We start from the raw sequence: 71,725 nt of genomic DNA on the forward strand, positions 1-71,725 counted from the left end.
AGACTTCTGTTCGGGAAAAAAAAAAAAAAAAAAAGGGGGAATAAAGAAATGCTAGCTTGCCTGGCAACAAGCCTGTAATTATTTGGAATTTGGTGTGGGTGTGGTAAATCAGTGAAGCATACTCCCTGTATTTATTTAACAAATAAGTATACCTCTAGCACATTTGGCTGCCAACTTGTGATGATAATGAAGTTTGTTATTGAAATAACTCATCTTGCCTAAGGAAGGACAAAAAGCAGATCAAACACACTTGAACTATGCCGCCCTTGCACGTTATTGCTCCAACCTTTTGAGTTCCAGCTCTCCTTGAGGAAAAAAGCTTCACACCACTCTATACAATATAAGAAAAAAACACTCAAATTTGCCATGTTTAAGTTTGGGTGAGCTACCTTCACACCAAGCAGCTAGAACCCATGAGCAGAGCACTTTGAGCAGTAGTAAGGCAGCACTGGAAGACACACCGTGCAGACTTCACAGCTGCAAAAAAATGCAGAGTGTTTACCTTTTATTTCTTGAGGCCAATGCCAACTCTCTCTGTCTCCTACAAAATTTTCAGCATTTCTCCTCCAGCACACCCAGTTTTAGTCATTTATTTGGCAGCCTGTGTCTTGGAAGGTGATATCTTAAGGTTCCTGGTCAACTCTGCACCATAACTGGAGATGCCTTTGTTAAGCCATACAAAGTATTCGTAAAATACAACTATATTAAAATACAGAACAGAGATGCTTCACCAAGCCAGATATCATTTGCATAATGTGTTCACAAGGTAACTGCAAATGTCTGTGCCATGTAGACAAGGTGTACAAAAGTGAGCAAAGAAGTCTTCCTGTGGTGATCACGATTACCAGCTGGGTCAATTAGATATATGAACGCATAATTTAAGTAGGTGTTCTGTGCCTCAGATCATGTGCTGCTGTTGTCCATTGAATTCTGAACCTGTTAAATTTGATGCGATAAATCTCCTCACAGATCTTGGGCACAGAACATTTCTTAAGGCATATCGGTAATGCCTAAGAAGGTGTGAGGGGAGGAGTGGCAGAAAAGTAATCAGTATCATGATCTTATGACATCCCATGTTGTAGTAATAACTCCTCCTGAGCCCCAGATAGAAATTTTACAGACCTCTTACATTAGCTGTAAAAAGAACTTTTTCTTTGATTTGGGTATCAAATAAAGCCCCCATGCAACCCAGCACTTGTGATACAGGAGAGCTTTATGTCGTTCCTGGAAAAAAAAAAAAAAATAGTTGTTAAGCAGACATGATTTTCCTTTGTAAAGATATTTTAAGAAAGTCTTCTGAATCATTCAAAAGCTGTGTCTCTTGAGTCTTCTCCATTTCTAGTTTGAGTTTAGGGCAAAATATGCATTACCTATAGTGGGACCTACAGCTCTGATCTGCTGTCTCTGTGAGATTAAGGTGCTGTAGTTCAGGATGTAACCAGCTGTAGCTGCTTCTCTGCCCCACTGCCATGACCACATAAATACCAATCCTGTCCATAGCAGCTTGATCTCAGAGCTCCTACTCGGAGAATCCCTGACAGATATGAAGATAAGAACTGTTGGTGCCTAGCTGCCTGTCCCAGTCTCACAGATGTTAAAGTTCCAACAGAAGCAGAGCTGGCAGAGTAAGTAGCCTGTCCTCTGCTGAACTGTCCAAGATCACCACTCAAAAAAATAATAATAAAAAATTAGTTGTTTTTCTTTAAGTTTGCAACTGGAGTAGGAAAGGTCACAATTTCTAATCAGATGCATATGTGACTTCAGCATTGCTGGTGTACATACAAGCTAGTGAATGCATTCTATAACAGAACTCAAATCAGGTAAGACATGTCTATTAAATGTTTCCTTTTTTGGTATGTCTTTAAAAGTATATACATATGTTTTATTCTCACAGGCTGTCAAGTGTTGGCTTCCAATCGTCTATAATTCCATCTGCACCATCTTGTTAACGCCACTGGGGCTCCTCCCTTCTAACCTTCTGCTCTTTATAGTATTGTTGGAAATAGATGGCTACAAAGTCACCCTGGAGATGCATGTTGTTGCCTAGCCAGGTTTAATTTGAATTTTAATGCAGTCAGGGCTTTAGCTTTGTTTTTGAGAGCTGATTTCAAATGAAGACTTTAGCTCCTTAACTAGCTATTCCAGTTTAAGTCTCTCCAAGGGCTCTATCATTGTGAGAAAGCTGCTCAAAGTATTTAAAGATAAGATTTATTGTACCCAAGATGGCTATGCTTTCCCTGTTCTCATCCAGTAACGTGCCTGTTTGGAGTTTTATTACACTTCTTTCTTCCTTACTATCATCGCCTTCCTTTCCTCCACCTCTAATAGCTGAAGTGGATATCAGGGGTGTAGTACAGACAACAAAGACAATGCACAGTGGTTAGTATTTCTATCTCCTCTTGCAGGCTCACCAGCTATTTAAACATGGAACAGCGTTCACTGTGCCAGTAAGAGGCTTGTGTGTTTCAGCACTCTTCCCAACAAACACCACGTGTGCACTGTACATTGAAGAGGCTGGAGCAGAGCCACGGTATGCTCTGTGAAATTCAGCCCTGCAGCATGGCATGTCTGCCCATTTCTCAAAAAACATTTCAAAAGCTTCGAAGTTCCTTGGTGAGAGAGAACAGGGCTGCCAGCTTGGGAGCTGAGCTGTCTGGACCCATACTTGCACGCGTTAAGTGACTCCTGTTCTCTTTTTTCCCAAGATACTGCAGGTGGTATAGATACATTTGAGAGGTGATGTGATAAAAATACAAATAAGATAAAACAGCCAAACAATACCGTCCTGAGTTGAAAACAACTGGCCATTGTCGCAGCCTCCTCCTTTGCTTTCTTATCTTGTGTGAAAAATACCTGTGGCACTCAAAGCATGATTCAAATATGAAGGAAAGTGTGAGGCCAGGTCTACAGAGCAAACTTCTCCTGGCAAGGCTACATCTGCCAAGGGTGTGAAGAACAGTGTTCCCTTACAGACATATCTACACTGGCCAAGAGCTCCTACGTAGGCTTAGTTGTACAACCGAAACTTCACTTCCTCCCTCTAACTTTAATCTCAGAGCTCCTGCCAAAAGTGAACGTGTGTTAGGCATGTAGGTTCCCAACACGTGGTCCTCATGCAGAGAGGTGCCCAGGTGCCCCAGATGTCCTGCTCCTGGTAAGGGTGGCAGGACCAGCCCTGGCTGCCCATGCAGAGCTCCCAGCCCCTGCAGCACCCTAACAGGTTCTTCAAGTTCAAAATACATCCTAATCCCTAAATCATATAACAGGACAGTTAAAACTCAGAGACAAATTTCACTTCCCCTTTGGCTCCTCTTGAGAAGCAAACTGAGACTGGGCTCTCATCCTCCTCCTGATCCCAACTGAGTACTGAAACCAACTCCAAACTGGATTTGCAGCACATCATGCACAAGCCTTGGTCATAACTTGCTCAGAAATTTGTTTCTAGGGAAACAAGTGTGCCAGTTATATTACTGAGCTGTCTGATATATATAGGCACATATATGGAAAGGGTTAAAAATCTTTACAAAAAGACATGCTTCCTATCTTCCTGAGGGCTGGAAAGTCAGGTTGGGTAACATGAGTGCCACATCCACCTTGAAGAGAAGAAACATCTGAGCTCACCTGACAAATGGGCTGAGGAATGAGAGGCCCCTGTGAGCAAAATCTCACGTGTGGTCAGAAGGCTAACAGCAGACTGGGTTGCAGGCTTGGTGCCTGAGGCCAGAGCAAATGAAGGGTCGCCCAAAATGAATATAATACAGGTTTGTGCTTTTTCCTCACGTGCTTTGTTAATGTGCATTGACACTGAGTAAATGATATAAGCCAAATGTAACGACTGTTCTAACTCCAGTCTTGCCATTTTTATACTTCCTGGTATCTGAAAAACTTCTGCAGTATGGATAACAGGAGTGTCAAGCCTTCATACCTCAAAAGCAACAAGCAGCTCAGTTAAGCCCAAATACCCTTCGTTTTAACAAATGCATAAAGTCGGTAAGGCTCCAAGGACTGAGCACAGCGCAGAGCCCGGCGCTGCAGCTCTGCTGATGGCATGTCTCACCCCCAGGCACCGACCTGGTCGGCCCCAAGGCCTGCAAGCACTCTACAGACAACTTCTGTGCCCGGGAGTTTCTGTGAGCCGGGCCAATCCCTTTGGGCAGCTCGCCACCCTGTGCACCCTGCTTTGGAGGCAAGGGGCTGAGCAATGTGTTCGCAGAAGATAGGCCTGGGCACCTCTACCTTGCTCAACCAGCTACAGGCCTTGCATTGTCACTGGACTTCATGTCATTGTAGCTCCTCTGATACCAGAGAGATTTTCCCCAGATCAAAACACAAACTTGTTCCAAAGTTGTGCTGAAGGCATAGCTCTCAGCTGGCTTGGGGCACAGGGTTTCTGCTGGCAGGATGTCAAGGTGAGCAGTGCGGCTCCCTGCCGCACGTAGCCCTGTTGTCACCAGGCAGGTACCGGGACCAAGCACAGCAGGCAGCTTGTGCTGGAGGCTTTCTTCTCAGCCTTTGAAGAACAAACAAAAGACAGGGAAAAAAAGAAAGCCTTGAAACTTCTTAATTAAGCAGGATCCGTGGCTTAATACTTATCTCTGGGTGTGAGACAAGTAGAGGTGGACTAACTTGTAAGTTGAATGCGAAGAGAGGAAGGAAGGGAAGCGTGGTGTATAGACATTCACCGTGTTCCCAGTGGCCACACCACATGTACTTCTTTGATTCATTAGAGCTCAGCTACAACTCAACTGAAGTATGGAATATATAAATAACATACAGCTCATACTCAAAGCTTTGCACAGCTGGGCCTCTCCTCAGCACCACTGATAAAGTGTGACTCACAATGAAGCACCAGCCTACCTGGCTGTCTTTGAGGTCTGAGACTGCATAAATAAACATTTTCTTCCACCTTTGAAAAATCTAAACTTTTAGGCAAAAGTCTTTAAAAAAGAACTGAGTCATGTTGGCTTTTTAAACTTCATAAACTGAAATAATTTAAGTTAATACTGAGCATAAAGCATGAAGGAAATGTTTTATGTAAGACTAAATACTTGGTTTAAAGTGCTACAGTATCCCTAAGCTCCTGATCATAAATTTAGTTACCTAAGGAAGAAGCAGAGAAGAATCCTATTAAGAAAGAAAGAGTATATCTACTAGGTATATAAAAAAGGATAAATTACAAAAATATGTTTTGGGGATGCTATCCTTCCTAAGCTGAGAATGAAGAAAGAACAGTGTAGGCTTTCATGGGTACATTTGCTAAAGGCTCAGCTCACAATATGATTTCCAGACTAATCTAAGCACCAAGCCTCCTGGAGCATTTCTGATTTGTACATCAGAGAGGCCTACAGAGAGCAGAGCTAATTCAAAGCTTATCCCCTGGGCTCTGCCAGGCTCTCTGGTACTCTTCATTCTTTGCTTTCACTGCAGAACACAACAGTGCCTTGGGTCTATGATTTGCAGCTTTGCATGGTGCTAGGCTGGTGTTATACCAACCAAACCACCACAAGGAATAGCAAGGTTGTACCAGATGGGGATTGAGCTAGTCCAGGCTGTCTGACTATATCACAAAGCATGGAAGGGGAGTTTGAGAGGTAAGTGATTATAGCAGGATCTCCAGCATGATTTACAGCCATGGCAACAAAATCTTTCTCTCATTCCATTATTTTTATGACATACATAGACAACTTCTTACATTATTCATTAAAAAAAAAAAAAAAAAAGGAAAAGCATTTCTGTGATATAGGAAAGGCTTTTATGCTGGCATTGCTGACATGGACTATATATCTCAAGCTGACATAGTGGTGGGAGCAGAGTAGAGATTACTAGAAGCTTATTGTAATAACTATCTACCACATCTTTTGAGGTTGCTGCAGCCAATTCATAGTCAACACTGCCACTGATGATGGGGACTTCTCATGCAAGGACAAAGATGTGAAAGAACAAATCACTTTCTACAGCTATTTTGAGGAGCCTGATCAAACACTCCCACTCCAGGAGGTTACTGATCCTGTGCCAACTTTCCCTACAGATTGTGCACTGTAACATCAGGTCTTCGGCAATAGCAACAAAACTCACTATCCCCTCTTCCCCTTTCACACCTGAAGTCATATTTCCTTCTGTGCAACAGAACTCAAAGCATTTCCATTTGATCTTTTTTCATTTGTTTCTGTAGTTCCTCACACGTGCCTGAACCTTTACTTACTTGTCTGCCATAGGAGATATTGCTGGTCTACTGCTCACAGTGATCTCTGCAATATTTGAGGAAACTCAGCATGTTACAACTCCACCAGGGACCTTGTCCTCTTCTACCATTCACGTAGGACATTTGCTATGAGGAGAGGTCATGCCTATTCACTCAGGTGATGAAGGAAAAGTCCTGATCAAGTCTGGTTTTTGGTCCTCCCTGGCCTTCTCCTGAGGATTATGACCACCCTCGAAGATGTTTCCATAAGAGGAGTTGGAGACTGGGGCAGGGATGCCTGGGATTCCCGCAGCAGGATTGGATGGTCTTCCCTTTTTTCTCCCTTAAGGAAGACAAACATAACTGGGACATGGCAGTAGCTGAGGCTCATTTGAAGTAGAATCCTTAGTGCTGAAACTATGGCAGTAAATGCATGGAAAATAATTGTCAGGGAAAGAGGGGTCATTCCTGCTTTTTGCTGTTCCCTGATACCATGTAAGCCTTTTTCTTTATAGCAGTTTTGTGGTCACCTTTTCAAAGTGCTACTTTTCTATTTCACTGAATATTCCTGTATTACACAAGGAGGAGTAAAATTTTATCTTCACATGTACAGACAAATTTCAGCTACACCATTCACTCACTTGCATCCCTTCCTCACACACTGTATTGCTTTTCGATTGTTTGCCCACTCCCTGAAATAAATATCTTCCTTATCTCTCAGTCTTACTTGAAATACGTTTCCCCATTCATGAGGAATGGGGAAACGCAGGGGTTCAGAGGCGGGGGCTGTGGAGACACCCAGCAGACACTCTAAGGGAGAATGATAGAGGGAAAGACAGCAGTGGAGATATGGAGCTGGAGTTGCACTCTTGGAAGGAGGAGATCCATGCCTAAACAGGACACCCAGTGGGTGGCCCACACAAGCCAGTAAGAAGCGCTGAGGAGCAAGGACAACCAACAAGAATGGTATGTGAGCAAAGGAACCCCAGGAAGAAGAATGGAGGAGCAGCAGACCGAAACCATGATGCCCACCACCCCAGCCTCTGGGCTTACTGAATGCAACATCCAGCAAGAGCAAGGGGAGGCAAGACACTGGAATTGGGGAGGAGAGTTTAGCTGAAGCTGAGCCCAGGCAAGGGCGAGGAAAGATGTATACTTACATGGTTGTTTAATTGTTTGTGCTTTCTTTTTCTCAATATCCAAATTGGTGATTAGAAACTTGCATTAATTGGCAATAAATTAGGTAAAAATTCCCTAAGCTGAGCCTGTTTTGCCAGTAACACCGCACCACTCAGCATTTTTTTCTTTGCCTCTTTTTCCTCCTTGCAAATAACCCTCGTGACACTGTGACACTGCCCTGGTGAAACCAGACTGTTTCCGTGCAGCCACCAGCTTTTCTGTGCAATCTAACATCCTATCCCTTCACCCACATTTTATTCATCGTTCTGCCTGAGCTGATCAGCTCAGCCTCGTGAGACCCAGGCTTCCAGCTAAGAGAAGACCAAGTCACAGCAGGGGTCTGGTGAGCAGAGAGCACCTGGATGTGCTCAACAAAAGGGTTTGCCCCATCTTTGCGCCCATGTTGTGAACCCCAAGGTGGGACAGAGAGCAGCGTGGCTGAGGGCAGGCTGTGGTGTCCTGCTTTGTGACCTATGAGCTAATGGGGCCTAGGAGAAATCTCAGCAGGATGCTTCCTGCTGAACTGAGGCACATCATTCATGTCTGTACTAAGGTGCTAAGTACAAATTGGAAGGAATTGGCTTGCAATATTCTGTTTGTCTACGCTATCTCTCCTTGCATTATTCACAACCAAGTATAGCAGATTAGACTCACGCAGACCTTAACAAACTACTGAACAACTTTTTGGCCCATCTGCTCCAAAATTACTTCATAGCTTTATCCTGAACATTCGTGTCTGTTCAAACATTTTATTTCTCATTTGAATTTATCTGCCTGCCCTTTCACCTACCACTGAGTATTGAGATGCTGGAAAAAAACAATTCATATGGAGCAAAACACACCATGGCCTTCTTGCTGTTCAGCCAGAGAAACACGTCACTCAGCTCTGCTGCTATTCACACAAGAGCCAAAACCAGCAAGCATCAATGTGTTCAAATAAAGGGCAAGCAATGGATTTTGCTAGTACTCCGAAGGCCACCTTGAGTCCTATCCTTTAACTACATACTAGCTGAGATCTAGTTTGAGGTCTGCTGGGGATCTAAGCAGTGTACAACCCTTGTGCTGATTTTACACTCAGCCAAGAGCCTCCAGGGCTAAGCCCACCCTTGTAGACCCTGTGGGACCTCCCTGCCTGGGGCGGGCAGGGGTGCCGAGCCCTGCTGGGGCGCACACCAGCAGAGCTGCTGAGTCCAGCAGTGCAATCTGCTGAAAGATGTGAGCAGCCGGAGGGAGAGGAGACTCTGGGAGAGCCAAGTAAGCTCCTAGGGAGTGGTCGAGCTGAACTAACAAAATTCTTTCCCATGCACATGCCTAATACTTAAAATAATAAAAACACCTTTTGGGGACTACTGAGGCATGGGAAAGCCAAACAAAATCTGCTTTTGATTTGCTTTAGTCAGCGGCACAGGAATATCAGAGAGCCTGGTACACGAACTGGAGATTTAAATACTACAAAATTCCTGAGACTGTGATAAAGACAGACTTTTATTTGCCCAGAGGGGATGTGCTTGTGCAACCTTCACAGCAGTGGTGGACTTACGCTCACTGACAGAGTGGAGCGGTGTTTCTCCCAGAACTAGTGGCATTGCTGCCTTTACTCAACCCTTTTGCCATGTGCAGAGCCCCTTAGCAATACCATTCCCATGAAGGAAACATCAGAAGCAGGAGGGGACAGAAGGTCATGGAGGATAGGCTCACCTTGCATCCTACTTGGTCTTTTCCTCTGGGGAGTGCTGTAAAGACAGCAAGATACACTTTGGGTCTGCCTTCACCCGTGGGAACAGATTCACACACAATGTGGAACACGATGCAGAGACATCTGAAACTCAGCTCAAATTCATCGCGGTGCAAACATTGCTGGACTGCTTCCAGACATGTTGTAGGACATCTGCGTAGTGCTGCACACAGCTGAGCTCGGTCTCTCGCAGCTCAGGAATCCTTCCTTCACGGGGCAGGCAGCCTGCACGGACATGGGCAACCACTCTGGATGAACAACGGGACCAAGAGAGGTGTTGGGAGGTGAGGAGCAGCAGCAGCATTCGGTCACGACCAACACGGCTTAAAAACACCAAACTGGAGGTGAAAGGGGCTTACTACAGACGTGTCTCAGGTTATCCAGGGCCTCAAGGAGAATCCAGGCCGTAGTTTGGTGATGTTGTAAATCCAGCTTTAGGGCTGTTGTTAGATCAAAACCACTGCATCCTCATGCCACAGGAGTTAAAAAGAGTAAGTTGAAAGTAGCAGTAAGTACTATACTATCCAGCCCGCTCATTAACTGCAACAGTTTTCACAGGCATATGGCACAGTAATTTCTCTCCTCAGATGCTGTGTGAAAGCAAGATATAATGAATCTCCAGAACAAGACTGCAGGGGGGGAAATAGCTGAACTGACAATGCATAATGTCATGTTTACAAAGTAAACAAGCTGGGGAGACAAAAGCAAACCTTCTCTCAAGTCTTTAGTTAAAAGAATGCTTTTTATAGCATGCAGCTTTTATAGCATGCAGCTAGCTGTACCACCAGCGTGGCACAGATGGGATAGGGAGGTTTGAAAGCGATGCTCCCTTAAAGCGTTTGCTATGTGCTGCTGTAGCAGTAGCTATCTTTTGAAATCCTGTTTTAGCAACAAGCAGCATCCACTAGATTACCAGCAGGCAAAGCCTGTCACCTACTTCATTTCCAGTAGTCACATGCGGGGGCACTGAGTTGCAGCACTGCCAGTGGCAGCCTGAACCTGCAGCCTCAATGGCCAACAACTGCAAACCAGCTACACAAACCCTCCCTATTATCTCCAAAAGATGCTGAGCCTATTAACTTCTCCTAAAGAGGCTGTCTGAGATGAAAAAATACAGGGATCTGTAGTACTTCAGTGCTCTGCTCCTTGCCAAAAGCACCTGCTAAAGGATGCAAGCTACCTTGTGCAACTTCACCTTGTCTTACATGGGTGATGCTTTTCTGGGTGTAGAAGAAGAAACTCAAGCAACTGCTGCATGTGGACACCTTGTGTAATTAGAGGAGCATGACAGTATTAAAATTTAAACCCGCAATTGAAAAAAAAAATAATTAAAATTGAAACCCGCTAATGAAACCGACAAACAGGATCTCCACACCACTGATCCTTCTGCTACATAAATATGCCACGGAGCTACAAAGCTGTGCTTTGCATTACTTCCTTGGAAAAGTTCTTGTTTAGCTTCTTCTTAACCAAAGATGAACCAGTTTTGCCTCTGCTGAGGCCAGCTCTGCCCGTACAAGAGGACAGAGTGGCAATGCCATGCACGCATATACAGATGCACTCGTACTTACTAAACCTTGCACTAAGAAATTGTCCTTAATGACAATTTTTCTGCAAATAAGCAAGGCTGCTTCAGTACAAACAGGGGCTCTGGGGGCAACAGGGTGATGTTGTAGCGCTGTTCTTCAGAGCAGTAACCTGCCAGTGCAGAAGAAGAGAGAAAGAAGGACTGGGACAGACAGACAGACAGTTGTTTCATGACATTAGGCCAGGATGTGCTCCCCTTGTCCCAGGTGTTAGCCTTCCACAGGAGGGCCTGGCCATGGTTGCCCGGATGCACTGTATGAAATTATGTTTAAGATATTCAACACTAAACCCATTCATCTCCTGAGACGTGGAAAATGCAGTCTTGGATCGGAACCTGTTTTTGGTTTGCTTTATTGGCAAAATACCCTGGAGCACGAACCTTTCAGCCCTCACACAAAGGTCCAGAGCGTTTTGCTTGCCGAGGGGTGGGCGAAGGCGGCGGGGGCGAGGTGGGGGGGATTATGCCTCGCCGTTGTTCTGCTGAAAGTGGGTTTGTTTCTGTCTCATAAAGTATGCAAGAATTTTCCCATGCTCTGCTCCTGGCCAGCCCCGAACAGCATGCTTTGCACATTAGCAGCTGATGCTGGAATGTGGCGTTCCCAGGGCAACTATTAACCCCCCATGGAGCCCAGCCAACCCCTCGCTATTGTGCGGGGCTTGACTGAAGGCTGCTTTGTTGGGTGATGTAATGCTGTGTATGCAAACTAAGCCAGGGGCACAAATGGCACTTGGAAACTGTTCCCTGACTTCAAAGGATGGGCTGCGTGACTCCCAGTACGGCCGCCTCGCTCCGGCCCACACCTTCCTGGCCGTATTGCAAGTGCTGTGCCACCTGCCATCACACCGCTGTGATGGCCCTGGTACTACGGTGCTGCCATCAGGATGTCCACACACCTTTCTCTACTGCATGGGTATGCCTTTGGGAGGGTCAGTACACGTATGGGTGGGTATACAACCCTACCTGGGACTAGGGGATGTAGTCAGTGTTCAGGAGGCTTTTTTCTGAATATTTTTCTTTCTTCAATACATGAATATGGGACTGAGGAGACCATTGCACAGCAAGAAGGAGAGTTGTCCTCTCAGTCCCACATCTCATCTATAGACGCAGCAGACTTCTGACCCACCATTTTCAGTCATTCAACTAATTCTACAGCACTGTAGCCTCAAGAGATATGGCTTCGTATTGATTAGAGACTGTCTCCCAAGAGCCGTGACTTGATGTAGACCTAACACTGTGTAAATGTAAAAAATACATTTTTCTGGTCTCTGAAGCTTTGCTGGGTTCTGCAGGCAATGAATACTGAGAGGAGAATTGGAGGTTTGCCACCAGCTTCAAAAAGAGACAGCAATGTTACTGTTACATTTAAAAAACATTTATTAGGTGGCTGTCTAAATTGAGTTACACAAAATGTAGAACTAGAGCATATCAGGGATTGCAAGGACTAACCAATTCCTTAACAACATCTTGGGTTTAGTGACAATCTCAGCATAAGACCACTCATAATAATATCCCATTTTGATTGAGAAACAATGGGAATGTGCCTGGTCTTCAAGGCTAGTTTCTGTTCTGAACAAGAAATTGTTGGAAGCATTTTGAAGCATAAAAATAAATAAATAAATAAATAAATAATAAAGGAAAATATGCAGTGTTTAAAACAATCTTTACAATGCATGTTGGTTGTGCTATAGAAAACCAATATGCAACTCCAATTAGGACTGAGAAAACTCCTGCCTGAGAGCCAAAAGCACCCCAATTCCGTATCTATCTGCAGACTGCAGAGCACTTTAATACTGACATCCTGCCCTAGTACATTTTGGCCCCATTTCTTGAAGATATGTAGGGTGATGGAAGACCCATATAGACATCAGTGAGTTAAGTGTCTAACATTCTGATGCATGTTTCTTTCCATCCACAGTTTGCAGTACCAGGACTTTGTCCAATGGTCTCAGAAATTTCCTGTAGCACTCCTGTGAGGCAAGAAAGTCAAGAATAGCTATGATGTTTCTAACTAGTGCAAAATCAATACATAAAAGGGCAAATATTTTTGTCATACATTAATGTCAGTGACAGAATCGGGACAATAGTCCAATGCATGCAGATGAGAAGAACTTGTTTTGATTTCAGGAGAGCAAGGGCCAAGGCCCCTCCCTCAGCCTCCTAGCTCACCTGCCATGAGGAAGGTGATTTCATGATCACACAATTCTTCTGATGGGAATGAAAACTGAATTACAGTGCTCTCTGTAATAAAGAATCAAGTGAAACAACAAATGCATGCTTGAAAGCCAAAAAACTCAGATACTCCTAAAACAACCTTATGATGTGGAAATAATAAGTGAATATAAAGCATATAACCTTAAGTCTGCACGTGTCCTTATCAGAATGGCAGCAGGAGGACCTCTGCATCACTTATCTGGCTCCCTAAAAATGAAGCTGACCAGAAACTTCCTGACCTGCTCTAGTGAGACCCAATCCTGCTTCCCTTGAGGTTATACAAAGCTCCCATTACTTCCAGTGGGAACAGCTTAGCAGTCCTAGTGGCGTGAATGGATGCATTATAATGTCAGTAATAACAAATGTCATGCACATTCCATGATTAGCTAGAAAAATGATGCTAGGGTTAAATAGGCATGTCTCATTCAGATGCATGTCACCGAGCCGGACCCATCACCTAGGTACTGGATGCCATCTCTCCCTTTTTCTCCTTCTCCTATTGCTAAACATGCTAATCCTACGCAGCAACCAAACATCATTATTGCAGGCTTGTCCAAAAATTATGCAGAGACAATTAGCCTCATTGAAGAAGGTATCAAAGACCTCACAGTATCATTCATCTGTCCCTCGGTGCGCACGCACACACACAGGCATCCAAGGGATTTTAAACATAGCTAAAGACAGTGTTTTCATTAGTTCACTGTGAATGGCAGTGACTTCATGCATTAAAAACTCTGCACCTCCCCCTGTGGTGTAACGTCTGTGCCCCGAGATGAATGGCTTCGCTGCAGCTTTTTGTCCTGAAAGGCTAGGAGGGAGATGCTCACCAGCCCCAAGGGAGACTGCAGCTGAACATGCCCTATTATGATCCTGCTGGCAGCACCAATTGATTGCAAAAAGCAGGTGATCACATCCCCACCAAAATAAACATGGGGATAAGGAGAACTGAGAGGAATGCTGCTGGTTTAGCTTTTCTGAGGGTATAAGTAGTCAGCAACAGTAAGGGTTTGTACTTCCAGACTGTTTTATCAACACGAACAGCCACAGTGCTCCTGAGAAGTACAAATGTCATCCTTTGCCTTCCTCCTTTATGTTATATATGTAAAAGTGAGATGTGTTTGACCACAACATTCCCAAATATAATTCTCAGATGGCATGTGGGAAGACAAAAACTAAAAGGGTCACAAGTGGATGCAGGAAGGATCTAGGTGTTTGCAGGAAACCGTGTAAGTAGTCTCTTGTGGCTATTAGGTTTCTACAGGGGGGTCTGTATGGAATGGTATTATTAAAAGAGAGTTTCTTGTTTAAAAACTGCTTTTCATCTATGTTGTTATCAATTTTCATGACCACAATGAATATATCCTCTTGCCTACATTGGTTATTTTCTTGTTCACAAGCATTCAGTGCATACTTATTATGAATACATGCTGTGATACAGTCATGAGGGAATATCTGAACCACCACAGAGCCTTCCTGTAGTGAACCAGCCTACTGAATGAGACACTAAATCGCTTCACACTTTACCTTACAGAGAACCTGTCAACAGAGATGTGAAAAAAAAAAACACAACAAAACAAGTTTGGAAAATGATGACAATGGTAACTTCAGCTGGGAGACTTGGCAGAGCAGCCACAGGTCAACCAAGCTGTGGAAGCGGAGCACTGGGATCAGCCAATGGCTCTGTGCGATCCTATTGAAGAGCCTCTGGGCCCAAAAGCATGCTCACTTTTTACAGCTCTAGGGGCTATTACTGCTCCCTGAAAGCACTTCTCTGGGACCACCAAGGCTGCAACAATTTCAGCGCTGCTCCCTTCAGACCGTGGTCTTTCAGAGGATGTGTCAACAGCATGACCCAAAAGCAATGGCCATGTAGAGAAGAGCAGCCATTCTAAAACCTCAGCTCTTAGGTTCACTTGAAAATATGAACTGAAACTTCCCCTAATTCCTTCATTAGAAACATTTATGCACTCTGAAGTAATTTACAGAGTACTGCTGTCCCCATAGCAGCCCTATGGAAAATCACTGTTATACTATTTTCACATTGGGTTGCTTTTTAAGAGTGAATTAATCCAGACTGGAGCACCCAGTGGCTGTGCAAAGCCTTTAGGAATCTGCAGCTGTTAATAATTAAACTATGAACCATTTCCTAAAGGTGGTGCTGCAGCCAAAACACAATCCATAGGTAGGCAGCAGAAACCAAGGCAGAGCCACTGCTCTTCTAATAAAGAATGATTACTGCCTCCAAGCATAATGCTTTTGACAGGCTGGTCTAAACTCTTGTTGGGGTCAGAAGGTTAATCTCGTAGCAGCCACAGGCCCCCTCACTGCTGAGCGTGAACAATATGGTTAACATTTTTGGAACGGAGTTAAATTTCTTTGTCATTCCTAGCCCACACCTGACAGAAGCAGCCCTCTTCTCTGCTTTCATAACCTGCCATCTGGAAGATACCAAATCCTTATCTGGCCCGTTGATCTTTTCTTCAATCGCTGAGAATGTTTCCCACCGACGACCAAAAGACCAGAAAACAGAGTTTACCCACCTGAAATAAACTCTGAGCTTTCCTGGGGCTAATTCCTTCAGATCCTAATGTGACTGCAAAACACAGGAATGTGTGACACAGCAGAGAGCTCGCAATGCCAGCAGCATTCCTCAGGCTCATCACCACAGCCATCACAGCTCTGTTCCAGGGCTACTGAGTAAATGCAGATAAATCTTGACAGTGTTTTTTTTGCTCGCTATCTCACTGTATTTGGCTTCATTCATCAGTTTATCCTTGCGTAAGACTAAGGGTAGGTTAATACAGGATGGATGATACCATTTAGTTTTTGTCCCAGCAAAGAAGAGATTGCACTCTGCTTGAGCACCTACAGTGACCATGCAATGTTTACCTCTGGTAAATTAGTATCGACACAGCTACTGACAATTTCACTAAGGGATCTGCCTGTCCTCATGAAGACTTGTGTCCCACTACTCTGCACATACCAATATTCAGACTCCAGGTCGTATCTACAGCCCCAAGTCTTATCCAAACAAACACAAGGCTTACCATTCCTTCCTGGACTCAGGCAAGCTTCTTCCTGTCCCCCATATTCTAGTCGGGAACTTGAAGGTGCCATGCTCAGGGTTTCATGTTCAAACCCCTCTCTCAACTTACCTCTGATTAACCAAGAAACTACAAATTTTCATTGCGAGCAGTGCAGATCAAATACTTAAGGCCCAGATCCACAAACACTGAGATCTTATTTACATGTATTCAAATCACTGATGTCAGATGCCTACGCAGGAATACACGCCTGGGCTATTGAGAGTTATTTGTGCTGCCAAATTGTAGGTGAGACAACCTGTACGGTCAGTCACAGAAGGGAGACAGGCCTTCCAAGGCCAGCTAAAGGTAGCATTTTCAGTTTCCTTCTCTAACTGGTTGATGTGCCCCATCCAGGGGAAAGGGAATGTAAGCTGGGGAAAGGCAGGTGTAGATAAAGACACAAAACTCTTCCAGAATAGAGGAGACAGGGCACAAAAAGTCTGAGGACCCCACCCTCACCCCCCAAGCAGCATCTCTGTTGGCTCCATTAGGAGCATGACAGACTAATCTCCTAATTGCAGTTACCCTGGCTACCCCCTTCCTCCCTTCTGCTTCATATCAGATGCAGCAAACATGCAGCTGCCCAGAGATTTCAGCCTTCTATTTCAGTGGGTTAGGTGCCATTTCATATTTTATCAAGCCTAACTAACAGCGGGTTTCTGCTGAAAGGTTGTTTGCCACTGCAACATCTCCAGCTGCAGGGTCCTTGCCATCCCTCCCCATATCCTGACAGGCAATTACCTTCAAGGAGGCTGCTCTGATTCATCTGGCCAATAGTGAGAGAAACAGCTCGTTTTTTCCACGGGATTAGTCTTCTGGGGTTGGCCAAATGGATCGATTCACCCTGCAGCTGTACTGTCACTGGACTGCACTCCAAAGCAGCAGAAGCATATGGCAGGGAGAGGAAGAGGAGCAGAGCTGCTTTTGGCTGGACCAGCTTAGCTGTAAGCTGAAACCAAACTGTAAATTAGCTGCCTAAACACAGATTGGGGGAATTTGCCCCCTTGCCACCCAGGATCAATGCTTAGCCCACATGGTCAGCAGCGAGCTATGCTGTTTGCCTCCTGAGCAGGTCATGATAACCCTGCTTCCAGGTCATGTGTGGGCAACATGAGAGAGAAATCTTTGCCATGGGCATCACCAGTACATCGGCAGCAGTGATGTTGCCTGCTGCCTCTGGGACATAGGACATGGTTGGATGCAGGCACATAGATATTTTTGCATGAAGTAAAATGGGAGGATCAAGTCTAAATTATTTTGGAAGGACTATTTTCTGTTTCACAGAGGTGAGCTTGTGGGGAAAGACCTAAACACCTAGATAGCAAAAACACTGCAGGTATCTGAAAGTACTTTTCACCTATTAGGGCAGGGACTGGCTTTCTGCACTGGACACATGACTGTGGAGATGACAAAGATACCTCTATTTACTTGGAAGTACTTAACCTACTTATTTTTGCCCCTGTAGAGCTGCAATGCAGTAAATCAAAAACCTTATGTATGCAGATTCACACAACTGGCATATGTCAGAGAGTTGGAAATTAATACCTATTTCTAATTTTCTTGTAATTCTTGCAATGTAAAAAACGACAAAAAGAAAGTATTTGTCATCTCAAAGCAAGACAATCAAATGAAGAAGAAAAAAAATGGGGTGGGCATTATAATGTACTATGCACCTTACTACGGCGTTTCTCAATGGCCTGAGAAAGAAGAGCCCATGCCTGGCTAAAAGTGCTTTGGTGGCTGCTGAAACAAGCTCTTCTATCAGCTTGCTTACCTGCTTATGTCTACCCTGACCAAATGCTACATCCAGGGCAGTGCCCAGAGCCCACTGGGAATGAGACTCCCCACTCAAGGAGCTCTTTTCCACACTAGCAGGGCTTCCTCCTGCTTTATCCTGCTTTATTTATATGGAGATGGCAAGAGACAACACTAAAAATTGCTTTCATTGCTATGAGATGAGTATTTTCTTTGTCATTTTAATGGAAGGAATAGAACCAGCTATTTTAAAAAGTAGGACTCATTTCTTCATGCGATCATTTCCAAGAGGCTGTGGACATTTTCCTGTGGGGAGATCAATGAAACAAAACAAAACAAAACAAAACAAAAACAAATAAACAAACAAACAAAAAACAACACCCACCTCAAAATTCAACCTTCAATTTTGAACCAGAAGATTGAAAGCAATCAATACCAGTAACAGTTTTATTAGACATAACTGATACAGACATAAAATTAGAGAACACCTTACCCTTTCAAGTTTCTAAGTACATTTTGGAAGCTATTGTAAGTGAACCAGGCTGACTTGGGTTTCTCATCTTTACTTGATGTATGATGACAAAAGGAGATAACCTTGGTATAGATAGCATGATTTATTCAAAACTGAAGACAGTGAGACATGTTTGCAGTCATTGCAGATTAGAAACCCCCGTGTGCAAGTTTTTTATTACTTTAAGCTTTTCTCCACTTCCCACCCTTCATCTCCAGCTTTTACTTTGTCTTTGCGTGACTCAAAGTACCGTCCCTTCTAAAGGACAGAAACCAATCCCACCAAGGATTATGTTTCACAGCCACATTCTTTATTTACAAGGGGTTTTCAGTGCTCGAGACCTTTTTATAAGATACCTCAGTTGTTTTAATAACTTGATGAAATGTTTATAATGTGATGAAATTGCTTTCAATTCAGAAATACTTTAACAAGGAGAGTTGCAGCAGACATGTTAACACCTCCAGGCAGCCCCTAAAACCATTGCAGTTTGGTGAAATGTGAGTATATTTCTTGATAAAAGCTTTCAGTCAGCTCTGATTTTTTTTTTCAGGAACAAGTCATTTTTTCTTCGTTGAGCATGACAGGTTGAAACATTCATTTCCAAGTAAATGGTTCTGTCTGGGCACTAAGGGACACATCACCCCCTCCAGCGTCAAGGCAAAAACACAAGTATGCAGGGCTGCTATTACAGGCCACCGAGCCTCTGACCAGCAAGGTGTTAGCAGTGAAGGACAGAGGCAGAGCCCAGGAGAGGGGGAAGAGAAGCAGGAGGAGGCTGCCGGGGGCTTGTGTACTAGCTTTAAGTCCAACCCCACTTTGGGAGGTGAGAGCAAAGCCTGGCTCACCCCCTACCCCGGGGCACCCACCCAGCTTCTCCGAAAGCGCTCACCAGCCATGAGGCCCAGTTACCTCTTTCACTCGTTTACTTCAAAATACGCTCTCTGGGAACTGATGCCATATCTAGGGCACTTCTCCTGATGTCACGTCTACTATGAGCAGATATCACATCGCTGTTGGCCATGATCCCCGGCTTTGCACCGGAGCTGGGATTTCATCCAGACTCCTTGCTCACCGCACAGGTAATGTGATGAGGAAGGCAGCGGGACCTAGGCACCTTAGAAATTTTATCCTGCACATGCTGAGGAGAACAAGAATGTTCAAGCAATGTATCTGTACAGCAGAAGATAACTCCTTGCAACTTACAATAGGGTTTTAAGTCAGGTAGAGGCAATGCCTTTTCTTCATGTTTTGCCTCGAGCAATACAAAAATTAGAAACATGCTTTAGCCAGATACTAAATTTGACCTACATTTGTACTGACACTTGTAAATTCAAATTGCTTCAGTCTAAGATCTTCACTTACTGGAACATAACTGACTTCTAATTGTTATTTTTACAACCCTTTGTTTACAGATTTCACTGTTTATTTCCTGCCTTATTATATTCCACTCCTGCTGTCTAATGTCAAAGCTCTTGCTGCTTTGACACAGCATACCAGGGCTAATGCATAACTCATGCATTTACTAAATGGGCAGGAGGGAAAAACAGATGAGCAAGAGCATGGTAAGTACTTGACTGTAATTATCTGTGAATAGGCTTAGGTTAGCAGCGATAATGGTAGAAATAGATTTTACACGTCAGGCTGAATTCATCCTGTGGGTAATTCAAATCGTCTTTGTGCCATTACTTCATGGAAATATTCAGCCTAAATGCAGCCCCCTCCCCTCCCCCTTTTCATAGTCCATTTCTTATTTAAGGAGCAGAATGACACAGCCCATAAGGAAATTTATTCTCTTCCCTCAAATTTAGAGTGCAGTATTCTCATTGTTGGTTTTCTCCCCACTTTTTTCCAGTGTTTTCTCATCCAGGCTCAACATTTCCCAAGGTGGGGGAACCCGAAATGCTGCCTGGTGGCAGGAGGTAGAGAAAGGCCAGGGCATTTGCAAGCAGTGGCCTCTGTTCAGGCAATTGTTTCCTGCACGTAGGACTTTGGAGCTTGTGGAGCTGCTCCCAGGCACGTTTACCTCCTGATGCACTGCAGGCCCCCTCCCCATTCCCCCACCAGAAACACCAGCTCTCTTTTGTGTGAAGCCACAAGGCGCTCCGCAGGCAAGATCGCATCAGCCAAGATTACATTTCTTCCACATCCCGATTTGCTGAGGGGTGAATCTGAGGGAACACACAAACACATTCTCAAAAAATGAGAAAATGAGAAAGGACACTGCTTTTGGCATGGAAAAAAAAAAAAAAAAAAAAAAAAAAAGTTATTGTATAGGAGAATCCTTACTGGTTCTGCTGCCTCTAACATTACTCTAACACTTTGCAATTGCAGGCACTCCAATCATTTGATCTATAAAAGAACACAGATGAATATAATGAATATGTAAAACAGATATTCAGTTGAAAAATAAAACCTGTATTTGATATATATATATATATATATATATAAAAAAAAGCTTAAGCAGAGAAAATAGTTCCAAATTATTTCAAAAGTCAGTTAGTTTTTGTAACCAAAACCTTGCTGCTCCCATTAGCTAGTGGTGTTATTTTTCCTTTTGCATTAAAAATATTTAAGCTAGAGAGGAAAAGGAAAAAAATAGAGAACAATAATACAGAAAGTAATTCAAAATAGAGCAAAAACAAATACACAGCTGAGAGAATATAAAAGCAAAAGCAAAGCCCATGTGAAACATATCATCTGTGTATCATCAGCTAGAGCAGAGGCCATTACTCCTCTGGGAAGTGTGGCTTTGGCAGGATTGTCCTTAGGGGCTGAGAGGAAAACTTGCACGGAGTAGACAGCTGGAGAGATTTTTTTTTCCTTAAGCAGTAAGTGGACAACGTGAAGTATATATTTGCCATGCAAAAGATGTATAATTAATGTTGTGATCAAAGTCTAGCACTAACACAATAAGCACCAAGAATCCTTGGGCAGGGAATTAACAGCACTCAAGTGGTTTTAAAGTTAATGTAACTAAAACTTCGCAATGCAAACTGCAGCACATGGTCAGATAAGTCACCTCCTCCTGTGCCATTACTGTATCAAACACTGACAAACCCTGATGGGGAAGAACTGCTACAGATCATTATATTTTATGTAATGTAGGGAAGTGGCATTACTGTGATCCCAAAAAGGAGCTCACACCAACAGCTTGTGTGTTTTTAGCTAGAGATAACACTACCAGAGAGGTGATTTAAACTCTTCGTGGCCAGCAGCCATGTGATCTCAGGAGGCTGCATAATGAACACAGGTCCAGGCCTGCGTGCAGCTTGGGTTAGGAAACCTTGAAAGGAAGCACAAAATGCAGCAGGAAAGGGCTCTGGGAATTTGGTCAGAGTTACAATCTCTGCACTTTAGGGTCAAATGATCCCTTATAATCATAAGGGATCATATGAGCCCATCCTGCCTGCCCAGATTGCCCACACGGTTCCCAAAGCTTTGCAGCGTTAGGTAGCCCTGGTAAGCAGCTGCTCTCTTACTGCCTGAAGGTGTCTCTGTTTCGATGGCAAACCTCACAAGGAGGAAGGACACAGGGATCCTCTGGGATTAAAGACTGGCTACACACTGCTTGTAAAACACCAGATAAAATAGGCCATAATGCAAAGTTGTTTCCTACTTCCTCGCAGTCACAAGGCATATCCCTGGCACAGGAGCCAGTCCTGAACAAGCAGTTTTTAGCTCCAGAGCTATACCTTGGCCTTGCCTGCAGCATTGTGTGGGTGATGGTCATCATACAGCACATTTGGTTCTTATTTAATGTAAACTGACATCTCAAAACTCATCAATTATAACTATGTATTATGTACAGCTTTTGGTATAATAATGACTAATTATAGCTAATAATACAAATACTGTTATTAGCTTGTAAACCACCCTGCAATTTTATTAGTGTTGTTTATTGTTTGCGTGCTATTATAGACACGTGTGATAGAGTTAAAAAAAAAAACAAAAAAACGTACACACACAAAAAAAACACCAATTCCCTGTCCCAGAGGTCAAAAGTAAGCCAGATTTTGCAATGTTAATTATAAAAGCCCTACGCCATTGATGATTTTATAGGAATAATGAAAGACAGCAAAATCAAGCTCTATCATGTGCTGAAACATCACAAAATAAGATTTTGCCTCAGCATGCATGCTAACAGAGAACAGATTATTATCATCTCATGTGTAATATCTACGATGTCTGTATACACAATGACAAATATATACAAATAATTATTGCCACTGCAAGAGTTGTGTTATGCTTGGGGAGTCTCAATAACATGTGCAGCAGGGATCTGACTGATTTAAATGGAGGGTGCAGAGTACCGGGAGCAGCCTTTCATGCAAGAAAGTCAAGTAATTTTTTAAAAGGCTCCCCGTCAGTTCACTGCAGCCACTGCTAGTTTAAATTTTCTTTAGGATTCATTTCATGCCCTCTTTTCTGTTAATAACCCAGAGATCAATCCTCTCTCTAATGAATAGCTGACCTATTCTTCTTTGATTTGCCATTGATTTCTTCTGCTTACTTCCCAACACTTTGCCTGTTGATTAAATGCTAGCCATAAGAATGCCTCGAATTTCTGACTTCTGAGTCATCCTCTCATGACTTGAACAGCTTGAAGCCAGCTTCAGCTCCCAGAGATCATTAGTGAAAACTCCTTTGTTTCTAGACACTACAAACAAGTTTCTCCCTGAGCCGCAGTGCTTCTTGTGAGGTAGAAAATAAACTAGTAACAAAACTATTTCCTACGTGCATTTTTTAGATTATTGTAAGAGGAAAGGGATTCTTTTCCATGACCGTGAAGGCAAACCCCAGCTTTCCCTTTTACACTGTGAAATCCTTTCATCTACATGCAGTGCAGACGAGACCATGAGCAAAGACATCTGCTTATGCAAACTTCTACTTTTGCATGGAGTCCCTATGACTTCAGTGAGACTCTGCATGAGACACACATTTACAAAAGGAGCTCTACTTTCTGAATGAAGACACCAGTTTATTAGCACTCCTCCACAAATCCCCCCTCTGGCTTCCCCATTACAGAGCAAGCTGGATGAACTTGCTTATCTGCACCGCAGGTAGGAGAGCTGGAGTCGACACGTTCAGAAGGCGAAGTGGTATCTCCTCGGAACACAGATATCTCCAGTCTCCAACACTTTGATGTCTCCTTCAAAAACAAACAAGCTAACGCTATCTCCATTTTCCTGCAGCTCTGATGTTTCTCAAAACGCTGCTTGTTTTCTCTAGGGAGACACACAAAGTCTGCCAATCCTCGGAGACCAGCTATGCAGGATAATTACTAGACTTCTATTTACAGTCCCATACCTGACATACTCTAACATATTCCACTCTGACCATAGCTAGCCTGGCAGCCACAGCTGACCCATGCTTTCCTTGCTCTCCTCAGGTTCTGTGGGAAGGAAATTCAGCTGTGAGAGCCCTGTGGTTCCTGAGGGAGTGATGAGGACCGTGGGTTAACATGCCATGCCATGAAGCACAGCCCTGCCTCAGCAGGCAAGGCGCAGTCCTTCACTCCCGCTAAAGGATCCTGTCCCAGGCAGATGAACTACGATTTTGGAAGCGAGCTTAATGTTTTCTTTGATCCAAGCCCAGAAGCATGCGGCAACTGTTGAGAGCTGGTTGCTCACATTTCCCGTTCCGAGCTAGCTGACAGAAAGCCCCACTGGCACCGGAGAGCCGTGCTGGCTTTGCTGCAAGCTTCACGCATTGTCTTGGGCAGGTTATATAAGAACAAGTTCAACAGCAGAGCCTAAATCTAGGCAACAGATTCCCTGTCCTTACATTCAATTCTGAAATCCGTGCTGGAAAGCAAGTGAGGAGACACAGGGGATGACATTGAAAGGTGCTGACTGCAGCCTGATGGGATCGCTCCCTGAGGCCATCTAATCACCAGCACGGCAGACTGCTCTTCCAGCCAAAAAAACCTGCGATTTTCTGCCCTTTTAGTGAGTTGGATCGGCTTAGCATCTGCAGTGCTCCAGAGCCGGCACAAGGAAGGTGCTGCAGCCATGAGCAAAGGGAGAGAAGGAGGGACACGGGGACATCTGTGTGTGCAGAGGGGAGCTGTTACCAGCCCCTGGAACCACGCACTGGGCTGCTCAGCACAGCCAAGTGGCTGGCAGGACGGCTGGAGCAGCCTCGGCTTAGCCACAGCACGGGGCATGGGGACATACACCTGGCCACCGGGCCACCTCGGAGCCACGCTCCCTGAGCCACGAAGCGAGGCGCCCCCAGCCCTCCCCTCAGCGGGCGTTAACGGGCGTAACCGCCCCGGCCCCAACCCTAACCCCAACGCCCCCCTCAGGCTCAGCACCGCCCGCGGCGAGGCGCGCGGATTGACGGCGCCCCCCACCAACCAGAGAGCGCACCGCGGCCTCGCCCCGCCCACCGCCCGCCCCTCTCCGCCAATCCCGCGACGCAGCCGCCAGGTGGGCGTGCGGGCCGCCTCTCCACGTGGGCGCCACGGCGCGGGCGGGGCGCTCTGGCCACGCCCCCTACCCCGGTAGCCCCCCCCCCTGCTCGGCCCGGCCCGGCCGGCGCTGCCGTCCCGCGGTGAGTGGGGCTGGGGGGGGGGCACGGTACCGGGAGGAGCGGCTGCTGCGGAACGGCACGGGGAGGGTCTTTGAGCCGCTTCTTGCACCTGCTTGGTCTTTGCCTTCTCTTTTTGCACAATTCAGCGTCGCCACAGAAGGGGACCGCTCCCTGTAAGTGCGTTCTCGCTCTCTTCGCTCTTTGGGTCCCGCCGTCGGTTTTCCCCAGCCGTTGGCCGCCGGTAACGGCTGCGCGGCGGGACCCCGCTGCCCCTGCTGGCTCCGTCCGGCTGCACGCTCACGGGGGAGCGCTGAGCTGGGACCGGCTGTGCTTTCAGTGGGCAGGAAGCTGGGAGCAGGCTGGGGGGACCTGCCTGAAGTTGGTCTGGGCGTTTAGACCGTGATTCCAGTGCCGTGAGACCAGCAGAGAGCTTTCTCCTTTGAAGAAGTAAGCCCTCTCTCTCTCTCTCCCTTTTTTTTTTTTTTTTTTACCTAGTTGTTACTTCGTACAAAGACTATTCCTCTTCACAAGAGCCATTTACATAATATATTGCTAAAAACATGTCTGTTCTTATTCGCCCTGCAACTCCAGGTATTGCCTGTTTAGTTGTAACGATGCCTTCTTTTAAATACTTCGTGCTCTGTTTACTTCTAGAACTGCTGTAAGATCTTGGTGAGAACTATTTTTATTTTTATTTTTTTTGACAGCTCTGCAAAATATCTTGGCGGTGAGTGGTCTGTTCGAGTCAGTGCTAACCAGCTCAAATGTAAAAATGCAAGTGTGGTAGAAGGCTTTCTGCACAGGCAGTCTTGCAGAAGTGTCTGTCAGGTGTTTGAACTTAATAGATTAAACAAGAGTTTAAATAATAGGATAAACAAGTGTTTAATAAACTTGTTTGGGGGAAAAAACAAAGCAAAACAAAAAAACTACACACCTTTATACTTTATAGCCTTGATAGACTTGAAAAATGAGTATGTGCCTGGTTAGAGAATTAGCTGATAGGCTTTTGGGTCCTGAGACCTCACCTGTTTCTAAGTAGCATGATAGAAGAAAGTGCTTTTCTCCTGAGTCTCTACAAAAGAGATCAGGTCTCACTGCTTGGTGCTCTCCCTGCACTGCTGAAACATCCTGACAGTTGCAGGAGCAGGGAAGGCAGCCTGCTCTCCTTGTTATAAAGCCCTTGGCACAGCTCTCTGCCCATGCTTTGCCTCTCCTGTTTCACATCAGTACAAAGTATGAGCAGTCTGTAATAAAGAGAAATTTCAGTACTTGGCAGAAGTGCACAGGGAGAGCAACCCAAAGTATCTCCTGTTGTTCTCCTTCACTCTGAGGCACCAGACCATGCCTGACACTTTCTTCACTGCGCTCCTGGCTCTGCCAGTGTATGCCCATGAATGAGCTTTCTGTAAGGATCTGTCTCGAAAGAGTTGTGCCCCTGTGTTTGCATGGAGGCAGGCTTGCTGTGATTGAATGGCTGCTCAAACAATTCTTTTCCCTTAATCTTGGAAAGATCTCATGTGATGCTGCCTTGGTCATGCAACTTTGCACTTCTGCACTGGCTTTCTTGGCAGTGCCTTCATGTTCTGGCATGGACACTGAGGCTGGTTTGCGTGCTGTCCTGTATTTCACTCGTTCTTTCCTATGCTTCTGCATTTGCATAAGCCAGTTGATTCTCCTGGTTGCTACTTACTCATAAGCTTTAATTAGTGTGCTTGATGCATGAAGCCTGAGGAAGTCCTGCAAGTGACTCTTAATTGGTAAAAGGAGTCCAGTTATAGACTGTGCAGAAATAAACAAATTCATTGTAATAAGAAACTTCACGTTGGTAGTCAGACGTGATGGATAAATGCTATTTTTACATTGCCAATCAATGAGGAGGCAGGATCTGTTGATCCATTGCTCTTTCTGATGTTCTCAGGAGAATGTCCTCCCAGGAAAAAGGCATGCTGAAAAGGACGTGTGCTCTCGCTGCATATGTTAACGTTTCGATATTGTTTCAAATGTATATTGCTAGTCTTTGCGTGTATTTGCTAAAATAATGCATTTTAAAAGGCTGCATACCTTTGTGTACAAAAACTGGAAGGTGCACACTTGGACGTGATGGGAAAATGTAGTCCTTTTTGCCTGGAGGCTGTAATGCTCATTGTTTCTCTCAAAGACTCCTGAATTCAGTTGTGGTTTCAGGGGAGGATTAAACCCAAATGATTCATGCTGGGCTGTCCTTGTGGGGAGTAAACGGCTGAGTTGCTCTTTCATCCCGGGGGACAGCCAGGTGGAAGCATGGCAGCCACCCTGTGGGGTCCTGCCCACACAGCCTTCTCACTTCCACGTGCTGCTGTAGCACATCCTTTGGTGCTCTGTCCTCACCTGAGCCTTAATCCTCTCTTTGGGGACTGGCTTGTAAGGTCTGATGTGTGCCCCCAAACGTGTCACTTGGCTTCCAAAGAACACAGCACCAGGATGTAGGAAAGCTGGCTCTGAGCAGAAGGACTAGAGCAGCCCACAACGTAGTGTAGCAGCATGGTCCCAGGTTAGGAGTGGGGAATTTGGGGAGAACCCTTCTTCCCGAGCATTCTGGCTATGGTGTGGGAGGCGCAGTGCAAAGAAGAAGAGTTACAAACCCCAGAGTGCACTTCATACTCCAGCAGTCACTTGTACTACTTGACTTGAGGCAGGGAGCTTCACAGCATGCAGGTGGAGTGTGGGCAGTCATGCCTAACTAAGAGCTGTGTCTAATCCTGCAATGGGGACTCAGGACAAAGCATTTTCCTCTCTATTGTTAAAGCTCAGTGTTGTTGGAGAGGGCTGTTTGTACAGGAAGAAAAGAAAAAGGATGTTGGTTGGCATCTAAGGCCAATGCTTAGCAACTTCCCCATCTGTCCCAAACGGTATGTGGTGAGGACATACCTGTGAGGGCTCCACAGCCCTGCAGGTTTTGGAGGCATCTGCCACTGCTGCTTTTGAAAATGCAAAGGTGGGAGCTGGGCCCACATCCTGTCCCTGCAAGAGGACTGTAGTTGCATCTAACAGATGTCGGTAGCAGATGCAGGCGGCCTGCTGCAGCTGCATCTCCCAGATCTGTGGCTTGCTGCCCAAAGGCAGGCTTCTTTCCAGGCAGCTGTCTGTCTGTCTTGCTGCACGGCTGGGTTGAGTAGAGCTGCCTAAGCTGGTTGTGAAACTGCAGTCTGAGCCTGGTTGTCTTCGGAGCCTGAGATGTCCCTGGGTAGTATCTGAAAAATGTTAAGAAGAGTCTTAAAATTTCTGGATGGTTCTTGACAGGACTCTGTAGGGCCAGTGTGCTCCAGTTTCGTCAGGAAGATGCTCAATATTCATTTTCAGTCAGCCGTAGCAAAACCAGCTTTCCCATGATGTTTTATTGTAATAAGCCTTGCAAAGTGTGTTTCCAGTTTATGTTCCAGCATGTTTTCGGGAGAAACAGAGAATTACGTGTGCTTTTTTTCTTGATGAGAGGATTTTGTTCTGCTTTGAGTTGACAGCCCACTGCTCTTTCATCCATTTGCTTTATCCCCTACGAGTGTGGCAATGGCAGTCCAGGAGGCTGAAATCCAGGATTAGGACCCAGTTCACAGTTGGCTTTGGGCTGATGCAAAATGGAGCTGCACTTGTAAGACAGGTTCATGCAGAACACTAAATCAGTGCAAGTGCACGGGCTAGTCCTTTCATACAGGCTCAATCTGAGGACCTGAAATCACGAAGAAGAGGCTTGTGCTGCTTTTTGTAACTCTTTCTTTCCCCCAAAACAGAAAGGTGGGTTTGAAATTTACCTACCCGTGAAAGTCCAGAGGGGGGAAATTAACGAGTAAGCAGGAAGGGTCCTGCATGGCTTCCTCCCCCAGAGGACTCCATTTCTTGCTGCTGCTGTGCTGCTGGCTCCAGCAGTTCCTGCTTCTACCAAACTAATGCTAGGGTTCTGCTCTGGTGCTGGGAGGCAGCTTGTGGGGCTGTGGAGAGCGGAGGGGAAGATGAGGGTTCTTCCTAATTAGTTTTTACGGCCACGTTTGAGCTGTTTAATCAGAAGAGTCTTGAAAGTAATGACAGGCTTATTGTCCGAAGCCCTGGTACATGTGTGTTTAGGTAAAATCGAATCAAAATAAACAGTGCTAAATAAACTGGGCTGTCACTCCAAGCACTAATAAGACTCCTGACTGATACCAGGAGAATACAAATAAATAGAGTCTTTCACTGTTCCATTGATAGGCTGCAGGGCCTTTGACCAAGCAATTACATTTCAAAATGCACTTCTCCAGGAGCAAAAACCTGAAGTGAGGTTTTATTTAAAAATCATACAAACAAACAAACAAACCATAGAATGTCGCAGAGGCCAATGATTGACTTCAGCTTTTATTAATTCATCTGCCGTGCATTTGCCGGAGCTTTTAGGGTTTAATTGAGGTTAAGAGGTTGGAATCTGCGGTAAACAAAAGAATGGCATATGGGCAGTCTGAAATTGTGGATGTTTAAGTAAGAGCATTCCTTCTGGCCACTTGTTTTCGTTGGGCAGTTATTCTTGGCTCACAACTTTTTTTTTTTAAAGTGTAAACATGCAATGCTAGCGAGTTAATGATTCATTATGTTTTATCACATTCTGGCATACCTCTGAAGAAGAGAAAGCTGATCTAGGCTTGTGTTTGACCTCCCCCTTCAGATTAAGGACATCACTTCTTTAATGTCTTACCTGCTGTTGTGGGGTTGATGAGCTCATTTGTTTTAAAACATTAAAAGAAAAACACCTTTTCCCCATCCTTTCTTACATTCCTTCTCCCATGAGCTACAGTTGTTATTGTAATAAATCAAGGGGACAAAGCAAGTGCAAGGCTATAGGAAAAGACTTTCCTGAAGCCTTTTTTAATTAGAGGCTGTGAGGAAAAGGGATTCAGTTTCTTGAGTTATCCACAGCAAAATATCTGTGTGTGTTCTTACAGTTACTTTTAACTTTTCTGTCTTTGGTTACAGGCTGCATGAATGTCTTTGTTGGGTGCGTTCTCTCCTTGCGAGTGAGAACGTGTGCCACAGTGCAGTGGCTTGACAATTACAAGAAACCTCCTTTTGCTGGAAAGCCTGAGCTCATACTCTGACATCTTTATGCTATCCATAAAGTTTATGGAGCGGATGACATCAGCTGACAATAATAACAGTGACCTGTCGCGCTCAAGTCATTCTGCAGACGTCTGTTATTTATATACAGCTGTTAATAGTGTGTAGCCTGAAACGCAGGACAGCTCATCGATACAATCATATCAGTAAGAGAAGATGAATGAGAGATTTTTCTCGTAGTATTTAATTGACTGGAAGCTTTTACCTGTCCCCATCCACAAAGTCAAATGTGTCTTTCCTGCATGCTTATAATTTAGACCAATCTCCTTTTTAAAAAAACTTAATTCCTGTTTAATTTTGATTTTGAAAATAAGTAAAAATATGATCCTTTAATAACTCCTTGTCCTTATTTTGTTAATACAGTAAATGTAATTTTTGCATGCTTATATAGGACTTCTTTCTGTCTTGGAGAAGAACTTGTATTAAAAAAAACATTGTTAGGAAGCATTGTATACGCCAGCTCAAGGAAGCATGTGCATGGAGCAGCTTTTACACTTGCAGAAGGTGTCTTACAGATCTTGTATTTGATATAAAAGCGAAACAGAAAACCTGTAATGTTTAAGCTGGCTGTGCTGTGACCACCAGCAGGAAGGTGGCAAGAGGTAGCTGGGGGGAACTCCCCCTAACCTCACATAACAGGGAGGAGATGCTGGCTGCTGTGCTCCCGGGTACGAGCTGAATTGCTCTCTCGTATTTCTGTGATGATCTTAGCTTCAGCTCTAAGGAGCTTGTGCAGCTCCCAGGCTGCTGCCTTTTTGTCTGAAACTGAAGAGCACCAAGCTGTGCCGCTTGGGCTTGGTGAGGAGGCAAAAGGTGTGAGGCAGCAGTTCAGCCCTGGGAGCTGATGAGCTCAGGTACGAGGGCAGCAGAGTCCCAGGGAGCAGGGCTGGGAAGAGGGGAGGATGGTTTGGATGAAGTCCTCTGTGCTGACAGGTTGCCGAAACCTCCTCTTTCGGTGACAGCAAGGAGGCGTTCTTGCAGCTGACGAAGGTGATGCTCCCTCTTTCTCACAGGCTTTTTCGGGCAGCAGCTTGTGGTGTCATCACGCTTATCGCTTCTGTACATTTCCATCTCGTTTCGGGTTTGTTATTCTGAGGAGACCTGATTGCTTTATGGTCCCCTGTGTGACTCTGAGGGTATGTGAAGGTTGGCTCTGCCCGTTTTACTCTGCAGTACCATTATAAGGTGGCCTTGTAAAGTGGGTGAGCCGGGAGGTGGGGACATGCCGCAGGTGCCACCAGGGCTTGGCTTCCCAACACAGCACAACCGCCTGCGGCCAGCAATGGGGCTGAGCCGCGCCAACAGGGTCTGTGGCCTCAGGGCCCTTGGGCACCATGGAGCTGACGTTTCACCTTCCCGGCAGGTGCGTGGGATGAAGGGAGCCTGACGGCTGTCGGAGGAGGAGAGGAGCTGCCGAAGCTGCCCAGCATGAGCAGGGCACTGCTGTCTGGCAGGATGCAGCCCGAGGGCCGCAGCGTCTGCGTCTTCCTGCCCGACCGGGAGCAGCTCAGCCTGACCGTGGGGGTGAGTGGCTCTTGAGGGGGGCCGGGGCTGGTTGTGTTAGCTTGTCTTGTTCCTCCAAAGCTTGCTGGTGCCGGTCTGCTGACCCAAGGGCTGTTAGCCAGCTCGGGGTAATTGGTGCTCCATTTTTTAATCAAGTGGTTGTGAAACACTTGGGAGAGTTACTTAAAACTTCTGGGGTGGGGGGTCTCCTTTGCTCTTTCTGCTATTACTCTTTTTAGCTCTCACCGAGTGTTTTTGCCGTAAATAGTAATCCAGGGTTTTTAAATTTGAACCTGAAACGCCCTGATGACTTGGCCAGCACACCTAATGCACACCATTTGCTCTGGCCTTTCAGCTGTTTCTGGCGTTGCTAGCCTGTCGGTGTCTTTCAAAGACTCTATGGCAGTGTCAACAGCCACTGAGGTTCTTTTTTTTCCCCCTCTCCTTAAGTACTTGTACACACACAAACCACAGGTAAGCCGCTTTCCCTTCTTTGATCCTCGCTTCAAACGCGTGAGTGCGTGTGCGGGAGGAGCGCTGGCAGAGCCGGGCCGGCTGGCTGCCCGGCACGGCCCCGTGCCCACCGTGGGGCTCGTGGCCTCCCCCTGTCAGAAACCCATTGGCAGACACGCTCTGTGCTCAGGTGACAGAGCCCAGTGTGTACAGGTGCTCACGTGTGGGCTGCTGAGGTTTGCCCTGTGTTTTGTGTTTGTTTTCCCCTGGGACGGGGAGGGGAGAAGACGACAGGTGAGGCGAGCCGCTCTTTAAAGCACTTGACTGAAAACATGGCTTTTGAAAGCATTCGTGCTAATCTTCAAAATCCACGTAGGAATTTTCCTACTGCTGTGCCTAAAAGTGGCATCGCTAATGGGAACAGCCACGAGGGCTGGACAGAACAAGGCTTTAACAACAAAACCTGTAGCTCTTTGCTTCTAGGTCATCAGTTCAAATCCAGCCCACCTACTGCCTCAAAGATGACAGCAATCTGTTGGCTTTTGTGCAAGCCACAAAACGATGATCTAATTGTTATTGCAGGCAGGTGTTCAGGCCGGGGGTAATGGTCTGTTGAGACTGACCCTAAATCTCGCCTTTTTATAGCCTTTATCAGCAAGGCTGAAGATGGGAGATAGCAGAGCCTGCCCCGCCTCTGTTGTGGCGCAGACCTGCGTGCAGAAGAGCAGCATGTGAGCAGGGCTGATGTCATTGCCGTTTGGTTTGGCTTGGCATGAGATGAGCAGTAGCTACACTGGAGATGCCCTGAACCCTTTCTGATCTCATTCCTCCAGTTCTGGTCCCAATACGTGTCCCTGGCAGGCACTTTAAGTGCCACGTTGCACATCTGGCCCATAATGGGACATGATAGCTGTGGGGTTGCCCAGGCTCCGGGATCTTGGGGCCATTGTCCAGCTGCAGCAGGGGCATGGCCAGTAGAGAGGTCTTGTCCCCAGTCTCTTCCTCCTGCAAGAGCTTTCTGTTCATGCTCACCTGGGCAGGCAGCTATAACTATACCCTATATTTAAAATGTGACTGTGAAGTGCCCCAGGCTGCAGCAACTTAATAAGCTTAAGAAATGGTCTTTTGCATTGGGCTCTGTGGGAATGGAGAGAAGGTGCCATGTCCCTGTTCCCTCCTGCAGTCCCTGCAGAGAGCTAAGGGTCCTTGAGTATTGCTCCCCTTACTCTGGAGGGATCTGTGGCACCACATCCATCAATAGACCTTTTAAAGATGTTTTCCTTCATTTCTGCTGCTTCTTACTTCAGCGACTATGAAGGTGTGAAAATACATATGTGGAGGTGCCTGGGTGTGAAAGAGAATATCTGTCTGGGTCAAAACATGAGTCCTCAAAACACAGTTGTGTCCTAGTTGCATAGAGAGTGAAACACAACCTCTTACAACTGGGCAAGTCACCAAATCCAGCTTTTCATTTGGCTTCGGGTTTTACTGCAACGCCCCTTCACAACAACAACAAAAATTAAGATTTCACAGCTGGTAAGGTCTTTTTAAAGGAACATCAAGGCAATTTTCTAGTAATACTAGTAGAACCAAAATTTAATTAGCACAACCACAGATGACAGTCTGTGCATTTATTAGAATAATAATGCCACTACTTAGGATTTCCAAAGCCTTTTAACCTCCTCAGTATGGAATGCAAATATTAAATAAGCTTGCAGCTCAGTGAGGTAGGTAGGAATTGTTATCTTACCAGCAGAATAAATTATAGATCCTTTCCCTGATAAGAAAAGGGTTTATGCACATAATTCCTTTCTCCCCCTCTCATAAATTCCATCCTTCCAGATAAGAGTTTTCCTATGTGTGTTTTATGTGGTTGCATGTAGATAGAAGCCCGTTCTTTAAAATGGATTCATTTTATGCCCTCCACAGGTACTGACATTGAAGGGAGAAGAGTAGGAGCCATTTTAAAATTGTTCCCCCATCATCAGATATCTTAATTTTATACTACCATGCTGGTAGTGTAGGATAATTTGAGGGGATGGTGAGGAAGAACGCTGTTTTCAAAATACTGTGTATCAGTAATAATAAGAATTGGAGCAATGTCCAGTTTGTTCAATGTTCTTTCTCTCTGTGTTCTGCCTTCTCTGATAGTTTTGAACCTGATACTGATTAATATTAACTAGTTTTTGTGACTGTTTCAATAACACTTCTCAAACTCATCTTCAGTGCTTAATTAAAATTTGAATTAAGGACAGAGACCTAGAATAGTAGGGGTCAGACTGCATCATGAGAGGAGCGGGGCACCACCAGTGCTGAGGCAGCTCAGAAGTGCCCACAGCAGACATTGCCTCTTGCCTAGCTGGCACAGGGGAGATGGGACTGTGAGCAGAAACTTGGGAGGAGAGGAAGTCTGGCATGGTCAGTGTGCTGGGGGTGGCAGGCATAGGTCTGAAGTCTTCCAGTTGTTTTGTGGGCAGCAGAGCTGGTGTTTTACAGTATATAGGTGAAGGAAATAGAGATGGGTAACCAACATATATGAATACTTGCATACAGAACGACTCTGGAGAAGTGTACACAACCTCAACCCATTTTTACTTTGGACTAAATTTCACATGTAAAGAAGCCCTGAGTCTGACATGGAGCAAAGCTGAGTATCAAGCCTGTCAGGGGAAGGAATGATTCACAGCGTGTTTGGGATGGAGCTTGGCACACAAACCACATGCAAAGGGAGGAATGGCCAACAAATTGCAAATGTGAAAAATGCAAAGGGAGATGTTGGTTATTTTGAGTAGAGGGGAATGCAGGAGGAGGGAACCGAGATTGCAAGTGTAATCAGTATTGCATAGCTCTGAAGACTGGGAGTTAAACCGGATGCAGAAGGAAAGTGCCAAAAGGAGAATGGATGAGGTGGTAGCTCACATACCTGCTGTGCAAGAAACCTGATTAAAATGCTGCTCTTGAGACGCGTGTCACAAAATGTTCCAGTGTTCGTCTCACGGAATGAGTATGTTACAGCAGGTTTTTCTTCCCTGCCTTCCCTTAGGTGTGAAGGCATGTCACTTACAGAACACAGCTGTTCATACAGATTTACATAGTCCTGTGCTGGTGGTGGCTGCTGTGTGCACGTAATCGTTCTGGCTACAGGTAGCTCACCTCTTGGCCCTTCCCAGACAGGAGAGCATGCAAAGAGCTTGTTTTTTTAAGAAAGGAGGCAGATCTTTGTGCCAGGTACATCTGTGTGTTGTTGGCAGCTGAGCAAATGCTGCTTCTAGGTGTGAGACTGTACCCTTACGGTTTTGGGTCTTACAGAGTTGTGCGTTATCACCTCCCCTTCTAGAGCACATGCTGGGCGCATACGTGTGTCTGTGCTGGTGTAGTGCAGGTTTCAAAGCTCTGGGTAAAGCAATAGTGAGTGGCTGGTGATGCATTGTCAAGAAGAAGTAGGAAAAAAACAATACTTAAATGACCTCCAGTTTCCCACTGTCCATATTTAGTGACATGGTACATCCTGGGGCAGGGAGAAGAGTGCAGCTGGTTTGTGGGGAGCACGGCCTGCCAGGCTTAAAAGCGCTTGAAGAATTAATGTGGCAGTGAATTTGGCAGTGCTGGTGATTACATTGCAGGTGGGTTCAGAAATGGAGTTCTGCCCTGTTTTCTTTGCTGCTGTGAATGTACCTTCCTACCTGAGGAAGGCAGCTCCTGCTGCTCGGCATTGTCCAGCGGTGCCACAGCAAAATTCAGAGGTCGTTGCTCACCTCTCTGCAGTTGGCTGCAGCCTGGGCTGCACTCAAGTTGTCTGCCTCTGCGCTGTTTTGCTCTCTGCAGCTGCTCTGCATCAAAACTTCTTCCCCCACGCTTCTGAGGCTTGGGGATTTTGTTAGTCTGGGCTGTGCTCCTAAAGTGGTATGATGGGGCAAGAGGAAACGAGGCTGTAGGTGGGAGGACACACAATGGGGGAGTTGTCCAGTGCCTGTGCACAGCCAGGTCTGTGCATGCAGGTAGGCTGCATCACCTCCCTGCTGCGGGAGCTTGTGCTCCAAGCAGCCCTGATAGGAAGGAGCAGTCAGTAACTGTGCCGTATTGCCACGCATCCTTACTGGTGACAGCTTCTGCAAATGAAGATGTTAATTGCTGTGTGACCAGAAGGCAGCAGGGGACACTGTGTGTGGGGTACAGAGCAACCTCATCTGTACCCCCCACAAGGTATTTCTGGTCAGTGTAGAAATGCAGTCCTGGTTTTGTTTGGGTGTTTATGTTTTTAAAGTTCTCCTGAATGAAAGTTATTTTTTTGTTTCTCTTAACCTCTGAAAAAATATTTCTACAAGAGAGCAGTGTTTTCATTTCTCTGATTAGAAGCATGCTTTCTGTGAGAGCACCTGCAAGTCACCTGGTAGACACTGCCTAAAACTAGTGCTCCAGATGTGGTCCAAGGTCTCCTTATGCAAACCTGCTAATAAATAGGAAACTTTAATTCATGTCTTACTAAGCTGAGCCGCTTTGCAATGTAAAGGAATGAGAATAACACATTGGTAATTATTTTGTGACAGAAATAATACTGAAAACAAACCTTGTTCTTTGGGGGTTCTTTTGCTATAGTACCCAAAAACTTGTTGGCCAATGTAAGGAAGGAGAATTGGTCCATCCAGGTGTGTGAGCTGTCTGTAACGCTGGATTGGTTATTTCTTTCAGGTCAAAGCCACTGGACAGGAGCTCTTTCAGCAAGTTTGTGATTTAGTGAAGATTAAAGAGCCTCACTTCTTTGGCCTCAGCATTGTTAAAAGTAAGCAAACTCAATGCACAGAGCAAATGACTTGGCAAACTTCCACAGGGCCCGCTTGTGTGTATTTACAGTGTGTGCATATACACACACTGGCCGTGCCTGCGGGGAATTCGATTGTAATAAGGTCACAAAGTATGTAGATTACGCGCAGGCTTCTCGGCACTCTTTTGATCTTTGGTATGCGGGCAGACAAATTGGGAGAAGGGGGCCCTTTTGTTCTCCTCCTTTGTTCTTCTGTGCTACCTCTTTGTGGGGTTTTCTTTCTCTCCTGTAGCGAAGTTGCTAGCCAACATGTTTGTCACTGTTTGAATTCAAAACTGTCAGGAGGTGAATTTTAAAGGGACTTTGGGGCTGAAAGTGTTACTTATCTTCTGAAGTCACACGCAAAGAATGGGAGGAGGAAACTTAAATGGTTTGAGGGTACTGAATGCATTTAGGGGAGGGACTGTTTTTGAAATACCATGTGGGAAATATGAAACGTTTTAGTCTGTGAGTTGAAGTCCAGTCTGCTTGGTCCTATGTCTTGTATTGACCAGGGGACAGTGTAAGGTGATGCCACAAAGGAGCAAACCGATAGGAGGTATTACATTTCCAGACCGGTGTGTTTATCAGCTCCTCCCCACCCACAAACGTACTAGAAAATAGTAATGGGTCTGTTGTCCTCCTTATTCTGACTTCCCACATTTCCAAAATGTGAACAGTCGTCATGGAATGGACTTCTCTTCCCCAAAAATTTCTTGTCAAGTGTTTTAGTGTTTACTACTGCATCTCTGGATGTTATTAGTGAAATGGGAATAACTCTTTGAATCCTTCTAAATGAGGTTTCTTTTGCCTGCTTATGAGTGCATGGGAGAAAATTTGTTTCTCGAGTTTACTTGTCTCCTTTTCCTTTATGTTCTTTCTCTAACAACTTTTTTTTTTTTTTTTTTTTTTTTTTTTTTATTGAGCATAGCACTGAAGCTAAGATAGGAGTAAGCAGTTTATCTCCATAAGGTTTGGAGAGTCTCCAAGAGACTCCATCTACATAACTAAACCAGTAGGTGACAAATTTATCTGTGAATTTAAACCAGTGCAATATTTATTCCTCTTCCAGTAAGGAAGACCTGAATGCTCTTAGCCTTTTTTTTTTTTTCCACAAATCAACTGTGTTCCTGTGAGTCCCCCTGCCTTCCAGGCAGCCCTGTGTGGCACTCAAGAGAATATTGCCTATAGCTTTAAACATAGGCAATCTCTCTTGCTTCTCAAAAACACCCTTCTTTTTTAGAGGAGCTAATTCTTTACAATGCTTTTAGCAAAATGACAAGGGAAAGGGTTACAGGAGCCCTGTAGCCTGAACTGACCTCTCCTTTTTTGTTTTCCTGTCTATTCCTCACTCCTGTTTGATGTAGTTTAGTTTGTAAAGCTGCTTGATTGAAGGCTCTGTGAGCTCACCCTGGCATCTCCTCCACCCCAACAGGTGTCAAGATTGTGGATGAGGAATGGGATATTTTGTTTGTTTGTTCCTTTGTTTAAAAAACTGTTTGGCTTTTTGGGGCCAGACAACAGGAGGAAGAGAAGTATCGGCAGCGAGTTTCTCAGTCTGAATGGCCACAGCCACCTGGAAAGCTGCAGCCCACTGTTGAGAGACAGAGCAACCGTGGCCTGTTTGCTTCTGCTCACCTCTGTTACCTGCCTTCAGTCCACAGAAGTCTAGTAACCCGCTGACTGGCGTCTTGTGGGAGAGTTTTTTTTTTTTTTTTTTTAATCACTTATTTAAGTAGCTCCAGGCTTACTACTTAGAGTTGTAGCAAAGGAACTCTTTTGTTTTCCTTTCCCCAACTTGATTTCCACCCCCTCCCTACTCTGTTCTGACCAACAGACTGGTGACAATCTCTGCTGCTGCCAGTGCAGCTCTAAAATACCATTTTAAAGAAACTACTGCCCTGTTTTAATAAGGGCACGTTTCACACCTTCCTAGTGTCTATTTATTTTTGGCAGCCTGGTATTGCTACATGCAAAACGAGGTATTCTAATCCACCTGCATCTGTTACCTTGCTGCTAATTTGTCAACAAACCCCTGACTGTCAGCAGTGGCAAGAGAATGAAAATTAAGGGATTTCTCCAGAACTGTAACCAATCACACGTTGTGGATTATCTGGATTGGGAGCCCATTTGACCTGTAGATGTTGTACGGATACACTAACGCTCAGTTGGGCTTGTAGTATGTGTGTGAGGGGAAAGGTTGGCCTCCTTAATCATAAACAGAAGTTTAATCCCCAAGTGTGGCAAAAATGAAAATAGCAGCACTAAGCACTGTGAAAACTGCAAAGCGTAAGTACTGTGAGATCTGAACTCTAGGTTTTGGAGCATGTCTTCCAGCATTCCTTGCTTAAAGGATAAGAAAGGGGGGGGGATCTCCTTCACTTCAGTACAAATGGTACAAATGCTGAGGGCAAGCTTCAGGATTTAAGGCAACAGTAATAGTGAGGGACAGGGTTTTTCATTACATTTGCTCTTGTGCTTTTTTTTTATTCTCAAGATGAAAAGCGAATCAGCGAACTGTAAAGGGGAGAAAAACACTTGTATTTATAAGAAGAGTTTTATTCCCCTGAAAATTATGTTTATGAGCATGTGTTGCTGGGAAGCCACACCAGCATGAAGGTTGGGGTCATGCTGCTCTTCTAGTTTTGTCACAGATCATCAAGCAGGCCATACCTTGTGTTCTGCTGCTTTTTTATTTATTTATTTATTTGTTTTGCTCAGTGAAGGACCCTGCAGTCCATTCAGGGTTCATGCCGGTTCCATAGGCTTCAGCAGCTGGGTCTTGTATTGCAGCTCATCCTGCAGGGTCAATCTTATCTCGTTGCCCTGCAGGAATTTTCCCTCCCGTTATCAGAAGGTGTTTGCAGCACCACAATTCAATCTTCCGAAACAAAACTGTTTGTCAGCAGACAAAGAACAGCCAGGGTCGTCTTTGTTGTCATAACCTGAATCCCTGCAATCCTAAATCTTGGGCTTCTCTTGGGAGCAGACCTTGCTTGACCTGACCCAAGCACAGATAGAAGTTTGTGACTGGGAAGGAGCAAGTACTCAGCTCCTGCACCCTGCCGCTGTGTCCATCACTGTGCTCGTACCAGTTTGTCAGGCTGGTTCCTCACAAAACCAAATCCCTTTGCTTCAGCTCCCTTGCCTCAAGGATCATCCTTCAGTTATTACAGCTCTGGCTTTGCCAGACCTGGGGAGGCATGCCTCCCAGTCCCTGATACTTGTGTGCTTAGCAAGGAGCTTGGTGGTTAACTCTGTCAGGACTTCTCTGACTCCGGTTAACTCCTCTGCATCTGTGTACCCTCCAGTAATGAAGTTCATTGACAAAACCTGCTGTTGTGTTATATTATGTGGGTATCTGGTGTATCAAGATGCCTCTTAAGCAGGCAGGTGACAACAGAAGTTCTCCAAAGTATTCTCAGATGATTTTTGCACCCCAGTCCATCCCCACTGTCCCTGCTTCTGCTGCTCTTCCCTCAGATATCTGCTGGGATAGTTGTGTTTCCTTAGTGAATTGTTCCATCCTCTAACAGGAGGAGATACAGCTGACAACAAGGACTTCAGTACCTCAGACAAGAGTTGCTTGTAAATATGTGCCGAAACATGCCACCTAGGGGGAAATGTAGGTGTTCAGGTCTTCAGAAATTTATATAATGCTCCCTGGAAGTGCTTTCATAGTCTTTTCCTGGGAAGACATTCTCTTGCCTACACCTGGTGGCAGTTATTTCTCCTTCACCATCAGTACCTCATGCAGCACGGTGCTCTCCTGTCTGAGGATTGCAAGTGGTTTGTTTGCTCCTGGGTAAGGAGTGCTGGGAATGGTTCTGCAGCTCTTCTTGTGCACAAGACTCACCTGTGATGCTGCCAAAAGTCCAGAGGGTGCTGCCTGGACATGCTTTGTTGCTAGCTGTAAGATGCCAACATAAAATTCCTGCAGAGCTTGCCCTTTTTCAGGAATGACTGGGCCACTGTCTCAGTCTTCAGATCTTAACAGCCACACTGTCTTGGGCTTCCTGATATTGCCTCCTTTTATTCTTCTGTCCATCTCAGGTAAGCGACTGCAGCTACCTCCCCTGCTTTGTTCCCAGCCTCTGTTGTGACCCTTCCCTTCTTCTCTTGGTGTCCATGTACTTGCCAGATAAAGACAAAAATGCAAGGTCATCCTAAAGCAAATTCTTCTACTAATCAACCAGGCATTGAAGAGTGGACAAGGTTTCTTCCTGTTGGCTTGAAAGATGGCAGGAGCATTGAGAAGTTCTACAAAGGTGGTCAGAGCAGATGCCACATGAGCATTGACGTTCCCAGGCCACCAGAACTTGTAAAGGTTGCAGAGCTTTCCTCTCAAAAGGAGCATGTGGACCTCTTTTATTCAATTAAAAAAATAAAAATAAAAATCCACATTCTGGTGTTGAGGGAAGTTAACAGGTTACATGAGATCTGCGGCATGTGCTGAGAGGTCTTTTTGCTTTGTGTGTGTGTTTTTTTGTTTGTTTGATTGTTTACTTCAGCTCTTTTCTAACCATCTCTCCCACTACCAACTCTCCGCATCATCCCTCTGCCTTTCAAGGGAGCAGTGGAGTTGCCATAAGGCTTCTTGAAGCATCTGTGGAAAATAAAGTGCTATAGCCAAGGACTGTTCCCCTCCCACCTTCCTTTAAGGCAGGAAATGCCTTTTGTGTGGAAGCTTGGCTTTGCACTAATTCAGATTTTATTTGAATCCTAATCTCCTAGACTGTCTAAATATTTATAATATTAAAATGCACTTGATTCAACCAAGGGACTTCATCAGAGAATCACAGGAGGGCTGAGGTTGGAAGGGACGTCTAGAGATAGATCATCTAGTCCAACCCCATGCCAAGCAGGCTCACCTAGAGCACATTGCACAGGATCACATCCAGGCACGTTTGGATATCTCTAGAGTAGGGTGTTAAAACTTTGCTGGGTTTCACATGTGATGTGATTTTATTTGTGCCTTCAAGGAACTATATATGGACTTAATTCAGAGTTTTAATTTCTACATATAGGATGGGGTGTTTGGTAACGAAGTACTCTATATTTTAGTAGATAAAGATATAATAAGATCAAAAAGCTGTTAAGCAAAGCTAGACGAAACTAAAAAACACTTCCTTAATAGCAGTATTTTTTAGCCTTTAGAACAGTTTCCTAAGTGTTCTGTGAATTCCCTGCCACTAGGTTATATGGTTTTTAAAAAATACCTTGTTTAGTTCAAACTAGAGCTATATAAGGGAAGATGTGCAGTGCTTCTTACATCAGAGAACCTTACTCCACAACAGTACTTTCCTGATTTCCAGTCATTTAATTAACATTCAGTTTGCTTATGACCTTAATATTTGAGGGAGTTCTATAGCAAGCACTACACCAGGAACATGCTAATGCTTAATTGCCACCAGGTAAGAAGGATACAAGTTTCAGGGTGGGACAGGGAAGGGTGTTTCAGAGAGGCTATTCTCCATTTGTAGTTCAACTTCAAACAATCTAGAGAAGCATGTGTGTTATTTTGAGAGCAGCCCTCTTTACTTCAGTTTGTACATTACATACATAAAGGCTGGCACAGAAAAATATGCTTGAGAAACTATACATTTTAGTATATTCATGGTACTTCCTGGAACTAAAATTGTTTCTCAACTTCATCATAACATATATGATGTAAAAGAAAAAAAGCATTCTCCAGATGCATCGGTTAAGTGTGCCTGATTTCCTTTAATCCAGCTAGATTTTGTATTTTTTTTCCTTTACATGACTAATTCAATGATCTGCTCTGGCATCTATAAATTCTTTAACCATCTATAATTTCTTCAGTACTCACTTTGTAACCTAAAAGGCCCTCGTTATGAACAAAACAGAATCGTGATCCAGGTCACAGCTGATTTTTATTAAAATGAAGAAGTCAGTAAAGTCACTGGAGGTCATGAGACCCTTATTCAGATTTTACTCAAGCAAAATTCCAGCATCTATAGACTTTGACCACAGCTTGCCTGAAGAAACCTTTAGATTTAATAGCTTGTCCTGAAGTAAAGAACTGCCCCTTCCTGGTGGTAGGGACACAGACAGTAAATGGGTGCATTACTTAAATATTAGTGGGACGTTCCTGGCTGCCAAGTGGGCCTGAGCTCTCCTTCTTGGTAGGATGGCTGAATCGCCACCCTCTGGAATTTCTCCTTGCTCCTAGACCAAAAGGGGCCCATGAGGACAGCAGATAACTGGCATTCACCCTTACCTAGGAATTTAGCCTTCATTTAAAAACAAAACCAACAAAAAGAGGCTCTGGTCAATATGAAATAAAGGCTTTTAAAGTATTGGTGTCTCAGAATTGATTTGACCATGCATTACAGTCAAAATCTTCTATTCCTGTTACCCCTGCAGTGTGAATGATGCCTGTTGTACCTCTGCATAACTTACTGAAACCATCACTTTATACTGGTTGGAGATCTGGCCCACTCATTTTTTATTTATTATTTGCAACAATTAATGTCCTGTATTTGCTGAGGTATGTAAATGTGCTGAGCTAATTCTGCAGAGTAGGAACACTTGAATGTTTGCATTTCTGGTGCCTGCTTAATTTGCAGAGAGATTGTTATGGCATGAATTTTCCATTTCATTTGAGGGTGCATGAAAGCTGAACTAGAGAGAAACGTGTAAGTTGCATTGCTGCAAACCTCTCAAGAGAAGCTGGTGTGATGTTTTTAAGCTCACTGCCAGAGACAAGAGCGATGGATGTGGTGCTGGTAGCTGCTGGTGGAGGTCTGCATGGTTGTACGTGTGCTTCTGAGCCAGCCTCTGCGGTGGCTGCCATTCAGCTGAGGCCAGTGAAGCAAGGATGCTTTGTACCTGCTGAGCATCTGGCCCTGGTTGGATCCATGGGTCAGACAAGCTCTTCCCTAGAAGGGCGACCATCTGTGCACATCTGTACGGTCCCCTCTCCTTTTCAAGCCAGAGCCAGTTTCAGCATCAAAGACCTGGGTTTCACCAGCAATCCAGTATAAGGAAAAACCCCACAACCCGCATAGTGCTGGGGAGGGAAATACCTCTTTGTTTTTGTAGGGGGAGGCTTACCCCGCAGGTTGGCATTCCAGCAATATTAACTTCATTAAAGCAGGAATGCAGCACCGCATTCTTGCAGGGAGGGAGGAGCGGGAGGATGCTGGGCTGGGCTGGGGAGGAGTGGGACCACCAGTGAGAGCTGGTGCGTGCGTGGGGTGACCTCCTTCAGCCCGGCCTCTTCCTGGGGCTTGTGTGCTCCTCTTGGTAACCCTGCTGGTGACCTGAACCGCTGCTTGGTGGCTGGGCCCTCTTGGGGTTGTGTCTCTAACCTAATTAATAAGACAGATGAGCAGGGGCTGTGGGGAACAGGTAACAAAAGTCTCTGCTGTGGGGGGACTGGCTAGGACTATTAGGAACCTTTTCAGGGCAGCATTACCTGATCTTAATAGACTTAAAAACACGTGTGGCTGGGGCCAACGTAAACCCCCAGAGGCCCCATATCATGCATGCATAAGTGAAGAGGCAGGTCCAGGGTGCAGTAATGCTCAATCATCTTCCTCTCCATCTCAATGTAGCAAAGAAACTTCTGTGTCGCCTACTGTGCTACAGCACTAACTCACAGCACTAACTCTCACCACTAAAACCTTTGGCATTTTTGTCCAGCAGTTTTAAAAGGGCTGTTAAATACTGTTTTGCATGCATATGTGACACATCAAGCAAAGAAGTAAATAGAAACGTAATTATGTTAAAATTACAGCAGTAATAGGTACAATGCAGAGGGAAACATGACTGTTTTGGGATTGCCCTCTTTGTGTCCCATGTGGCTAGTACTTAACACAAACCTTCCTATTAACGTGGCTGTTGACTGTTCTGGCCAGCACCAGGTCTGGGTTTATCCTCCTGAGAAGGGAGCTGAAGGAGATGGTGATAGGGGTTGTTTTGGTTGTGTTTGTGTGATTTTTATTTTTTATTTTTTAATATTGCAAAAGAGAAGTATTTGGTGCTGATCTGTAAGGATCCTGAATGTGCTGGGAAGATGGCTGTGGTGTAGCTCAGATATATATAGGTCATATATATATATATATCAATATACATACCAATACCTGCTGCAATGCTATCTGGTGCCAGTCCTCTACTGGCAATATAGGTGCAAGTGCGGGCCTTCATTTGGCTCTAAACTTCCATTGGGGAAAATTCACCTCTCATGCTCCTCCTTTTTGTTTGATATCAAAACCAAAGGGCTGGCCTTCAGGAGCAGAAGGGCGTTTTGTTAAATTTATTATTTTTCTTCCTCCCCCTTCTTCTTCCCAGTCCTTTCGTGTTTGTAGGGGACAAGCTCTTCAGCTTGGCCCTTCTGTCACTTGTCAAAACACTTTTCTGAGCAAGACTGAAGAGTGGATTGACTAGTCAGGTGAATGTGCTCAGCTGGCATTGCTGCTGAAATGCTCCTTGGGTCTTTCTGTAAGAGACTTGAGAAGGATAAGGAAAAATTGGGATTTGATAATTGGTAAGTAGCCTTAAAAAGTGTTGGCTTTGAAAGCAGCACAAAGCTCTTTCGAGATGATGCACTGCTCAGACAGTCCCTTGTTCTCCCTCCCTCTCACCCAGGCAAGTTTTGGTCCTGTGACATAGGCCACGTTTTCCTTTCTTTCATTCATCTTTTTGCTCTGTGAAAGAAATTGGATGTGAACAGGAGACACCACAATTTCTAAAGTGAACATTTGGGTTTGATCCTCCTTTTCCTCTTCCTTCTTTCAGAGGATCCCATTCATATGCAAAGGATAAAACCTGTCAAATACTGGGCCCTAGCCGCTAATAATAACAAAAACAAAAACTAGTCCACTAAATTGACAGCATGATTAGCTTGGTAAGATTATATTTATTTTCCGTAAATGTCTCTGCTTCCTAAATCAAGGATTCTGCATTTTTGGTTACAGTGTTTGAGAAATTTCAGCTCAGTATCCCTAGATTTAAGGCATAGCCAAGCTTCTTTCCATACTGTCTGGAGCAGCACATGTACTGAGAGTTCAGTACCCTCACTTCTCCCCTCTCTTTTCCCTGTTCTGTCTGCTCCCTGGTCAGCTTTTGTGTTACTGGGCAGTGGTTGGAAACAGTTAGGGTTGTCATCTAAGTACTTTGTGAATAAAAACTTCTACTTTAACATAAAATGCTTTTCTCTGTTGTCTTCCAGATAATGAGTATGTTTTCATTGACCTGGAGCAGAAGCTTAGCAAATACTTCTCAAAGGAATGGAAGAAAGAGACCAACAAAGTAAGAGAGGTGTTTAATTTCGGAGACTGTGGCTTTGGTGTTAGGCTACTCACTGAAATGAAAGCTCTTAGACTAAGGTCCATAAAGCGTTTCTGGAAGGTGGTCTGGAGAGTGCTGTTCAGCAGCAAGATGCTGTGACTCGTGCACGGTTCATGCAATTAATTAAAACAGATAAACCAAACCTCCATACAGCTTTACCTCAGCAATAGTAACGACATGGTTGCTGCTTAATTGCTTGCTTCCTTTTGAAGATAGGCTATCCTGGGAGAAGTCTAAAGACTTTACTGTTATACGTAAGCAGAAAAACCTAGAATGACCTTGTGTGGCTTGAGCCCCACCCCACCTGAAGTGAGGGAGAGGGCTGGAGCCATGACTTTCAGAATATACATGAGAGGACAATGGAAAAAGAGGAAAGATTGGTTTGAGAAGAGCCTTAGTTCTTTGAGGCTAGCCAGCCTTGTCAAGGGAGAGGAGAAAAACTGCGTGAAATAAAGACGAGCCTGTGTAATTGTCTAGCACTGGTCATTTAGAGACACGATAATGCCTGTTTATTATTACTGAAGGAGCTGCAGTCTAGAATAAAGTGTAATGTACAGCTACGCCCTGATATCTTAATTGGTGCATTATAACTTTTTCCACTTTCCTCAAGGGTTTTTTTTTGCAGAGTAGGCATGCTTGCTGTTTCTGCTATGTACAGAGCTTTGCAGGTTCCTAGTAAGATTTGAGGATCCCTTACCTGATAGTGCTTCTCCCAAATAAGTGAGGGTTACTTCAGAGGCAACCCCAAGCCACATGGAGAGCTGTCCCTCCTGCCAGTGAGGGTTTTCCAAGGCAGATGCTTCTGGCCACATCAGTGTGGGGTGCACTTTGTGGCTGCTACCAGGCAGGATTCTTGAAACACTTCTGAAGTCTGGATAAATGTTGAGTCTCTCATGTGAGGTGAATCCCCAAAGGCTAAATGAGTTGCCATTGGCAGTACTGAAGCCTAAAATGAGTTAGACTATTGGACTGGGTTAGGAGACAGGAATTAAATTCCTGTGAAGAGGCGTCAGGTGGAAAGTCTCATTCTGTTGATTAAAATGGGGTGACTCTGGGCAAGATCCAGGGGGAAAAAAAAGTAAGTGTTTGCTTGATGATCAAGAAGTTGCTGTCGGTGTCAGACGGGCCATGCACAGGGAGATGGGTCTGGGCAGCAAAGCCTTGGGACTGTCTCTGTGAGCAGTTACCTGCACAAACATTAGAAGTGAGAGCCAAAGAAGAAAAGATGAGAGAACGAGTTAATAAGATCAGATGTTCCTTCTTCCCCCTCTCCTCCTGTTCAAGCAAGCCTGTAAGTGAAGGGGGAAGGCTGTCCTTAAAACGAGAACTCCTGCTGACTCTCCTCTAACAGACATCTCAAAGCAGACAGCAGCGTCTCCTTTTGCTCCCCGGCTGCAGGAAGCTGTGAACAGCTAGACAGGAGCCCTGCCAGACAAAAGGCGAGGAGTTAATATCAGGCTGGTGCGCCCCGGCCGCAGGCAGCACGGGCTGGCTGAGCAGCTCCTGCAGCACCCTGCGTCCCCGCTGTGGGATGTGGTACAGAGCTGGGCTTCGTGGTTAACTCTGGGTGTGTGCTGGGGGGGCTGCAGCGGTACCAGCGTGACGTGTTGCCTGCTGCCTGCCTGCCAGGCGCGCTGGGGAAGGCCACGTTAAACTTGCAGTGTTCAGCACTAGTGTGTCCAGGATGCTGCCAGGTGCTGAGCTGGGTAACTTGAGCCAGGCTGGGCATCCCCAGGCTGTTCTGGGGCTCTTTTATACCCGGCTTATCCACCCATCCAGACTCTTCAGCTCTCCCTGGGATGTTTTGCCTTTCAGCCTGTTTAAATGTTTTATGATGCCTCATTGATGTGAGCCTTGGTGGTAGTCAGATCCTCCCCAAAACTGATGAAGAGCTAAGATTAGCAAACTAAAAGCAGTATGGGGGGCAAGCTTGAGAGAAGAGGATGTTACAAGAGGAATTTTGAATGCTGAACGTTATTTAACAAATCTTCTGTCTCTGCTCTAGGGAACAGAGAAATTCAGCCCTCCTTTTGTTGCATTCTTTAGAGTACAATACTACGTAGAAAATGGAAGGGTAATAAGGTAAGTTCACTTCTGTGGTACTGTTTTCTGTTTCCTTATTAACACTTCCTTAAAAATTCAGCTTGCATTTTTGTTTTTGTAAGAACTACCCAGATTTCCACAACGAACACTGCATGTTTTCCTCCTGTATCACATTCCTTATCCCTAGGTCCCTGGGAGGATGGTAACTGCTTTCCCATCTGTGTTTAGAGAGCAGGTTGAATTACAGCAGTACTGAAATATGGTTAACAGCCTTTGTTTGCATCTTTTGGTCGTGTGAAAAGCATCAGATGAATATACAAAAAATAGGTATTTATACTCCAGAGCACACGCTAGCAGTTCTGGTTCAGGTTTTTGTGTCTGCACAGTGCTCTGTGCAGTCTGCTCCTGGAAATGGACTTTTGTAAACGGACAAAAGAAATGACTTCATAAGTTAAAGAGTTTTGCATTTGAGTGTGATCCATTCACGTGGAATATGGGCTGCACTCAAAACACAGCCGCACTGGCTGCATGGTACAGAACAAAGGATGAGGTAGTTGAAAATGAACAACTGACAGGATTAATTTGCATCAGCACTGCTGGCGTGGCTGTGACCCCAGGGCAAGCCAAGAGCTGGGATAATTCAAGTAGATTAAAATCTTTACTTAATTTTTTGGCATTTGTTCTCCTCTTGAACAAAGCTTTTTTTTTTTCTCCCCTCTTTTTCCTCCCCCCACCCTGTCCTCCATAGTCTCTCTTTTTGAATGCAGGCAAGTCTTCTGGAGTCTGTTTGGCTGTTCAGTGTTTTTTGTTTAATTTTGCTTTTAGGTACAAAGATTGCACAGCGTTCTTCCACCCCCTATGCACATATCCTCTAGCATCACATGCAAATTTCTCTTGCACTAGTAATTTAATTGGACAGGTTTGTGGAGCTATGTAGAGGTAGTTACAGGGCCCTTTCAATCTACGTGCATTTTTTTATGAGCAGACTGTAGTGTCCAGCACTTTGTCGGTACATACATGTCAGCAGCCTGCTTCCCTTGAGCTCTTGTGAGGGTGTGTGTACACGTTATCAGGGATACAAATGCCTTATCAGACTGTGCCTGGTTAGCAGTTTGAGGAAGAACACTACAACAAGCCCAGGGCTCCTGCATCTTTTGATCTACCTTGCAGGGAATCAGCAGTTGAAAAGCACCTTAAGCCTAAGGCAAGGTGAAATGAAAAAGCAGTGCCAGGTTTAGAGGGGAAAGGAGGACAGGTGTGCAAGAGGCAGGACTGAGATTCAAGGGAGTTGGTTCTCCTGCCTGCTACAGGCTTTCCAGAAACACAGAAGTGCTTGATGTAGTCAGTCTCCAAAACAGGTGTGATACGATTTTTCTTTCATCTACCCTCTGCCCTAACTTCTTAGATCTCGTGCTCCTCAAGATAGAGACTATTGTTTCCCGTGTTTGTACAATGCTTTGTGTGAGAAGACCTTGATCTTGGCTTGGGGTTTCCCACAGGCACTTAACTGTGTCATGGTGGCATGGGCAGACATCAGGGATGCCAGTTCAAGCCTTTCTCTCGCAAGGAAGATGCGTTTGAAAGTCCCTGTATTATCCTGACCTTTCTTCTCTTCCTCACACAAATCTGCCCTTGTGTCTTGCAGTGACAAGGTGGCAAGGCAGCTTTACTACTGTCATCTCAAAGAGCAAGTGCTCATGTCTCGGTGCAACCACAAAGAAGAAATCTATTTCCTGCTGGCTGCCTACAGCTTGCAGGCAGACTTGGGCAACTACAGGGAGGAGGTCCACACTGGGAAATATTTTGAACCTCAGGCATATTTCCCGCAATGGGTAAGTTTGAGAGGATCTTTCTGTCAACAACCTGCATGCAGCAGGAGCTATGTCAGGCTGGTACCTAGCTGCAGCCACACAACTTCCCCAGCTCCTGCTGATCTGCAAAGATCTGAAAGATCTGCACAAGCTAAGCTCTACGGAAAACCTCTGGGCTGCAATGCCAAGTATGTTGCTCTTTGGTCCTAGCTCTGCAGTGCTTACCTCTGGGATGAAGAGACCTGGACCCCAAGGAGTAGTAACTGCTGTGCAGCGCCTCTGGTTCCTGCTTTGTCATTCATTTGAGGCTGAACCATAGTAAGGGAAAAGGGAATGGCCTAAAAATGGTTTTACATGCTTATTTGTAAGCACGTGTACATTAACTCATGCCCTCCAAGACCTACAAACGGCTTGGAACGCCAAGAGTTACTTTTATTGTTAAATGAAGGCAAATTAGCTGAGAAACAAGAATTTGAAAAAAAAAAAAAAAAAAAAAAAAAAAAGCCTGTCAGAGCTGGTTACCTGCAGGGAGTTCTCTTGTGGTGAAATGGTCAAGAAAACTGTTTTAAGCACTTTAGCATCCAGAGCAATAGGAAAAGAAGCTAGCAATGTTATGGATGCCTCCATTGCTGATACCTGCTGGGGAAGGATGTTTCCCAGAATGTGGACGTGGCCTCCTCTGCAGCCTGACTGTGGTCTGTCACCTGCTTTGGGGATAATGTTCAGAGCAGTGGCAGGGGTTGCATCACGGAGTCAAGGCTGGTGGAGTCTGCAGGCACAAGTCTAAGCCTGCCTGCCGTGCAGTGCAGAAGCGCTCCTTTCTCCACCAGCAGGTCTTCATCGGGTGCCCTTCCTTGCTACAGGGCACCTGGCACAAGGTAGCTAACAAAGGGCTGGAAAAACTGAGTCTGGTGCATGCAGTTTATGGGGCAGTTAAGTCTTATCGTAGACCATTGCTCATCTGGCAAACATTGCAAAGGCCAAGGCAAAGCCTGGCTCACCTGCGTTGAGCCACAGCCCCAAGCAAGTATGTGGGTGATTTATCACTACAAAGAGCAAAACCTGGCAGTCACAGGGACGCCTCTCTCCCTGCCCCTGGGCTGCTGTGGGGGAGATACTCCTCCTCCAGCATGTCCTCCTGCAACACGTGCTGGAGATCACCTTTGGAGATCATTTGGGCAAGAGCTGCCCCAAGCCTCCTGCTAGTGAGGAGAGGCAGCGTTGCCCCGGGGTGAGCAACCCAGCTTTGAACTGTGGAGCTGTACTTCTTTCTGCTGATGCTGCACAGCTGATGGCATCGATGTTGTTCTTCCCTGAGCCCAGCCTTCCTCGCGGGAGGGCAGTTTATCTGGCACAGCATGCAAGGAGAGCAGAGGTGTTACCCAAGAGAGTAAACAAGGGACTGAATTTAAAATGGAAGTGGGATTTGGGTGACGGGGTCCGGTTGCTTTGGGTCAGGACAGGCTGCTTCTGACAGGACATTCACAGGTACCTGGTGGGGTCTAGTTTTAAGCATCCTGCATGGCAGGGTATTTTGTGAAGTGAATTCAGCCAACACTTGTCTTACGTGTCACTGCTGCTCATGGCCTGGAAGAGGCCAGTCTGACTGGGCTGCCCTGTAGTGTTGTCTGGAGAGAGCATGTGGCCAAGCATAGGAACTGGGTACTCACAGGGCAAGAGCAAAAAAAGGTCCACTGCAGGTTTCTCTACTGCTTAGCAAAGCTGCATGCCTGCCAACCACTCCAGACAGACACAAAATACCTTGAGATAGTGTTACCCTCCCCTTTGACTATGGAAATGCTAAGTAAGCCTAATGTGTAGTTTCTGGTCTTTAAAGTAAAAACAAAGCAAAACGCACAAAAAAAAAAAAAAAAGAAACCACACCAAAAAACCCACAACCCTCTAGCATTTCTGCAGTGCTGGGAGATGTTGCTGCTGACTGTGTTGGCATGCAGAGCTGTATTTGTTATCTGCCCATAAGCATTTAGGGATGCCAGGAGTTAGGGAAACTAATTCCAGCGCTTGAGAATGAAAAGAGCTGACACGAGCTCTGCAGTCTCTGTTATGATTTTGCCATCTACGATCTGTTGGGAGACATCAGTATCATCGGAGCTGCTTTAAATGCTTATCCTCCAGGGAGGTAGAGGTGAACCTAGGCTAACTTCTTGGGAGAATGCATGAACCTCTTCCACCTCCAGTCTTGGCTTTGCTGTTGATCACAGCTGCCTCTCGTGGGCTTCACTGAAGAGTTGCTGACCTGTTTGTTTTCCTTGTGGTTTAGATAATTGCAAAGAGAGGGAGCGACTACATCTTGAAACATGCCCCAGAGATGCACCGAGAACAGCAAGGCCTGAGTGCAAAGGAAGCTGTGCTGAAGTTCATTAAGGAGTCCTGCTTGTTGGAAGATGTGCCCGTCCACTTCTACAGGCTGCAGAAGGTTAAACAAAGAGCTTATTTTAAACATCTTTCTCCTCTTTAATTGGGTCACTGTTTTGTTTTTCACTTTCTGTCTAGTTGAAGAACAGTTGCCTCTGATTTGGAGAGGACAAACAAGTCTAAAATATCCAGGCTGTGAGACCTGTCCCCATAAACAAATTTGCTTCCAATTTGCTGGTGTAGCTGGAACATTATTTTGTCCCTCAGCCAACAAACTGGCCACAGGAATGGCAAAACTTAATTTTTGCTTTGTCCCTGCTTGTCAGTGTACTCGCACTAGGGAAATCACTGAGAAGCTGCACTTTGTTGCAGTCCACTGAAATGGTGACAGGAGGTCAGTCAGCTTTCACACAGACACCACATAATAACTGAAGGTGACACAAGTCATCCCACCTTTCTTACCCCCCTTCAACACTGTTGGAGTGCTGGGTATTTTTTTGGCTGTATGGTTTTCAGCTTTTTGGATTCCTTGATTGTTGCTCGTCCCTGAGTCTCTGCCTTTCCACCCAAGCCTGCTTTAACCAGATTTGCTTCACTTTGATGTGCTAAAAGTGTAGTCTAGAAATAGGACTGAAGAGAAGTTTTGTGTTCCACCTAGGTGAGTGAAACCTGCTCAAGCAATTAGGAATTGCATGAACTTCTTTTCCGAATGGAGCTGCTCTACCTTGTCAGACTCATGATTAAACATTTTGGCTGTTTGTGCTGGGTCAGAATTCAGTCTGGAAAGTTTCTGCTTCCTTTGACCAAACGTGGCAGCTCTAGTTACTGCAGAAACACAGAGAAGAGCCTTGCATTTTCCAAAGGAGATAAATTCCACTTCGGTTTTCAATCTAGGGTTAGTTTCAGTCCTTCACAAACTAGCTGCTCCCCCTATCTCTATTCTGCTGTTCTGTCCTCTCCGTTTTGATGCTAATGCTGTTAATGATGCAGTCATAAGAGGGTTGGTTACACTTGAATGCCATAAGAAATCCAGCTGGCAAGACATGGTATAATTTATATCTGAAGGCACTGGGGCTGTGAAACTGATTGCCCTTAATATCCAAATTTGAGTCTGACTTGAACTCATATTTTCTGCATTAACTCCTTTGTGTTGTTTTATCCACAACATGCTCTTCTTCCTGCTGCATGACACAAGGGATCTCGTGGTGGGGCATCCTCCTCCTGGGTGACTCCTGGGCCACAAAGCTCCTGATCGAGCTCACAGGGGTGCTGGGTGAAGGTGTTGGTGCACTGGCTGCCATGAGATTTCAGTAGCAGTCACTTCTATCTTACACCCTCCTTGTGGCTGCCACTGGGGTTGGGGACTCAAATAAAACAGGCAGCGCTGAGCACCATATCCCTTCTCCAGACCAGCACTGATTTATTAAAGCTCTTTGACTTTAGGAGGCAGAAAGCATTTCTTAGTGACTTTCAGCTGGAGTTCTGCTGGATATGGGTGTTAACAGAGGGGCAGAGGCTGAGGTAGATGTGACAGTGTGTGGCTTGCATCTTGACAGGCCAGGTGAGAAAGTCTTGGTGTGAAGTTTGAGCTCTGTGACTCCAGAAATTTTTACACAGCGATTTTCTTCCTCCTACTCCTCCTAGTAAGAGAAGTCTGTGTCGTCCCCCTCTGACTCCACCATGCCAGTAGAGAGATTGAGTTAACTAGTGCTGGACAGTTCGGGGATTTTTGGTTTTCTGTCTTTAAGCAAAGGAATCTCCTAATTAGAGAGAGATTATGTGGTATGAAGGTACAGCACGAGGAAAAACAAGGCAAATTTCCAGTTCAGCCTTAAGCACATAAAACTGTCTGTTCCCAACACTGAAATGAAAAGGTTAGGAGAAAAGTCCTGTAACTTGGGGCATTGATTAGCTCTCTCCTGGCAAATGTAAACCTGAGGTCCAGCACGTCCCAGGGTGAGAACAGCTGTGCTGTGGTAAGGGGAAGGGGCAGACATCTTTTCTGTTTTGGGCTCTGTCATCTGGAGAGTGAGAGATGTGAATGTTTGCGCTAACAGCGGAGATGGCGGCGGTAGTAAGAGAGTCTGTTACAAATTGCCTCTGAGAACAGTAATGGTCCATGCCCTCAGATCACTTAAGCTGCAGGATTCCCTCTCTGGGGCTGTTTGGGGCATGTGCTGCTGGTGAAAAGCTGGAGATGTCCAGTACAAGGGGATTTGTAGGTGTTTCTGATCTCAGAATTTTTCAGGGATCAACAAGACAAGGTGCTTGTTAGAAACAATAAAAAGCAAATGGGCTGATGGCATCTGTCTGATGAGCAGTCCTGCTACCTCTCTTGCAGTAGGTGCCAGAACAAGAGCGTGGTCTTTGTAGATTAACCTTTGACTCCAGGCTCTTCTGTCCTTTTAGGATAAGAAGGAGGATCGCCCAACAGTTATCCTGGGCCTGACCCTTAGAGGAATGCACATCTATCAGGTAACAGGCTGCCATGAAAGCCTTCTGGTGTAGCATTAACTCTGCCTAGCTCCCCTGTCCTCCCCCCACCAGCACTCCTCTGCCTCCCCTGTGAGCAGCAGGCTCCGCATATCTTGCATTCTTGGTTGTTTGCAAATTCTTTGCACATCGCTGACTCCACCCTGTACCTGCCAGTTCCTGTGTCACCCCGAGTTTGATGTGTTGCAGGAGGTGAACCACGTTCGTCAGCTCCTCTACGACTTTCCCTGGTCGCACATTGGGAAGCTGGCGTTTCTGGTGAGTGTGACAGAACGGATGCCATCTGGCAGTGAGCTGCCCACCTGGGACCTGGCGAAGCTGTCGGCCTGCCCAAATTGCCATGTCAAGTCCTGTAACTCATACGCACAAGACTGTGGCTACCTCGGTTAGCCATGTGGCCAAAGACATGTTCGTGCTCACTCACTGGCATCTCTCCTCTTTATGCAGGGGAAAAAATTTGAGATCCAGCCAGATGGTTTGCCCTCTGCACGGAAACTGGTTTACTACACAGGTTGCCCCTTCAGGTCACGGCACTTGCTGCAGCTCCTCAGCAACAGCCACCGGCTCTTTCTGAATATCCAGCCAGTGCTGAAGCAAATCCAAAAGCTGGAGGAGGCTGAAGGTATGTGGCAGAAGAGCAGGTGGCTTTGGTAAGGGGAAGAGTACATACAGTATGTTAGGCTTTGATATTTATTTCTGGCACCAGCAGCTCCCACCTGAGAGCAGATCAGAACTCCTCGAATTTGTACTTTCTGATGGGGCATCTGACTGCTCCATGTCCATGTTGTCAACTCTAAGGAGTTCACATCCATCTCTGAAGTGGTGGCGCATGCTTACGTGGAATCAGTGTACGAGGAGAGGTGGCCGTTGGTGTCATCCAGCTTGGTTATTTCTGTCTTTTCCTTCAGTGGGGTTATAGAAGTGGCATGGAGCTGTGTGGGAACCACTAGTGCCATGTGCCAGCAACCTTTACAAAGGCTCACTAATCAAGCGTGTGTTGGTAAAAGGCTCAGATTGCTTTCACAAACCCTTTGCATTCTTGGAAGTCCCTTTTTGGTGACTCTTTGTTGTTTACTGTGTTGTTGGTCAGATAGCAACATGGCAGTGTTTGTAAAAATTGCAACTGAACAGGTTCACTATTAAAAATGTTTCCAAAAATTTCCAGAGTCAAATTGGGATCTACTGCTTCTCTTGCTTGGCGTATATCCTGCCACCTGATTAGCTGCTATCTGTTTTTCCTATTTGGTAGTGGCCTTCTTAGAGGCTAGCTCATGTGAGTACTTGCTTCTCCTGGCTTTGTTCTTAAAATAACAGATTTCTGTCTTCTGAGAAAGGCAGAGGCATGGCAGATAGCAAGGCTTCCTTGGACTTGTGCTAGAGCTGCTGCCCTGTCTTTGTTGGCATTTTGAAATCCTGTTCCTTGCCAGACACTGTCAGGAAATCTCTGCTAACATTTTATTGCCTGCAATTCAGAGCTTAAATAAACATCTTACAACATTGTGGTAATACCTGGGGATGTGATTCAGGTGCCCAGACACAAATGTTTGAAATGCCCTGGTGCACCTCCCCCCCCTGCTTTCTAGCTTCCACTGCGGGGTGGGACAGATTTCTTCTAAATTGTTTTGTATCTCCTAGCTTCTTGTGGATTTCTGGTCCACCTTTAGCATCCTTCTTTTTGGGCCATAGAAAAGCCATGGGAGAAATCATTAATAAATGCCAGCCATAGAGATCCCATTCTTAGCTGTCTCCACACATTGGTGACTCTCTTGAGAAACAATCAATGTACTCTGTTTTAAAGACTGAACACTTAGGTTAGGTAAGCGATTCCTGCTTTGCTGCATTTCCTTCATTCTGGTAGGCAGTATTTCTGAATTATAACTGCCTCTAGCTGCCTGCTCTAATTCAGCAGATACTGGTTTTACTGTAAGTATGACTGTAGTTCTGTTGCAACCTGCTGGGCGTCCCAGTGTCTGTAGAATAAGCAGAACACAAAACTTGCTTTTCATTTATTTGTTCAGTAGCTGCAGCAATTTTCTTCACCATCAGGTTGTGCCTGTCCCAGAACTTCCCAGTTCTGTTACCCTTCCTTCAGTCTTGCTTAAAGTTTCCCCTGCCTTCTCTCCTCGTTCTTTCTCAGAGAAGAAGCGCTACCGGGAGTCCTATATCAGCGACACGCTGGACATGGACCTGGACCCATGCGACAAGAACTCGCGCGGCAGCGGGAGCAGCGTGGGCAGCCGGAGGGATAACCGCCTCTCACGCCAGTCCACGGGGAGCCACGGCAGCTCTCACACCTCGGGCATTGAGGCTGACTCGAGGCACCGAGTGTCAGTGGAGATGTCGGTGGATGAGCCCTTCGGCATCGACCGAGTGCACAGGAAAGAGAAATCCTGCAGCTCAACCATCAGCTATGGTAGCTCTGGCATTGACAGCGGCAGTAAGGGGAGGGCTGAAGATGACTCTCAGGATGATGGTAAGGAATTTGGAGATGCAGAGTAACTTCTAAGCCTGCTTCTGCTTTCTACAGGAGAACGGAGAATAAGAAAACATGAAGCAACTCGGAGCAGGCATGTAATGCTAACCCTTCTCCTGCCGCTCTTTTCCTCCTAGATCTTGAGCTGGCAGTAGATGAGCCAGAGGAGGTGCCTGTAGATGAGCCTTTAGAAAGAGACCAGTTAGAGGAGGTCACTGTGGAAGAAGCTGTTGAATCTCTTCCTCTAGATGCTGCTAGCTGCCAAGGTGAGATGGCTTTCTGCTACTGCTGAGTGCTTTTCTTGAGGGTGTAACATCAGGAAGATGTTTGGGCAATCAGGTGTAATCTGAGAGATCTAAGAAAGCTGCGTCTTCTTCCAAACTAAGTGCTACTTACTGTCTACCTACTGCAGCAGTATTTGAAGTCAGCTCCTCTAGAGGTTAAAGGCCAGCACCTTACATTGTACAGTGTTACTTTCCCCTTTGCTCCTTAAGGTCTCCCCTTTCCCAGTTTAGCAAGTTACTGTGTTTATATGCAGTTAACGACAAAAAGATAACTGAGGCAAACCTTTTGTAGTGAAGGATTTAATTTAAAATCTTGTATACCACAAGACAGCCAAGGGGTTCAACCACAGATTAATGGGCAAGTTGCAGGAATTAATAGTTTAAATTCTGTGGCTTATGCTATGGGGAATGCTAGACAACAGGTTCATGCAGGAGCTGTCTGGCCTTAAGACATAACAGGCTTCGTAGCAGATCAAGTTGGGCAAATACAGGAGAAGTTGGTAAAAAGCTGTTTTCTTGTGAGCTTTTAAATGTTGCTTCTTAGGGACAAACAGGAGTATTTGTGAGCAAAAACTCTCAGAATATTGAGGGTGCTTAGTGATGTATACTTGTATTTATAGGATAGCACTGTCTGAGTGTAGCCTGTGAGGACAACTTCCCCTTTCTGCCAATAAAAACTCAAACCTGTAATGCTTCTTATTTCCTCCTCCTTTGCAGCTGTAAATCAGGAGTCGCTGTCTGTGGTGCAAGTCACGCTAATAAAAATGAGAGGTCAAAGTGTGGAGTCCCTTCATCAGGTAAGGAGTGGTGCTTGGCAGGAAGGTCTGTGTGTGGGCGTTGAACCAAAGTCTAGTGTAATGGAGACAGCTGTAAATCAGGTGAACTTGATAGGTCTGTATTTGACTGATTGAAATGGTCTAACTGAAAACAGCTGTTGGCCAATGACTGCTGTTGGGAATAGGATGAGAGCAACATTTGGGTCCAGAAAAGTACAGAGAGGTTTGGAGCGACCAATGTGGAAATCTTGCAAACCAGCCATCATCTGCCTTAAGCTTCCAGACAGGAAATGGAAAATAAACCACTTGCAAATTTTCAGCACAATGTAGAGCCAAGACCATCCATACAGTTTGGATGTGGGTTGCAAGCTTGATCATCTTCCTGCTCCTGAAGCCAGAAGGAGCTCACATCAGAGCAAAACCAGATGTTCAAGCTCTAAAATTGCTATCATTTGTGTGATTATACTATGTGTATGCTGAAGTCTTTGTTGTCAACATTTTATTTTCATCCAACCCTTGAGAAAAGACAACTATATATGGTAAAATATGTCATATCGTAAGTTGGACTTTGGGAAAAGCTTATGAAGTTGTCTTTTTAAGGCCAAACAATATCTTTTTCAGCTTGTACCCACAGGGATGGAGGATGGAAATGTTTAGTTTCTTTATGTAAAAAAAAAAAAAAAGCCTCTGCCTCTAGTTTTCTTTCTTGATCCGCATTATCCTTATCTGCTAAAAGAATTTAAAAAATCTATTCATCCTGTTGCCCTATACTAGATTTTTTTCTGAACAAGGACTTAAATTACTTTAAGACTTCTTTTCACTTCTCATGCTTCTTACTGGACCCAGTCAAAAGTGATAAGGATTTCACTTATCAGCAAAGTACTCTGTTAAGTGCTGTGAGAGATGGAAAAAATAACCAAGCTTTTATATCAAAAGCTGAATGCTGTGCAGTACAAATCATAATGTACTTATTTCTGAATTTGAGTTGAATGACTGAAGACAGCAAGGCAAGGAGCAGGTATCTTGTTTAAAGTACTGGTTTTATGTTAATGCTTTCACCAACACACACTTAGGCTGTTAATTGATTGGGAGGCATCTGTTTTATAAGAGTGTTTCTGATCAGCACAGGACTGCTTAAGCAATTAAGAGACATCTCCTCACCCTGATGGCACTTGTACACATCAAATACTGTGTTTGCTTAGTGCTGGATGGACCATGCAGTATACATGTATGCCTGTTTCTGGGAGCACAGCTGAGCCAACACGGATTTCCTCAGGGTAGTTTTCTAGTTCCCATCCAGTGTAGGTGAGAGACTTAGTACTGGGAGGCGCTTCTCTGTGTTGCTAACAGAAATGTCTCGGCTTAATATTAAAATCAGCATGTAGAAGCTGATTGTCAAGACAGAGAGGAAGAAAAAACAGGTGGGGAAGTTGGAAATGTCTCGGATGGTCAGTAATGCCTCCAAAGAGGACACATCACTACAGCTTGTGTAGCATGACATCTTCCTCTGGGAATTACTGCTGCTTTGTTGCTCTTGTCTTCGTTTCTGAGCAATGTTATGTAGACAAAAGTATATGTTGCACTTAGTGAATTTTGGACACTAACCCATTAATTTGCATGGTTGTTACCAACTTTCCTTTCAGCTCCCAAGACTTTAAAAAACTTCAAGTAGCTTCATCTTGGTGTGTTCAAGCAGTTGGGGTGATTCTTTAATGCATGTGTTAGCGGAACCATGCAGTCAGTGTCAGTGTAAGTGTCAGGTTGTTCAGATGTCGTTAATACCTGCCCAGTGTTTTGTCCTTTGTACTGGACGCAGAGGACATGGTGCGTAGAGATTAGGATCTGGTGCAGTGAGGCAGGGTGGCTGCACACACTTGTAATTTCTTAATACTCCATAGCTTCTTCATTAAGCCGATATCCTTCAGAAGGCTGGTGGGGCTGTTTGAAGGAGTGGAAGAACAATTTGGAAAATTTGAAGCATGCATAGCCAGCATCCTTAGGCAGTGCCTGAGCTCATCATTGTTATTCACGTGCATCTTACTGAACTGGCAGGTCAAATCGCCGAGAGGCAGGAGCTGCACGGACCAGCACAGCCAGAGTTTGGATGACATCCGCCTGTACAAGCACCGGCACCCGCCACTGAGTGCCACGCTGTCCTCGGACACATCCCACAGCTACACGTTTGGCTGCAGCCTGGAGGATAAGATGTCTGTCTACGGCTGCGTTTATTCCACAGCGGACTGCAAAACCAAGTCTGCCCTTTACGGGAAGCGATCCATGAACTGCCTCTCCTTGGATCTGCTGGGAGAGGACCAGCTGCCAGAGGAGTTTGTGGTGTAATGAGATTGGAGCTCTTCCATACCAGGAAACAGCACAGCATGGAAATATATACCTCATTCACACGTGTGATGTCACTGGGTCTTGTAGGAGATTGAGCAGCTTTGTTACTCAACTCCGTAATCAGCAAGTGGAATCGCTTCTGCAGACCTGACTACAGGGCAAATCAGCTGGAGTGTAGCACTTAACATTGGCGTTGGGAGGGTCTGCTGAGCAGAAAATGGAAGTGGGCTGCACCATTAGTAGTGACCAAAAAAACACAACCCAAAACTGGACCAGAATTGATTTATCAGAAAGATATTTACAAAGTCCATGGCCTTTTAGCTTCCTGCTTTTCTCTTGTGGTCCATTTATGTTAATGCTACTATACAAGTAGTTTGGTTGTCTTGAGCTTGTGCTGCTGCAGCACTGCTAGCAGTTGTCAGGTCAGGATATACTCTGAGCATATTTGGATGTCTGTGCATGGAAAAGTCTAGCCTTTTCTGATTGTAATGTACAGAAGTTGCCTGTTTGCTTTACTGGGAGCAAAACTTGCTCTGCCATGAGTTTTTTTTTGTTTGTTTTGTTTTGTTTTGTTTTGATGTAAGCATCCAGCCAAATACAATGTAGGTTCTGTGTGTTTGTATTTTTTTTTTTTTTAATGCAACAAATGGAACTGTCTGTCAGCTGTCTCTACTACTGCCATGGTATAGATGGGTAAATAAATCCCTATATCCTTGGGAGAGAGATGGGGGAAGGGATGAAACAAATAGCCATTTCTGAGCATACAGAGGACAAATTAAGAGCAGTAAATGACTGGCTCTCGAAGACAGGAGTGTGACTGGAGAATTTGTCCAGGCATGATCACCCCTTAAGTTGCATCATACTTTTATGTTGTTCTTTTCTTTATTTTTCATAGAACTGTTCCTTGGAATTTTTTACTCTGCTGGGGGCAGATGTGGACTGGAGAAAGTCGCTTTGGATAGACAAAGCTCCCAGTGGCTGTGTTCAACTTCATCCTGCATAGCTCACGCAAGTGTGCGTGAGCAATGCTGTAGGGCCTGTGATGTGATGATGGAGGCACGGGAGGGAACCAGGGGTACTTTGGGTGGTCTTGAGTCCCGTGGAGCTGGCCATGCTGGCTCCTGGCAGGAAAATAACTGTAATTATGCTGTTTGATTAAGGCATTTGTCTGGTGTGGAAAACACACTGCTGCCCTGTTACATCCAAATAAATGTATAGTTTTTTTGATTTCCTTCCCTGCCTTTCCCCGCTGTTAGTACCCCCTCCCCATCAATTCCCAACATCTGGGAAGCTTGTACTTAGATCATGCATAACCTGCTTTGGACAGCAGGTGGACACTAACTGCTTTTCATGGCAAACTTTAGAAGCCGAATGATGCTGTTGTGCTGATTTGGGAAGTGTGTGTTGTACAGTGTTGATCAATTGGAAGATGAAGATGGCTGCTTTGGGAAAGGAAGGAAGTCAAACCACAACGAGGGAGGGTTCATGCTGCTGCCTTGACAAGCTTAGCAGTTGTCTGGTGAATTGCATTCCTGTACGCTGTCAAAATAGCAAATCTGTGAAGTCTGCAATCTCACTGTTTCTATGCAAGTGAATGTGGTGTAGAGAGACCACATCAGGCCACCAGATGCACCTGCATTTGCTGAAGTGACATCAGTGGCCGTACATCCTCGTAGACGAATCTAGCCCAAACTGTTAGCCGTATGTTTGAATGAATGGATGGACACAACTCACTGTAACCACAACTTAATTGACTGTGCCCTCTTTGATCATGCTGTTCTTTCTTCTCTTAATGAACAATTATGTGTGTTCACTGTAGCCTTTTTTCCATCCTTCCAAGCAAAGCCAAAATACCTTTAGAGTACCTGAAGCATATTTACAGTATCTAAAAAAAGCTCTCCTAAATGGACCTAAATGGTGAAGGACATCTGGCTGCTTGTGGACAGTCCAGTTAAGCCTTCCCTGATACTTGGGACCTATTTGGCCGTAAGCTGTGGGAGATTGTACCCCTCCAAGAACCAGGAGGAAGGTGGCAGTGCTGCAGGGAGCAGCTTTGCTCTTGCACCTGTTGCAGAGCTGGAGGGACAGCTCTAAAATACGGCAGGTATTGTTATTTGGAAAGGTGTCACAAAACAGGCATGTGTTCCACGTGCTCGCATACATGCACACTTGTCTCAAAGACAATCACAGTCACACCTGCCTCAGCCTGACCAGTTTTCTGAAGTGTTTATTAACCATTAAGAATGAGCAGCTTGGTATTTTCTTTTCACAGCTACCAAACATTAACTAGAACTGGTGAAATGCTGCAGTCCTGGTGTTGCTGGTTCACAAAATACACCATTGCCTGACAGCAGTGTAATTGGCTCTTGCACAAGTCTCCGTTGCCTTATATGTACATGGGGGTTCCCTGTATTTATTCACGGCTGGTGGGGAAGGCAAGTGCTCCAAGTCTTCATTCAGTGGTCTACGCAGTTCCCCCCAGTACTGTAAGTTACAAATGCATATGAAGGGGAGACTGGACACTTTTTTTTATGTGTATAGACTGAGAGTGAATCAATGAATACCTTACAAGCACTGTGAATATCTATTATGCAAGTTTTTGTATTCATATGAAAAAAAATGTTCCTGCTAGTAATAGATTTTTTTTGTCTTTGGATTTAGAATGTCTTATTATTTTGGTTTCATTAGTTTGGTAGAGGGTAACTTGTAAGCATTTATCAGCTGATGTTAGAAACTAGCTGCCAATATTTGTATATATTTGTAATATACTTGTGGTATAATCACTCTATTTTAATGGTAAAAGTTTCTCCTTTCTATGAAAGGAATTTTTTGTTAAAAAAAAAAAAAAGTATATGTACACCTGCAATAAAGTATTGACAGAAAAAGGTAATTGTATATATATATTCTTTTCTTTCCAAGAGGTGGATGTCAGTGATGTCTTCCATTTGAGATAGATAGGTTTTGGAAATGAATGTGCTGCTGGGCTGTAACCCATGCGTGAGCTCAGCTTCCAGTGGAAAACCATGAACACTGCCGTCACTGGAACAACTCCTTTTCTTCCCTGCCAGCCTCGGCAGCAAGTTGCCAGAGGGGCCTCTGTCATACCTTGAGGACCCAGTCCAGCCGGTTGGAGTCAGCTGGAGCGCTGATGGGGGCTGAATCTAAGTAATGAGACACAGGACAAGCTGCTCACGGTGGCTGATAGAGAGAACAGCGTGTGGACAACTCCCAGGGGTGTAGAGAGCTCCTGTCAGCATCCCCCTGGGGGCTGCATCAGGGACGAGCACACCAGTGCATGTCATGCAAAGCGCTGCCAAGGAGCTCTGCTGTAAGTCACCTAACCTGCTGGCCTAGTGTCTGGCGTGGGTAAAGGAAAGTTTTGCTTTTCTTGGGACATAAAATCTCAGAAGGAGTGCCCCAGTATGGCTATTCACATCTCTTCTCAAAGGAGCTCGCTGGCAGGAGTTCGTGTAAATTCTTTTTCTCCTTTTCCCTGGCTATATTATAGACTGCTAAAGATAGTGTTTTTGTTTTTGTTTTGGTTAAAAAAGTTTTTTTTTTTTTTTAAATGTGTTTCAATAGTATAGTGTTGCCCCTAGTCTTGAAATTTTTCCCCTTTGTACTTCCCACCCGTCGAAGACCTGCTGGGTATCTGCTTCAAATGTTCTTGAGGACGAGAAGCTCACACAGCTTTGGCTAAGGGGGTTGGTAACAGTTTTTTATAGAAGTAAACTTTAATATTAAATATTAAAGCAATATATTAAGCAATCTGATTGACAAGGGCTTTGTCATTTCTCTGTTGCTTTGCTGGACAAGTAATGGAGTGATAGCAGGCAAAAAGGTGCTAACGTGGATGCTGCTGCCTGGAATACGTAGGATGGATGAGCTGGTCTGTGAAGATGGGACTTCTCGTGGCACCAGTGAACCCCACATGCAGGAGGAATGCAGTGACACAGCGAGGGATGGGGACGCTTTGGTGCGGCACCCGGTGGGTGCTGAGGCACGCCGAGTGCAGCACGTCCTCGGAGGTCCGGCCTGAGGACTTTTAAGCAAAGCGTGCTGTGCTGAAGCTGACGGGGGGGCGTTGGGCCGAGTGAGAGCAGTGAGCCCCGGGAAGCTGGAGGCGTTCCGAGGGACAGAGCAGCCCTGGAGCGAGAAGCGGTGCCCGCGGTGCCCGGGGCCGAGCCCGGCTGCCATCTCGGGGCCGGGGCCATGGCCATGGCCGGGCGCGGGCCGCCCCCTCCCGGCCGAGGCGGCGCCGTGAGGCGGCAGCGCGGGGCCGGGGCGCGGGGCGGCGCCCGAGGAGCGCGGCGAGGGCGGCCGGGGCCGGGGCCGGGACGGAGCCCAGGGCCTGGGGGGGCGCTGGCGGCGCCGCCCCGTGCTCCGCTGCCCCCTCGGCCGGGCCCCGAGGCTGGCTCTGGAGGTGGTGTTTAGGCTTCCTGGTAGAGCGCTGGTGAAGGGCATAGCTGTGGGATTTTAAAACTCCGCTTGATCTTTATTCCTGGAAATCCTTGTCCCGCGTTTTTATTTTAAATCTCACAAACAGCTTTATACCAGCCCTTATTTTTCCAGTGAGATAAGATGCGGCATGTGCTACAGGTGTCCAAAAGCATCCCCTCCCAGAGACTCCAGGAGCACACACAGAGGCATCCTCCGTGTCCCCAAACCTCAGCCCAGGGTAGCGCCATTGGGACACCTCCCAGTTCCCTTTGCCGCAACTGCTGCAGGCACCAGTGTGGTGAAAATGCGCTGCTCTGTGCTCAGGCGATGGGGATCTGTGAGCAACACCACACGCTGTAGGAAGCCAGGTGTTTTTCTGTCCTCAGTGCATAATTTGGCACCTGGGATGACAGCGACATGGCTCTTTGCCTACCGCTGGGGCACCCACATTTACCCACCACTGGTAATAAGAGGCAGTGCAGTTTGCTGTTGCTCCTGGCCAAGGTATTGAAATCTTTCTTTTCTGGCCTGTGGGTTGCTCTCCTATATTTAGCGTTAAATCACTTGGTGTAGGTGTGCAGGAGCTTTACCCCAGGTCTGATGGCAGGAAGCAGGAGCTGCAGCCAGGCTCCACGCAGCCTCTGCTGAAGCAGCTCCTGAGTGCTCTGCTCTGCCTTGCGGGGCCAGCGGCACTGGCAGTGCCCCATCCCCTCCTCTGAGTACTGCTGGCGCCACGAGGGGTTTTCTGCCCAGATGATCCGTCTGTGGTGGATGCAAATGCTCTGCTCATGGACTTTCTAGGCAGATGTGAAGAGAGGGCTCCCATAATCCTGCTTTTAAAGCACTGATGCACTGAGGTGTGTTTAGGCAACGTCCAGAAGCCCAATATATGTGTGTATTTTTGTATGTCAAGAACCAAACTCACACTTAGGGAATACCTTGAGGTCAGGTGTGTGAGCACCAGGACTTTGTCTCTCACCTCTGTAGAGCTGCAGTCCCCACCTGGCTCCACACCCAGGCATTCAGCTGGCCCTGTCCTGCAGCTGTAGCTGAGCAGCAGGACTTGCTGTGGGAACAGCTGGATGCAATTTTCCTTAACGTTTGCACTACCAATAATAGGGAGGGCACAAAACTTTTCAATTTGCTTCAACACAAACCACTTTGAGAGCCAAAGCAGAATTACTGCTGAAAAACACAGGGTGGGGGCGAGCATGTGAAGGGACAGCCCTGCAGCCATGCTGCTGGCTTTATCCTTTTTGTCTGGTCCTGCAGCCCAACAGAGAGTAGGAGCTCATGCGGGTGGCCTTCTGGGGATGTTGCCAGAGCTCTGGGTGAGCTTTCAGACAACCCCACACCTTTAAGGGTAATGAGGTTTAAGAAAGCCCCAAAGTTGCTGCCCCAGGTGCTGCTACCACTGCTTGAGCCCAGTTTCATCGCTGCAGTCCTGCAGCCTCTGGGCTTCCTCAGTAATTCCAGGTAGGTGCCCACACGGCTCCAAGTGCAGTTTTTCATCCAGAGAACATACAGATAAAACACAGAGCGTGGTGACAGTGAGGACAGATGCTTCAGAGGTAATACCCTGGGCCTGGAGGAGAACGAGGTTTGCTGGTGGCCCTGAACTGCATCCTGCTGCCCAGGGGCAGGTGCAGGAAGGGCTCTGGACGGCTCAGCTGATGCCCTGGCACAGCTGGGAGTAGGTCCACAAGGAGGGTGCCACAGACAAGCGCAATCAATGTGGAGGAAACCATCTCTCCTCAGCAGAGAAGAGCTGGGGAAAGGCGGAGGTCCTCGCAGACCCACCAGCAGGTGAGTCACCAGCAGCTTCTGGTGGTGTGGCCCTGTGGGTGAGCTGCCTGGGGGCCATAGCTTGCTAAGGGCATCTCATCCCATCCTATCCTGTCCCATCCTGTCCCTTCCCATGTGCTGTTGTGCCTGATTGTCTCCAGAAAGTGGCTGTTGTGCATTGCTCCGTGGAGTATTTCATCTGTTGCAAGTCCTCTCTCCTTGTTTGGGGGGAATGCAAGATGTGCTGCTGCTGAGGGTGTGGGTGCAGCTTGCTGTGGTCATGCATCGCCGTCTCTTCCTGCCCCTTGACGTGAGGGAGGAAATATCTTATGTCTTTTGGACTTTCAAAGCCTCTGCCATAGCTTCCAGAACTTTTTATAGCAGTGTTTTGTTTGTTTGTTTGTTTGTTTTTTCTTTTTCTTTTTTTTTTTTTTGTCTTTGCTTAGAAGAGGGCAGAAACTCTTTAGTGCAGTCCAGAGGAAAATGAGAGGGAATAACATGCCTCTGGTGCTTGCCTCTAAGTGAACTGCTGGGCACTGGCTCAGCCCTGCCAGGGCAATAATTTCATGTGGCAGAAAAAGGGCGAGAGGGGACACGTGTTGGAGGAGGTGCTGGCAAGCATGAGGCCAGAGGAGCTGGGAGAACAAGGGGCTGATAACTCGGCTTCTCTTTGGCTCCCCATGGAAATGAGAAAAGGGCTAATTTTTGGCCTGCAGTCTGTGGATGGGCTGTGCAGATCTCTTGTTCCTGGAGTCTGGTGACTAACCATGGCCTGGATTTTTCCCTCGTCGTTTCTTATCGAGGCTGTTGCTGAATACTTGTTGTTACAGCTGGAGCTCTGCAGTTCTCCTCCTGTTGCCGTGTTCAGACCCTGGTGTTTGCACTGTTAGGACTCATGTGTGGATGTCTTTGGGCACATCACCATTTCTGCACTGCAGCAGGACTTCTGAGGCTGATCTCCCAGTCTTTAGGGATGTCACACTGTACACACGACGTGGGTTTGGGGCACTACAGAAAATTATTCGAGTCTTGTGTTTGAGACTCCTCTTCTAAATGCTTCGTCTGATCTGTCTCAGGCTGCTGGGTGTGGGGAAGGGGATCACCCTTCTGTTTGTGGGAGATCTCTGGTAAAAGCACAGGTGGAAAGGATTCCTGTTGTGAGGCAAGGAGGCTGTTAAACAACCTGTATAAAACCCCGTCCACGAGCTCAGGGAGGGATTTGCAGTAGAGCACGGAGGTGCGTTATCGGCTGGCTGTAGCACTCCCCGCGCTGCCCGCGTGGTTCCTGCGACGTGCGAGGCTTCGGGCAGGCGCTGTGGTGCCCCAAGGCCTGTGGCCTTCCCTCGCTGTCCCTGGCCCCCTGCACCGTGCTCGCCCCTAAATGTCACCAGAGACCAACCGAGCACAGTTTTAGGACGCTGATTGTTTGGACACGTTGCCAACCCCAGTCAAGACCGCTGGCACCATGCCTTTTATTAAAGATGAATCCAAACAAACAGCACCAAGCGTGGCTGTCAGCTCCCCCCAGGCAGAGCCCTACGTGAGCTCAGAAATGCTCAACTTCTCTCTCAGATTGTGTCTCTCTTATTTAGAAACCGAATACACTGCAAGATTAAAATCTTGCTTTGTTAAAAGGGACGTAGGGACAGAAAAAGATCCTAGGCAACAATTCCCCTCGCTCACGCCCTTCAATTAGATCACCCTCTGCCCTCCTCTGGACGGCGCGTGGCTCGCGCTGCTGTCTGGCGGGGCTATTTTTAAAGCATTGCTCAAAAGCCACGCGGGGGTTGTGAGAGGCTGGGTACGTTCAGCCTGTCTGCAGCCGGGGTCTGCCTCTCCTCCCTCTGCAGCCGCTGCCCCTGCTTGCTCTGGTGGCAGAGGGGTCGCAGGCCCAGCGGCTTGTGACTGCTTGCCCACAGCAGGAGCTGAAAGCCTTTCCCAAAAACCTTCCCCTTCTTGCCTGCGCCTTCTGCGGAGGTTTGGAAAAGCTCTTCGTCAAATGGAGTCGGCGATGATGACTATTTAATAACAAATTAAGCATTTTTGTGACCCTTCCAATGCTAATTATGGTTTTCCTAGCCTGAGCAGCCTCTCTTTGTGGTGTGGCTGCTGCCAAGGCATGAAGCCACACGTGGAAATTGAATGTATAACATTCAAACTTCAGCATAGGTCAGGGTTTTGTTTCAGACTTGGCCAAAGGTGTGGGCGGGTTTAATTACCGCTTTTATTTATTGATTGATTTTTTTAACCCTGTGCTGAGCTGCAGCACTGTTAAGCATTTGTGCTCGTTTGCAAATCAAGTCTCTTCCCTGCTCTCTGCTGCTCAGAGCACTCCCAGGTCAGGGGGAAGCTCAGTGGCTTCTGCACAGAGGGCGTAGGGTGCTGGGAGCTGCAGTGTGAATTTACAGCCCGGCAGGCACGTGCTGTGCCTGAGGCAGCTCCTGCAGTCAGGTAAGCTGCCCAGCACAAAGGGGACACGAAACGGGTGGCCTGGACTTGTTCTCAGAACCAGGGAGAGTTGCTGAAAGTGGCTCTGTCTCACTGATCCCTTTCCTTTGATTGCAAGGGGAACCAACAACCGGAGGCGGTAAGTTCCATCTGTGAGGATAAATCCAACGTGGGCACCAAACTTCTGGGCTGTTTTGGACTTGTACCTTGAAAGCTGTTGTCTGGTTCCATGTGTAGAGTTCTGTTGACTTGTACAGGTCTGTGTGTCTGCATGTCTGCATACTCTACCCTAGACATATGCTTGCTGGTATTAGGACCTAGGGACTGGGCTGGCAGAGCCCCATTTCCCCCACCCCATCCCCAGATCTGCAGAAAGTCCTACAAGCTAGACAACCTCCTGCATGGAGCAAGACGTGGGCTCCAGTTCTTTGTCTCCAGACCAGATCCAGATGTTCTGCTTTTACGGAGGGCACTCGGTGGTGAGTAAGAGGCTGTGCGAGCAGGGGACGAGGAGGTGAGGGCTGGAAGCTGCTTCCCTTCACACCAGGTGCTCGGGGACATGTGGGCATGAGTAGTGGCCTCCCAGCAGCTGCTGCGCTCGTCAGGCTACACAGCGTTTGCCCCTTGGCCAACCTGATGCTAAACCGAGATGCTGAAATATTCTCAGGGCCAAATTCACTGGTGTGCCCTGTGGTTTGTGGAATGGTTTGAGAAGGAGGTGGAGGCGGCTGGCTGCCACTGCACGTGTAGTTTGCTCAGCTCATGGGCAGGGTGAGGCAAAAGGCAGAATAAATTCTAGAGGAGCATCTGAAGCCTGGTTCAGTGGGTAGCAGCTGCGTGGTGCCTATTTGGCAGCCTGTATTGCAGCTGGCAAGGGGACAGGGCAAGGTGCGATGCAGAACGCAGGTACCAGAAAAAAGCCATTTTGCCCTTGCAACTTTTGCCCTTCTTTCCTTCAGTGCATCGAAGCTGGTGCTGGGATTGAGAAATCAAGTGTCTGTAACCCAGGAAATTCCCAAACTGAAAGTTCTTGGGGCAAAATGTTAACACTGCTGCCCTGCATAGCCTGTACGCTTCGCTGCGTAGGCCAGGGAGTAATATGCTACACTGGAAAGGAAAACAGGAATGGGGAATGCTGCATATGCACCATTTGGCAGAGTTTATGTTAATGTAGAAACTTAAACTTTTGGTATTTGCTGATATTTAAAGGTTTTATTTCTCAGCTTTAACAATAGGCATTGCTGCTTTTTCCCTGTCACACAGATGATAGATAAAGGCCAAGTTTTAGAGAGCAGCTCCAGAAAAGCAAGCACAGATCATAACAAGTTACACGCAACACTTAGAAAGTGCAAAATCCTCAAAAATATTTGAGGGCCTTGAAGATGCTGGTGGATTCAGCTAGCCCTCTCATCCCTCTCATGTCACTTAACCACTTTCAGAGCTCTAATCGTGGCTGATTTAGTAGCCTTGTCATCAGACTAGGGCAAACTTGAAGCTGTCTGCTCCTGCATTTCGCTTAACAGGCTGACATTCCTCACTCTGACACTTTCTTATCTGAGATTCTTTCAGTGACCGTTCAGCTTTATAAGGTCCCATGTCCAGATTCTTTTTCTACCCGTCTGTTACTGCTGGAATCGGGTAAAGTTGAGGCATTTTTAACCTCATGACATTATTTAGGAAAACAAGTCTTATTACAGCTCTCCAAGTTGCAATGCCAATGTTCTGAGCACCAGAGCACCGCATGCAACACAGCAGCTGTTATATATTCAAGGGTGACATTCCAATAATAGTATGCTATATAATTTCTGGATAAATATTTATGCTTGTGAAGGCTAAGTGACTTGGAGTACTATAAACTCCAGCCTTTGGGGCAGGCCACTGCAACTTAAGCCTTCTTGCAGTGACCTACTGCTGACCTTTCTCCCAGGCTAGAGGCAGAGTGATTGCTGGGGGTAAAAATTCAAAGTGAATCCTGAGGCCTCTGCTGAGCTATAAAGCAGTGCATAAAATGCATCAGATGTTATTTGAATGCATCTACTCATCTCAGAATCACTTCTCACCTTGCCTAAGTTTCCTTGAAATGTCTGTCCATATAACTTCATTCACTAACCCCGTGTGATGTCGTTTCACTATTGCTGAAGGAGTGTAAAAGCCTCTTGAGGATGACTAGCATCATATCATGAGCTGGGTTCTTGGTGTTTTATTCATTTGATAGATGGGAGGCGTGTATTTATGCTGTTAGAGTGTGCGGACAACTTCAATGTTGTGGTGTGGTTAACTTTGGAAATGCAACTGAAACAACAAGCAGGACTGCCACTGAAATGGGTGTAGGAATTAGGTCCCGTTAGCCATTAGGATCTGTAGTTCTGGGTCCTTCAGCCCTCATGGAGTGAGCAAACAAACAAGAGGCAAAGCTGTAGTCATAGTGAACCCAGCAGAGCTGGGATTCGCTCCACCCACTTAACCTGAACGTGTTTTCAAAAAGCTGT

General features: G+C 45.9%; 1 protein-coding gene across 1 annotated transcript; it reads left to right on the top strand.

The window, feature by feature from the left end:
* Positions 1–24,927: 24,927 nt before the first annotated feature.
* FRMD1 (FERM domain containing 1) lies at positions 24,928–60,563 on the top strand (the record flags this gene model as incomplete). Its single annotated transcript, XM_084284762.1, has 14 exons — positions 24,928–24,953; positions 31,259–31,419; positions 36,541–36,631; positions 45,849–45,928; positions 47,973–48,049; positions 49,656–49,842; positions 52,103–52,258; positions 54,607–54,672; positions 54,880–54,948; positions 55,138–55,312; positions 56,828–57,163; positions 57,301–57,429; positions 58,165–58,244; positions 60,276–60,563. Exons 2-14 carry the CDS (start codon positions 31,324–31,326, stop codon positions 60,561–60,563), a joined length of 1,830 nt encoding a protein of 609 aa, XP_084140888.1. The 5' UTR covers positions 24,928–24,953; positions 31,259–31,323.
* Between the last annotated feature and the right edge of the window lie 11,162 nt (positions 60,564–71,725).

This window comes from Netta rufina (assembly GCF_964035555.1).
Source record: "Netta rufina genome assembly, chromosome: 3".
Classification (NCBI taxonomy): Eukaryota; Metazoa; Chordata; class Aves; order Anseriformes; family Anatidae; genus Netta; species Netta rufina.